The sequence below is a fragment of the Dermacentor variabilis genome, chromosome 11 (assembly GCF_050947875.1).
Source record: "Dermacentor variabilis isolate Ectoservices chromosome 11, ASM5094787v1, whole genome shotgun sequence".
Lineage (NCBI taxonomy): Eukaryota > Metazoa > Arthropoda > Arachnida > Ixodida > Ixodidae > Dermacentor > Dermacentor variabilis.
The window spans coordinates 52,258,046-52,330,134 of NC_134578.1; positions in this window are offsets into that span (position 1 = coordinate 52,258,046).

The following is a 72,089-nucleotide window of genomic DNA, read 5'->3' on the forward strand; positions in this document are numbered from 1 at the left end:
AGCCAACACAGACAAAGGAAACCGAATTCACACTACAGTGTCAAATGCACTTCTGAAAACACAGCCACCAGTTAGAATGCTTCCGAAAGGAAAGGTTATATGGAGTGCGATACTGCATGGAACTACCACTTATGACTGTATGTGTATGACCTGTTGATTGGAGATTCAGTCACATGCCATTTCTAGGGTCTTTTAGAAGCATTACAAAAGGATGAATTAAAATCCATTCATATGGCACAAATTTTTCACACATCCACAGTATGGTTATATAACTTGTGAGAAAAGGCATCTTTACCTGGAAGCGCAACATTTTTCCTGCTTTTTCCTTCAAAATAATGAAATACCTTTACAGCGTCACAATACATCGTGTTTCTCGCAATTACCTGTTGGCACTGGCAAATTGCAGTGTTGATATCCGACTCATTGGGCGACCATACTGCCTAATACAAATGCTTCACGGACACATGTCCTTCGCAGAGAAAAGCAACCATATATACCATAGATAGACATGATCGCGCCTTTTTGGTCAAAATGCCCGTTAGAACGACATCGCGACATCATTAAAAACAAAAACCTCAGTACAAGCCAGCCGCCGACTGCATAATGTGAAATTGCAAATGATATCCACTTACTGATGGCCCGTGTTTGAGTCACTTCTGCCAGTTGACTGGGTACTGAGAAGTACACATCCTTGGTTGTCCCTACAAAACATACAGGGTTATGTCAAATGTTGAAAATCTATACACGCCGGCATTTCATAAATAAGTCGCGAAACAAACGTGTAAACCAATAAACAAATGTGATGTAAGGAGAGTACACATCATAAGATAGGCTGTCAACTGGTAATGCATTCCGCAAAAAACCTAGTGCACGGGAGAGACTATATGTATACACAGGAAACTGACGCAATTTAATTCCCTGCAGGTTTTTCCGCGCGATATAATATAGTCAAATTATTATGTATCTCGTGGTTGGAGCGTAATTAGTGTAAATTACCTACTAAATTATGCACCCTGCATAACTTTTCTTCAAGACGCACCTGCGAGCGCTTCGAATGAGTAGCATTGTACGATTTACGTACATGTCATTTAATATAGCTGCTATAAACGGGTTTCCTTTGCCCTGTATGTTGTACAGTGAGCTACACATAGCTACCCCCCTTTTTTGTATTCGCCATACTGCGTGGCAATGCACCTAAAAAATTAAATTATTGAGTTTTACGTGTCAATACCACTTTCTGATTATGACGCACGCCGTAGTGGAGGACTACGGAAATTTCGACCACCTGGGGTTCCTTAACGTGCACCTAAATTAACGTACACGGGTGTTTTTGCATTTCGGCCCCACCGAAATGCGGCCGCCGTGGCCGGCATTCGATCCCGCGACCTCGTGCTCAGCAGCCCAACACCATAGCCACTGAGCGACCACGGCGGGTGCACTGCACCTATACGCGCGTCAGTAAACCTCACGACATAGACATAGAAAAAAAAACAGAAGTTCTACTCACTATTTCCTACACGTTGCACTGGGCTGTGCCCACAGATAAGCGCGAACCGGCCTGGAATGGTGCAGCATGCTCATTGTTCACGGAACGGCAAAATACGTCCCACTCACAGCGCGAGGCATTGCATTGGCCTCGCAACGCACCATTTCATGTTCACTAGTGAAAACGTACCGCCCTGCTGCGAGCGCGAAGGGCGCCGCCAACGCAGTTACTAAACTTTGCAACCGGTATGCACAAATAGTCCGCAGAATGGGAGCTTCGACAAGGGACGTCCTCACGGCTCCTTCGATGTCCATCCGAATCTTCTCCTGCGGCCATTGCATTGGCCTCGCAACACAGCTTTCATGTCCTCTGGTGAAAACGTACCGCCCTGCTGCGCACGCGAGGGCGCCGCCACGCAGTTACAAAACTTTGCAACCATTATGCACAAAGGGTCTGCAGAACGGCGGCTTCGACGGCAGAGTTCTGACTGGTGTGGTAGAAGCCTGTTGCCAGCTTTGCGGGACAATGTTTCCAGATTGCCTGCCAAAAACGCCGCCAAATATAGCGAATGCAACGAGGCCGTTTCCGTAGCGCACATAGTTACCAGATAAGTAGTATAACACGCGCACAAGCTCCCAGCTCTCGATAGTAGCGTAAAGTTGCTGCATAACACGCGTGCTTAAGAGGCCTGCTTGTTGTGGGCCCTGTTCTCCGATGGTACGATGCTGCGCGCGATCGCAGCAACGGTAGAAAACGGTTGCGTCACCTTGCTTTATATAGGCAGTCTCCTGGGGCTTACGCTGTTCGCATTGACGACTTTTCTAAATCTGAGACGCTTTATGTTGCTGCGTGCGATCACTGCAACGGTAGAAAACGATTGCATCACCTTGCTTTGCATAGGCACACTCCTGGGGGTTACGCTGCTCGCATTGAAGGCTTTTCTGAAACTCATACGCGTAGCATAACACACTGGCGCTTTATCTCGCTGGCTCGATCGCTGTAGAAAAAGCGCGCAGCGACATAAAGCGCCCCTAGCATTATGCAACTCGTCTCAGTTTCAGAAAAATATGTATTGCAAGCAGCGTAAGCCCCATGAGACTGCCTATGCAAAGCAAGGCGATGCAATAGCTTTCTACCATTGTTGCGATCGCGCGCAACGACATAAAGCGGCCCGAGTGTTATGCAACGCGTCTGAGCTTCAGATCCAGCGGAAGCCTCGTCCTGCGCGGAGCAGCCACAGCGTGCGCAGCGAAAGAAAGCGCTTCGTAGCGTCGGAGAACAGGGCCCGCAACAAGCAAGCGATTCGAAAGCACGCGGAACTTTACGGTACAATCGGGAGCTGGGTGCCTGCACACGTCTTATACTCCGGATCTAGTCACGGCCTCCTTGCATTCGCTATATTTGACGATGTTTTCCGCCGTCAAATTTCGCAGGCCGTTTGAGAATACATTGACCCGCGAAGCTGGGAACAGACTTCTACCACACCAGTCAGAACTCTGCCGCTTCGACAAGGCGCGTGCGCGCTGCTCCTCCGATGTCAATCCGAAACTTCTCTCTTGTATGTTTTTCTTTTCCTTCGCGCATGCGTGGGGAGTTTGTTTATATAGGGCGCTTCGGTAGTTTCGTTTTGCGCGCATTCGGTCGCGTATCACGCACGTACGTCGGTGTGCGGGGCCGTATACGCACATTGGCCGCGTAGCGGCGAGTGCATATAGGCACTACTAGTTGGTTTGGAGGCCGTTTCAAGGGTGTCATGTATATCTCCCTTTGTCGGGCTGCGCATAGCCGTTATATTAGACAGTAGATCGGAGGGTGCCATTTGTAGCCAGGCTATTATACAGGACCAGACTAAGAGTGTACGCTAATCGGAGGGCGGCTAAGAACACTGTATCGAGGAGAGTTTCTCTAGAAAGGAGCAGGTACGTTTACTTTAATTTTGCAATTTTCTAAAACTTCATGCAGCAAGTAGCGCTAGGGAAAACAAATGTACCCCAATTTAGCGTAGAACGTGTGCAGTTGGGGGAATTTAAAGTCGTAAGCAATAAATACGTGAGCCTTGCTTCAAAGTGTTTAATTTATTCAGCTTGTCATGCCTATGAACACCCGAGCCCTACGAGGAAGTGACGAAGCAGTAAGTGGTATTCAGAGTTATACCTGTATGTATAAACAGGTGAATGGAATGTGTTATTTACACACATTCCATTAAATAAAGAAATAAAGGAAGAAAAACAGTACGAGACAAAATAATGCAACGAAATATGGCTTTTTGTACGTTACTATATTGTTTTTAATGTGATAAAGCTGTAGCAGTACCTTGATAGGCTCCTAATACAGACATTGCTAGCAATTGGTAGCAAATATACCTAACATATCTTTGTCCGAACATTCTAGCTATTAGAGGGCTCATATGTAAGTTTTAGATCGATGTTTATCTGTGTGGCTGCGCAAGTGCCAGAGCAGCTGAAAAATTATTTGCAAACACAAATAAGCGTGTGAGCTCATTATTGTAAAAAAACTGAATGAAAGTAACACACTGCCTAAGCTAGTTTTTATGCGCCTTAGCATCGCTGTATTTTTATCACCAACCCCTTCGCTTATGCAGGAATCTGGATGCCAACATAAGCACGCAGGACAAATGCCATTCTAAGTGTGCTACGTGTGCTGCGCTTGCGTTGGGGTTCAAGTGGAGAAGAGCTCCAGTAAATATGTCCTGCTGCACTGCAGTAGTTCTAGCACTGTTCTGGCTAAAACTTGTATCTCCTTTCTGACATCCTACCTTCTCAAACATGAACACTTATAACAGTTTGACTGCACGGATTTGCCTTCACAGATGGCTCGTAGCTGAAGTCATTGTGTTAGTCATCCAGGTTTCTTGAGCGATATTTAATAAAACAGAATGTACTCTTACTAATTTGTGGTCAATTCAAGTGCGAATTTTCTTAAACAATAAATTAACATTATTCTCGTCTTGTGCTTTTACAGGATTGCTACAGCGTGAACTCTCATCCTATAAACAGAAGCAGTAGTACTGCTGACAAATATATTCTAGCATAAAACGCATCCGTGTTCTAGACAGTAGCCTGTCAGGAAGGCACTCGACGGCATGCAGTGGTAAATCCTTGTAGAATATATGCGGTTGCTGCTCCGGTGCTACCTTGTACTTAAGATGAATTATAAAGGCCGGAATAACGAATTTCTTCTATTGGATGCGGATGACAGTTGGCTTCCGCGGGACTTGCAGAACTTCAGCAATCGACCGAGGAACAACACCCAGGGTAGCAGCATGTCTTGTGGGATTCCAAAATAGGCCAAATGGTGATGAATACTGTCACAATGACGATGCTGAAAAACACAATAAAGGGTACACTACTACGGTTATTTCAGGAAGGCTGAGATCAGCCATCAAAACTATAGCATATTTCTTAATGTACACTTGCTCATTATAAAGTAGTTTCGTTATATTACTGAACACTAAAGTGCTGGCTACAAACGCTCTGAAATTGCCGCATCACAAACTCTGATGAGTAAAAAGCTCATGTCGCAACCGCAACACCCATGGGCAACTGATGACTTCGCACATCATGGGCCTTCTAACGTAAATCTATTCCAATGTTTTTATTCCAATCACCTGACAAAATTTACGTAACCACCGACGCAAGCATCGGGTGGTGACCCGCAGCGTTGCCTGAACAGCCCAATCAAACGATCTCCTCGCTTACAGGTTACTTTTGCTTGCCTTCAAAACAAATAACATTAGCTACATTAGGTGGTTTTTATTATCTGACTGGATGACAAGAGGCGAGGAGCACGATCAAGCGGAGAGGGTTTGGATGTGGTCAAGCTAGCGCGCTGAAAAAAGATAACCGGACGAAGATGGGGGAGCGGCATCTGAGATTGTCCGCTTTCCCTTGCTTAGCTTGCCGTGGCTTGTCTAAAATTGCAGTGGCGTGCAATGGAAAGTTAAAGATGCGGCTAAAACGAATCCTCAGCAAAGAAGCGTTCGCAGAGCGATGCCCTATGCGCGCCGAAAGGGCTCGATAACATACACGGCCGCGTAAAAAAATACGCAAAAAAACCCATGCTCTTCGGCAGGTGGGAGTAGCCAGAACCTGTGCGATTGGCGACAACCATCTTCTATTCCTTGCAGAATGGGACAGTCTCCGGCAATTCAGAAGAAAAATTGTTTTGTTCGGCATATTAATGCATCTTTAAGCCGTACATGTCAGTTTGATGCAATGAGTTTTCGCGGTTTTGTGACGTCGAGCACAGACATGCGAAGTTGGTGCAACCTGGAAGCTTTTGACCAGTAGCAGAGGGTTAATGACAACAAGGCGTCGAATCAGAAAAAATTTTTCTTAAGTTCGGTCAAAACGTGCAAATGGGTTGTAAACGTCATGTCAGTAAGGGAGCTATCTCGGTTTTTGTGTCGTCACATGACAAACAGGCGAAAAAAGGGTGGTCAAAAAACTTTTTACCAATCGTGGAGGGCTGATTGCTGAATTGGAATAGAAAAGTTTGGGATACTTTAAGTTATAGCACTCCACAAACATGAATACATGCTGTTCAAAACAAGATAATGTGAAAGTAGAAGAGGAATTATTTATGAATTTGATTTCCTTATGGCATAAATGTTTCAATGTGGCGAGATGTAACATCAATATTATTACACAGTTTATAAAAATAAGCACAGACTACTTATCGCGTAGGTTATCCAAGATGCTTCAGCACCTAGGTTCTGTCGGCGAAGCGAGCTGGGGCAATTCCAACAGACAGGCCCAGTATCTATCGATGCTGTCAAGTCTGCCACAAGTTTTACAGTGCAGCATCAACGTTGATTTTTTTCGTCAGCTCATCCTTCCAAGGACCACATCCTGCACCAGAATGCAGAAAGGTTTATGTAGAGAGGTCATTTGCGCGCTAAGTAAATTCAGTGCACCTATTCAACCGACATGTAAAGACAGCAAAACTAAAAAATATGTGGCCATTGCGTCAACTTGGAAGTACAGTTTATGGGATGTGCATGAGATGTTACCACATAGCGCACTGAAAAAGGTAACGCCTAAAAACACCAATGCTGGTGATTAACTACTGACAAGTGAATTTTCAGAAAATGAAAACAGTGCGTAGCGTATATGTGAAGTGAGGAAGCACTGGAAATGTAGGCACCAGTGCTGGTTTATTGACCATTTATGTTACAATGTGTACCAACTGACTAACCACCACGGCTTCTAAAATAAAGCACAGTCAGTAACTGGTTTAGTGGCGCAAAAGCGAGGCGTTTTAAAATTAAATTTAGAGGGGAAAAGGCTGTGTTAATCTATATTTTATGTAAAAACGCAGTGCGATCTATAAATTAACGCACATCAGGTAATGGGAATTTCGAAACATCTGAAATTTAAGCGGGGTGTAAAGGTATATGTAGTATATATAAACAATGCCAAAGTTTGTGCGCGTCCTCTTCCGATATTGCTTCTCTGCTTGTGCTGCTCGAGCGATGTGGAGAGATTGTGACATTAATGTCACCGATACTTCCGAGTTCAGCGACCTTTCCGACTTAATCTTTACGGTTGTGCTGCTTTAATTGTGAATGACATGGGACTTAAGGTGTCTTGGTTCGGTTTCAAAAGGAACTGGAATATTGAACTGAATGCTGCAAAAGGAACTGGAAAATGGTTTTTCATGTAAACCCTGGAAAATTCGGCGGCGATAGCCACCCGCCACCGAGCCCAAGAGGGTGACGCTACAGGCTGGGAATAAAACCTGCAGACAGCCATACATCGCGGCTTCGACCTAATATATATAAACCCAAGACTGGTCCTATTACCCACGGTTAACCCTTGCCGCTAGGAAATTCGGAAGTAATAAGTGAAAAGACAAGGAAGATGAAAAACCGGGAGAAGACGAAGATTGGAGAAGAGGACCGGAAACGGCTACTGCCATTTCCACCTGGTGAGTACGTCTGGAGGCGCAGTCTATGTGAAGCAGAGGTCAAAGAGCTGTGTTGCCTTTGTGGTGCCGAATTCCTAGCGTTAGCTAAATCCCCCGGATCCCTCTTTCCCCAGACATGGCTAAGCCGCGCAGGGCAACACAAGCGGGAGAGTCCAGCCCTTGTGTGCTCGGGTACGTGGTGTCATATGTCAGCATCGGTAAAATGCACCGATTGTGCACCTTTCTTTTGAATGATAATGGTAAGCTTCCAGCCAGGAGCTGACAATGTCTGCCGTACGCAATCCAACCCATTTTTTATTCTTCTATGAATTTCTTTGTCAAAATCAGCGTTCCCTGTGATTACGTGACCTAGGTAAACGTACTCCTTCACAGACTCTAAAGGCTCACTGGCTATTCTTAACTCTTGTTCGCTTGCCCGGTTATTCATCATTATCTTTGCGTTATGCATAATAATCTTCAACCCCACTCTTAGACTCTCTCTGTTAAGGTCCTGAATCATTACTTGCAACTCGTCCGCAGTGTTGCTGAGTAGAACAATGTCCTCGGCAAACCGAAGGTTGCCGAGGTATTCGCCGTCGATGCTTACCTTCCCGGTTGAATAGCTTGAAGACTTCTTCCAAGCACGCAGTGAATAGCGTTGGGTAGATTGTCACCTTGTCTGACCCCTTTCTTTATAGGCATCTTCCTACTTTTCTTGTGCAGAATTAGGGTGGCCGTGGAATGTCTAGAATTTTTTTCAGGGTATTTACGTAAGCCGTCTGAAAAAAAATAAAAGAAACAAAACTGAAATCATGCCTTCCGAGATTCGGCGGTGTGCGGCGACCATCTTGGATGCTGGTGTGTTTTGCCGATTCCGCTATGTGCGCTGAAAGTCAAAGTCGGCCGCAGGCGCCTGCGGCAGTGTCCACTTTTTACGTTTACTATATTACTCTATGGCCACGCGTCATGCTGAGCTGTTGGGGTGCGATTGTTGCCAGACGTCAAGCACAGCTCCCTCTAGATCAGCCGAATGTTCACAGTGGCACCGCTTCCGAGCTAAAATTGTGCATTGCCCCATGTAGTCGCTTGATTGGGAAGACAAAATAACGGAAATGCATATCTGTCTGAAATAACTGGGCTTTTGATAAGCCCATTTCAGAATACCCTGTATACCAGGTGCTTTTCTCGGTCGGTGCGCCTCACTCGAGTCGAGGACGCATTTTCGAGGCGTTCCTCGGCGAGGGAAACGTGGGGTAGCGTTCAGGAAACGCAACTGCACCTTCATTTAAGAAATACGCGTCGCTTCGACTTAGCCGAGTCGAGGAGAAACGGTGAGTGAAGACGCGTTTACTAATACCGTGCTATGTCTCACTGATTCGCCCATGAGCGTCGAAAACGCACTGCAAGACAGCCAACTTACACATAGAAAACGACACTTTACATTCATAGTCCCGCGCCAGCGCCGACTGGCCGGAGTGGTCAGTGGCTGATAACGGCGTGAAGCGCCGAGATCAGCAAGAGTAGCGCATGCGCACAAAGTTCACTAGAAGCGCAAGTTACGTCTGCTAAGCACGTCACCACCTCTGTCACGATTAACTGAGCTTCCTTGCTTATCGCAGACAGCTGGTGCGCATGAACACTGGCTCCCTCATAGGAACTGGAAAAAACCTTTCTTGAAGAAAGATAGTTGAACGCCACACGACCCAGACGAACTGCATATATCTGCATTGCATTTCGCGCGCCACCCAATGCATTCCCGGCCCTCACCATGGGTAGGCCGCGAATGCAGTGTACAGCTGAAAAGGCTGCCGTACGCGAGCGTAAGCGTGAGTTCGATCACGCCCGCAAGGCCGATCCCGTGTTTCGGCTACGGCGTGCAGAAGCAATGTGGGAGACGCTTGTGCAAGTGGGACAAGGTATACACAAGCGGGTAGCAAAGCTTACATAGAAGCCCACATGTCAAGAAAATGAGGCTCGTTATCGACTCCATCTACGCGTCGTGGGCACCACTAACAGCAAAGAAAACATTTAAGTAACGCCAAAACCGGATATAGTAGTGACGTCAAGATCATACGCTGCCTGGCGCGAATGTTTGAATTTGTTTAGCGTCCGGCATAAAAGCCACTGCGACAGTGGTTATTTTTCTTTTGAGGCTGAGGCGAGCGTGCGACTCGCCTCAGCTTCATGAAATGTCAGTGTGTCCATTAACTATGAGGAGTGTAGTATGTCTTGATGTGATAGTACTTAGGTTATTATTGACGGCAATTGCTCCAGTAGCATCCTTAGGAAGGTGACGGAACAGGATCGAAATAAATAACACTGCCAAAGAGCTTTCAAAATCAACTTCACTTTCATTCGTCGTGAATAATGCAACCAATATAACTGACCAAACAAAACATTTTCATTGATTAAAGGCACTATGGCCAGCAGAGTCGTAATGCATAGCAACCAACGCGGATCCTTTTCACAGAATCGTTTGAAATTTTGTGCCACACCATGTATTCAATGTATTGAAATACAACCGTTATCAGACAAGAGAACAGTGGCCACGTTATCATTTAGAAAACATCCCACTTAATTTTGCTGCCCCTCGGAGCCTTTGTTACGGAGAGTAAACAAACACAGCGCGATATTTCTTCGTGGGGTGTTCGGCATTTAGCGTCACTACGAGACAAGCGCGTCGGATGGCGCAGCGCGAACTTTCGCCAATGAATGCAGTGCGCTCGGTCACGAAAATTTTGAAGTGAAGCGCACGCCACAATTTGAAGAAACACGCAAGGAAAGACTATTATTAATAATAAAAAAAACCCAGACGAAAGCGCGGCGTTATAGTGAGCAACGCCATTACTCACGACGTAATAGCTGGCTTACACAGCCTCGCGCCAGAAACACTGGTTATTAGGGGTCGCCAAGAAAGAAGTAAGAAATCGTGAAACAGAAAGAAGTCAGTATTCTGATTAAACATTTTCGAACATTTTCTTTTTCGCGTAGGCTTTCCCGTATCAGTGTTTCTGCCCCCTCACCTAGTCGCGCTTAATCGCGCACCATTAACTGGTATTGCGGGCGAAAGGGTTTGACCCGCTTTTCGTTCCAAGCTTCGCGACCTATTAGATTGACCTCGGTCGAGATGCCTACTGGTCATGTGATCGTCAGCGTGTACAGCAGACCGAAGACGTCTGATTGGGAGACGGGAACGTTCCTTGCAGCTACGATGAAGAGCTTAAAGCCACATAGTAGGCCGATCCTAGTGTGCGGTGACTAACATCGACGTGGTGAAAGAGCACGGCAAATGGAGCAAGGGTTTCCTGCCAGATCGCTACTCGTTGAAACTGAAGACGCTACAGGGACCCACGTCGAAACACCGTTCCTGCATTGATCTCATGTTTGCAAGCAGGCTGCGTCACGTTACGATGACAGAGCCTCTGACCGTCTGCCGCAGCGATGGCAAGACAATACTGTGCAAGTGTAGAGTCGTCCGTCAAAGTGTAAGTGTGTGCGTGCAATGAACGGCTTCATGATCTAAAATGTATACCATGCAACTTAACAAAATGCGTTTTCACTCAACTTCAACCTACAAAAACTACAATCCTAAATAAGCAATCAAAGCACACATGCATAGCATCGGGTGGCTGAGCATTTCTTGGGTTCACTGCGTGGTCGTTGGCTTTGGACTTCGATTCAGTTTGCATTGGGGAAAGGCTCGCATTGAACAGTCTTTCTTAAGAAAGGGGTATTGATATTTTTTAAAAGGCAACGCTTCCCTGCCCCACACGTTCTGGACTGCTAATGTACTTCCCTGATAATTATACATGTTACAGATACTTCTTGTCCGATTGTCTTTAACGTGAATTTACAGCCCATTTCAAGCCAAGCTAAATAGAATTGCTCTAGTAGTTGGTTTCCGCTCATGCTGACACCCCTTTAAAGTATTAAGAGTTATCGGCATTTTCTATCCTAAGAGCGTGATCACAGAGCATTAGGCGACCCACTAAAGCACAAGTGTAAAAGAGCACTCCTGTAAACCATGATGCAATGATGGTCACTGTCGTTATGCCTTAAAAGCTGCACTGCTCTTCATGTTAACCTCATTTGCACAATAACAAGCATTGAAAAGAGCACGTATAGAAATGCAACCATACACAACCACCGAGAAATCACATTTCCTTGGGTAACGACGACACTGCCTGCCGAACTGATTGATATTTGTTGCCTCTGTGACGCCCTCGATTAAGAATGCTGAATGGGCGTAGCTTATAAATTATTGTAAGCTGTTGTAGTTATTATAAAATATATAGGGCGTTGTTTCAATGTGCGATTAATTTCTTGACCGTCGAAAGGTCGGCTAATCATTTACTGCCTGCAAAGTTCTGAGTACAACTGCAGCCACAGCAATACAAGTATTGTTGCGTTCATGAAAGAAACAATACTTGTTTAAAATAAACAAAAATAAGAACGAAACTTTGTGCGTTGCTCTTCAAGCATGGCATAAATAATAGCTATGGCACGTGCGTAAATCAACTCACGACTTGCTTCTGACAAAGAAAATAGCGATTATGGCTAAACAATTAGCTTTCGCGTGGTCGCGCGCGCACTACGGTTGACGCATTGGCAACTACCTTCAGTTAAGCATGCGCAGATTAGTTTTGGGCGTTTCTTGTTTTCCGTCGCGGTGCAAGTCTTTTATTGTGAGTCGGCGTTTGTGTTGGTCTTAACGTTCTTCTAGTACCCGTGTCTGCAGGCCTGCCGCTGGTTGAGTTGAATTATTGCAAATTTGCACGAGCTAAAGTCGTCCCAAACTGCACATTAGGTTATACATTCTCAAGACAACGCTTCATGATTGGCCTACGCATGGGGAATGCTTAACGCCTGCTTCACCTCCACCGCAAGTCGGCCTGTTATTTCACTGGTTTCGGGATTGGCCGACATATGGGACTGTTTAACGACTGCGCCACCTCCGCCATGGGTCGGCCCACTTTTGCAGTGCCTTGGGGATAGGCTCACGTGTAAAATATATTGAATCAACGCGCGGACGCGATACGCCATATCTTAGCCATATACAGCTCCGCGTTAAAATTTAACACGTTAATGTGTTAATGTTGAAGTAGGAATGGTATCGACTGGGGCAAATAACAATATTTTCCTTTCGATTCTGCCTTCGTTTCGAATAGTCGCTATTCCTGGATATGGATGTCTTCCGAATGGCTTTAAAACATTTCAGAACGCCAAATTTGTGCCCTTATCACAAAATTGGTTGAAGAGCGCGCTAAGTTTCATCCAGGCGGTCACATAAAATAATTATACACCAGAAGTTTTGTGGCTACAAACGCTATACATGACAAGGAGCCAGATTTTTCCGAAAACAACAACGATTCGCACTGACCAATTAGTCTTGAGTATGCAAATAGATTGCTTATTTGTACTCCCTTGAATACCCAAATAGCTACAGCATTGTGCTGTTAAGGTTTAGAGTTCGATTCGGGCGCGATTTTGCTGACGGAAGAATGCACGAACGCTCTTGGACTCCAACGAGGGTTCCTTCGTTGAACCCTGGGTGGTCCAGCTTAGCCCAGACTTCACACACTAGGGCCTGTGTGAAACAGTGCGGTTATGGCACGTATAAAGCTAATACGTTTTGCTACGAAGAATTCTTCACCTTCTTGGCTATTAGTGGTAGGTAGCTCGCTGCCTCACTCCGCTTAATAAACAAATTATTGCGCGATCGACGCAGGCATCAGACCTCTGACGTCGAGCACACCAATCATCCACTCTTGACATCAGGCCACCGTATTGTTTTCAAGGTATCTCTTAACCAGAGAACTATCGCACTAACTGTTTGAGCGTTCCAGAGCCAGCTATACCCCACGATAACTTTCTGTGATTGCACAGTCAAAGCAAATCGCACGCGCCCTCACGTGGGCAGCTTCTCTCTTTCTCTGTTAAAACGCCAAGTATTGCCGACGTTTTGTTGCCGTGTTACAACACCAGCTGAAGCCAGACAGACACCCGAAAGCCATAACTAGGAAAAGCAAATAGAATTTTCCTAAGCCACCTTCTTTATTTGTTGGGAAATCAATCGTGAGCAAAAAATTATAGTGATCATTGGTGCGGTTTGTTCTGTGCTGCGTAGCTTTCAGTTGCTTGCATTCGCCTACTTCTTGCGGATGCGCACTAAAAGAATGTGCTTCGGCTTCGTAGCTTTGTCTGCGCTGCCGCGGAAAGTGGTCACCGGGTATAGATCGCAGGCACAACACGTGCGTATGTCCGGGGGGCCACTTTCTCCTCTTTCCTGGTGACAGCTCGCGCTTTGAGGCACTGTGTTAGACTGCACGATCTACGGGACCAAGCAACCTTGCCTAGTACTGTCGTGACAGCAGTCAACGCTAGGTAGCAACTGTGCGACGCTGTGCCGACTTCATGAATGTAGGACCTAATTATATTTTAACGTTTCTTCGCTCGGAGTGCAGCTGTCGTCATTTTTTTCAGTATACGCTGCATGGCATTGCCACAGGCACGTAGACCTGTATAACACGCACTCGCTGATGATGACGCAGCCCGCATTTCTCTAGCTGACGCCCTATTACAGATGTATAGGAACCAGCAGCCGCTATCTGGGAAGCTCGCGTCGAACGGCGGGCATGGGCATTGTGCAGCAACCGCCATACAAGCGTCTTCAACGCGGTCGTCATCGTGTGGCTGTCGTCACACGCGCGTACGCTCCCGGCCCACGCAGTACTCATTGTATACAAACACGTTCATTCAGATGGTATTTCTTTGCCAAACTTCCAACCGAAGCGGCATAGCCAAGTTCCCGCGCAATACATCGCATAACATCGATTTCCACAGTTTGGAGATTCTGCACATTTTTTCTTCTAAGTTGTTCCTATTGCTCCATTCGTGCATCATTTCTTGATATAAAGAACGTTTCATGTTGTACAATATCAAAAAATAAACTTGCTAACGTTGCGCACGTACAAGGTTGTTAAAGCAGTTTAATTACAACCGTGGCAAATGCTTTTCATTAGTTATCAACGCGACGAGGACAACAATTTCTCCCGAATAAATGAAAGCTATTCGGAAAGCATTTCGTTCCCTTCTTTTGCTATCTGATTCTCTCAAAGGTTATTCTGTCCAGGCACTCCCTCTATTGGGGGAAGAAGTTCCTACAGGGCTCCTTTGGGGCACTCGAATGGAATCATGGTACGTTCGATGCCAAATACATGCGAAGAAACGTTCGCGGAAGTATGATTTTTCTTGGTTGGGGCTAAAGAGGAGCAACAGTAGAGCGGCGGCTAAATATTTTAGAGCGTCGCTGAAAGAAAATTTCTCGTATGCAACATCCGCGCGTTTTGACTGATCCCGAAACAGGTCGACTGGAGTAGAGTATAGTGTGCAACAAAGAATGTATTGTAGAATGCGTATGTTTTTCTCGCTATGATTCATACATTTGTTTTTCATAGATTGTCTTACTTTACCTACATTCTATTAGTAACTGCTGGGAGTCCGCTTATCCTATTTGAAACACGTGAACTGCCTCAATCCGTCTATATCATACACGCCACACCATTTATTGTTGTGCAAGAAGTCAAACTATTTTTTTACAGACGGTATTCAATTACTTCCTTCACACGCGCTCGTTTGGTTCGTGAATGGAACAAAAAGGCACTAGTCGACTGTTTTAAATCACACAAAGCTTTTTACACACATAAAGCTAGCCACACGTAAAGCTAGCCAAATGATATTTAGTTTTAATGCACAACAATGATTGACTAGAAGGCACTCACTAGTCGTCTACTTCGGGTAAATTTTCATCCCGGGGTCTTTCCATCCTCAAACATTTTAAGATGGCAGTTCAACACTCGTGTATACATTGCTTGCTGCCCTGGATATATACAGTATTATAAAAACTTAGCTTACCACTTCATGGCCAGCTTCAACGATTTCCTAGTCGTGCAGGTCAGCAGTCGTCGAAAGGAACTATTAGTAGCCTGGTGCTAGTAGCTGGAGTTAACCACGATCCCGGGAGAAGTGACGGCAGGCTGAAGAAAAGCATTCGTCGAGGTCTTCGTAAGCGCCAATCAGAAGGTCTGCGGGCTCGAGTCCCAGAACGTTCTGGATTACAGAAGTGAGTCGTTCCGCATTGGGGTCTCCAAGGGTGGCTAAGGCTAAATACGGCAGGTCACTCCACGCGTACAAACATAGAACAATGTGCTCTTGTTGATCAGATTCTGGCTCTGCGGTAATAACGCAGGCGTAGCGGTCGTCTAAGTCGGATATCGGCACGTACGTCAAGTCCATACCAGGAACAGCTATTGCGGTTGCTATCAGCATATGTATCGTGAAGTCGGCGACGGCCGGCGGGTCCTCACCGAGATAGAACAGCGCCCACGGACGCAGCTTGTCCTGTGGAATAAGCCAGCAGTACAGCGAGGCCAAATACCGGAGCCGGTCTTCCTGCGAGTCGACGGCTTCCAGTGCGCTGCGGATTTCACAGACAGCCTCTTCCGCTACCGTAGTGTCTCCCAGCCGAAGAGACGGAATCAAACTGGCGTCTTCGAGGCGTTGCAGATCGTTCAGTGACAGCTCGTAGAGGTGTAAGCACAGCGTGTCCAAGTCTTCCTCCGTCATAGCTGGGCGTTTAATAGCGGCCTCTTGGCCTTCGCGAATGATGGAAGGATGCCGGCGGCGGCTGCAGCGGTACCACGACTGTCAGCCACAGCTACGTACTGGCGATGGAAACCAGCGTGTCTTGCCCAGCGTCAGAAACTAAAACTTAGCGAGTACACAGCTGCACTTTTGTTTGAAGAAAAAGCGACACGTGGTCCCTGGCGACGCGAATAACCAATGACCAGTATTGCCGGAGAGACTATCATTCGCAGTGTCGTTTGGGAGGGTGAAATGCCCCCCACCCCAAACGACGCACGCATTCAATAATTATCTAGTATGGGTAAGTGATGCGGCGCTTGTTCAAGTACGCCTGATAACGAATATTTGAAAAAAAGTAGCAGCAGAATGAATACTGACACGTGTACTTGTTTGCCATTTTCCGCTGACTGCCTTTCGAAGGGCTAATAAATGTTACATTTTATTACTCCAACGCAAAACACTCCTCTCTCTATCTGAACTTCCTCGAATGTTATCGCTGGTTCTGTTCCTTGGCTGTTGTCACCAACATTTGTGCATTCCGAATTGATGCGTGGCACGAACTGTGTATTACTTTACGGAAGGCACGCGGGAACTAGTGATAACGTTGGAACCTTCAACTAGTCAAGCATAAGAGTCGACGTGCTTTACCCGGTGATCAGATATCAACGATCGCCACTTTTTCTCGCCGCTATCTTTGTGCCGGAGTGTTATTTTGTGTGCACTAGTTTGCCCAATAAAGGGCTCGACTCGTGACTCGCCTTTGTGCCGCAGACATTACGTATTCTTCAACTTTACTGCAGCGTCACATCTGGAGGGGGCGCTTCGTTGTGTGACGGACACCACCTGCAAACCCAAGCCGTGAAGACAACGTCCACGTCGCTACGGAACATCCAGCTAATGGTAGGCTCCAATGATTGCCACCAGACTACAAACTTCTACCTGAGAATACCAACAAAATTATGACTCCGACGGCAGCTACAAAGACAATCCCAATATACAATGCAGCAATCGTTGTGCAAAATCCCAGATAGCCCGCAATCTTCCGCGGATCATTGTTTGAATATCAGAATAGCTGCTGGAGGCTTTCGAAAGGACCGCAACGTTTGCCAAGTGGAACTGGAAAAAGAAGCTGCAGTATGTCGATCTTTTATCGGAAGACACCGCCAGGATACTATTCGAGAATCGACAGTCCGGCCTATTTCGGAACAGCTTCTACCAGACACTATCGAGCATCGTGCGCAAAGAATGAGAAGAAGCTGTGCTAGAAGCTTGCTTGCAGTTGCCGAATAAGAAAATTGCTAACTTCACGGAGAAGATGTCCCGCCCGTTCCGCCACGCTGACCCCAACATGCCAGAGGAAAACAAGGTTTGTTTTCTGATCGGGGTCGTAGAGCAACTCTTGTGTGGATTGATTCACGACCCATCCAAGAAGGTCACATAATTTTTGATGGAAGCAGCAGCCATCGAGAGGACATTGCATATAAGCACTAGGCAATGTAATCATCAAGTGCTGACGGCGAATCACAAGGTCCAAGCACTTGGCTCAGCCGAAAGCCGGGAAACCATCAAGGCCATTGTCCGCGAAGTGTTTCCTCGCATTGCAGCCTCAGGTCACCTGGATTTCTAACGTGGAAAAAAATCAGTGTCTTCCAATCAGTGAAGAAGGATGCCCAGCGAAGCTGTGTATGCGGGACCCTTAATGACGAACTGCTTATCGGCCGCGGGCCGGCCCGGCTTTGCACTATATTCGGGATCGGCCCACACACGCGGGGAGTGCTAAACACCTGCTTTACCTCGGCCGCGAATCGGGCCGGTATTGCACTATATGTGGGGTCGGCCCACGTATGGTAATTGTTTAACGCCTGCTTCACCTCCGTCGCGAGTCAGCCCGGCATTTCATTATGTTCGGGATCGGCCCACGTATGGGGAGTGCTTAACGCCTGGTTCACCTACGCTGCAGGTCGGCCCGGCATTGCAATATCTTCGGGATCGGCCCACGTATGGGGAGTGCTTAACGCCTGGTTTATCTACGCTGCAGGTCGGCCCGGCATTGCAATATCTTCGGGATCGGCCCACGTATGGGGAGTGCTCAACGCCTGCTTCACCTCTGCCGCGAGTCGGCCCGGCATTTCATTATCTTCGGTATCAGCCCACGTATGGGGAGTGCTTAACGCCTGCTTCGATTGCGCCGCTGGTCAGCCTGGCATTGGACTCTCTTCGGGATCGGCCCACGTATGGCGAGCGCTCAACGCTTGTTTCACTCCGCCGCGGGTCTTGCCGGTATTGCATTATCTTCCGGATGGGCCTACGTATGGCGAGGGTTTAACACCTGCTTCAATTCCGCCGCTGGTCGGCCTGGCATTGGACTATCTTCGGGATCGGCCAACGTATGGGGAGTGCTTAACGCCTGTTTCACTCCGCCGCGGGTCGGGCCGCTCTTGCACTATATTTGCGATCAGCCCACGTATGGGAAGTGCTTAACGCCTGCTTCACCTCCGCCGCGGGTCGGCCCGGCATTGGACTAACTTCAGGATCGGCCCACGTATGGGGAGTGCTTAACGCCTGCTTCACCTCCGCCGCCGGTCAGCCCGGCACTGCCGTATCTTCGGGATCGGCCCAGGTATGGGGTGTTTTTTTTTTCTGCTTAGAACAGGAAAAAAGTTCTTGGAGGGTAGAGGTGTGGAGCTTCGCTGTAGAAAGAGCTTCGACGGTCACCGGGCCTTCCCGGTGTAAAGCTCGAAGCACCCCAGCCGGATGCGACGGCTTACGCCGTCGACGTCCTCCATGAAATTCCACCATCGCACCCGCGACAGGGTCCTGTTATGCCATAGTATCGTCCCCAGCCACGGCCACCGCCAGCCCGCCCGTGAGTTGGCCCGCGCAAGGCAAGGAGGACGACGGAAGTTAGGCTAGCCCTGACCACCGCCCACTGTGATACCACCCCACACTGCGATACCACCGCCCGCTGTGCTACCACCGCCCGCTGTGCTACCACCACCCGGTGTGATACCACTGCGGAAAATCGGTCAACGTCTGCCGCCGGTGCCCATACCGTGATATGAGACTGCGAAGGTTCAACATCAATACGGCGCATCCCCACCAACGTGAACGGCCTCTGGAGATTGCGGACTACCAAGTTGAATTAAAGTGGACAGCCAAACGACCTTCCCGTTCACCACCACCGGTCGCTATATCGCACCGATACGTTCGTCCTACTCGAGCACTGATCATTGGCAGTTATCTGCAGAAAACTAAAAACAGCGAACGATGGAGATGCGGTTGCTGTTCATCAAAATGCCGAAGAACCTGAGCCGTCAACGCAGCAGCAACGACATGACGCAACCAGAACGACACCTCAAAGATAATGCCGCCTAAGGACGTGACAAGACCATGCGACATCAGTGTGACAACGCGTTGCTAATAAACGTCAGTTGGCTTCTGAAGCTTCTCTGTAATTGTTGCTCATTACCATACCGTTTCCTCGCGTTTTCTAGCAACGTACAGAAACAATTTCCATAACCCTTATGAAAATGGCTATGTCCTTTATGTTTCCTGTATGTTTCCAGCAGTTCACATGAGGAAATGTCCTTCGTTTCCCCCATGTTGAAATTTAGCCGCTGCTTTTATGTTTCCTTCATGTGTCCTCCCTTCATGCATCCCTTATGTTACCGTACTTTATGTTTCCTCCATGTTGAAATTTGGCCACTGCTTTTATGTTTCCTTCGTGTCCTACCTTTATGCATGCTTTATGTGGCCGCAGTGATTATATCCTGTATTTTACGTTGACATGCATAGATGAAGAGTTCCGTGTACACATTTTATATTTTATGAACTTTTCCTGAGTTGCTCAGTGGCTATGGTGTTAGGCTGCTGAGCACGAGATCGCGGGATCGAATCCCGGCCACGGCGGCCGCATTTCGATGGGGGCGAAATGCGAAAACACCCGTGTACTTAGATTTAGGTGCACGTTAAAGAACCCCAGGTGGTCGAAATTTACGGAGTCCCCCACTACGGCGTGCCTCATAATCAGAAAGTGGTTTTGGCACGTAAAACCCCATATAAAAAATAATTATTTGTGTGCTATCTTTCTGTGCCTGCTTGTACAGATGTCTCGTAGTTATATCTCAAGTGGTTACACAGTTATATGGCAAAATTCAGGCGGGAATAAAACCAGCAGCAAACATCAGACTACCTGGGAAATTATCACCAAACTTAAATATCTAGTTTCTCAAACGAACAATCGATTATGAACGGTCTAAAACCTAGGCCGCGATTTTGTAGCGATCCCCTTTCCCATGCAACTCCTTTTCCTCATTGATCTGACCGACATTCCGCTATCGTTATTAACTAGAACAGCCAGCCGTGGAAGGTGGGTCATAAGAGTGGCAGACATCGAGCGGAAAGCATCGCAAGAAAATTGCAGCCCTTAATTGATACCTCATTTCTGTTCCCCTGAGGCCCCAGGTCACTCTTATAGTTTCGCTCGCGCGTAAGTGGAGGGGAGTTACGAGCTCGGAACAGAAAAATTACTGCTGGCGCAGCAGTCGCAATTCGATAGCATTAAGAGGAAGCTCTAGCTCGCGCTCAACTCCGACAAGGCCTATTCGAATACATGTAAAACGTAAAACATTTTTCTGAGATAACCCCTGGACCAATTTTAATGACATTTGTTGCATTTGAGAAGGAAAGTTAAAAAAGAGTGACTGCTGGATGCCGAATTTCGATGTAAGGTGTGAAGAATTCTGTTAAAAGAATTTTCAAAAATTCCAAAGTTCTACAAGAAGTTATAAGGATGAAGTTTATAGATTAATAGCTCTACATCAAAACAGCTATTGCCGGTTTGTAAACGGCACCCATTAGATCACTGAAAGCATGCAAATTCGATATGTCATTTTATATCTTTTGTGAATTTATGACGTTGTACACAAAGGTTCTGCGAAAGCTGCGTTTTGATATCATGAAGTTTCTTGAAATTCATGTGTAGATAGAAAATTTATTGCAATGGAAAAGATTTGAAGGAGGGGCGGTCAGAGTCTCCCAGTCCAGGGCCCCACTGGCCTCTGCCGCTTGCCTGACCTAGCTAATTAAGGACTTTTTTCCTGCCAGGTCGGAGCGGGTGAGCTGTGCCTCCCACTGCTGAATTGTGTTAGTGCTACTTGGCCTATGAGGGTGCGTAGTGCACTCCCAGGTTATATGTATTAGGGTAGGTATGCCACAGCACCAAGGACAGTTGGCCCTATAACGAGTGGGATACATGGCGTTTAGCAATTTAAATGGGGAATACCCCGGTCTGTATTTTACGCCACTCGGAGGCCTCTTCCCCGTTAAGTTGTGGGTGAGGCGGCGTGTATTTTCTGCGGACTCCGCGCTGATGAGGAATGATGTCCTTGACATATAAATTGGTGGAATTTTGTGAAGGATATTACGGGTGGTTGGGGTTAGAAGAGGACACCGTCGCTCTGTTAGTGAACCCTCGAGCTAACTCGTTAGCCTTTTCGTTCCCCTGTACCCCCGCATGGTCCGGGCGCTAGAGTAGGTGATGATGGTGGTTGAAGGATTTGGGGATTATCGCGAGGCTAGCCGCAGTCATGCGCCCCTTGAGAAACATGCGACATGTCTCCTGGGAGTCCGTGACCACGACCGAGTCCCTTTGCGAACGCTCCGCGTGAGCGAGTGCGATCGCCACTGCTAATATTTCAGCCGAGGGGGGGGGATCCCGCCTTGGCCGACGCGGTAATTTGCTGTTGGCTGATCGCGTTCACGACTGCCACGGCGTACCTCCTTTGGTAGCGCAGCCCGGTTGCCTCTGCATACGCAGCTGCGTCCGTGTAGTACGTGTTGTACCTATGGTTATTAGAGTACGCTGATTGAATGTGGTGTGCACGTGCTTTGCGCCTTTCTTTGTTGTACTCGGGATGCATATACTTTGGAATCGGAGCTACTGTAACTTTGGATCTCATCGAAGGCGGGAGAGGTACGGCCTGCTCTGTGAGAGAAATAGGGTATGCTGGGATATTGAGTATAGCCAATATTGCCCTACCAGCTTTTGTGAAGCTGAGGCTCTCCCTCTGTCGCATCAGGGTGGCCTGCCTCAGTTAGTCGAAAGTATTGTGCACTCCGATAGCTAACATGCACTCCGTTGAAGTACATTCAGGCAGGGCAAGAGCAGCTTTGAAAGCGGTTCAGATTATTGTGTTAGCCTGTTTTCCTTCTCCCTGTTCAGGATGTGGTACGGTAAGCCATACGTGACTCGACTAACCACTGAGGCCTGTACGAGCCTTAGGGTATCGCCTTGTCGCATTCCCGATTTTCGATACGTCACGCGACGTATCATTTGGGCTATGTTGTGAGATGTGGATTTGAGGGTCTTGAGTGTCTGTACTGCTCTCTCGTCGTGGGTACCACTCGGACTGATTGGCCCTCAACCACGATGCTAATCGATCCTCTGGATCAGAGGATGTCAGAGTTAGAGGCGCGCTTGAATGGCGGCAGGAAATTCATGTGTAAGAAATCAATTTTGTCCGCTTTAGATGTACTATTAGAGGCCATTCACAGAATCGTGATATCTAAGATACAGAGTATTGAAATCGTTAGTATCATTCTCTGAAGATTTTCGAATTTTACAAATTTTTCATCAAGAATTAACGAGATAAATCAAAAGTTCGAAAACAACCCTCAGCAGATTTTCAGTTTTGCTTTGAAATGCAACAAATCTCGCCCAATTTGGTGCAGTGGTTGCTGAGAAAAAGGAATCTTACTTTTCTATTGAGCTAGGAGCACCCAAGATAAACCACATCAGCGCGATTTTGCGCACGACAGCGACGAGCCACGGCTTCGAGCGACGGATCGGGCCGTCGTTGGAACAGATCGCTCGGTCTTGTTGCGCGATCGCTCAGTTCTGCAAATCTAGAATTCGTCACTCGTCGACCGGAAGTATCATGAGCGACTAGCAAATAGCGCGAAGCCGGAAGTGGACTTACATCCCTCAAATACTACTGATTGTGGCACGGAACGAGCAAACGATTGAATTCTTATAGTGCAAGGATAAGAACCTACTGGAAGATATTCAGAAATATTTTATGCTGCTTTTTACAGTAAAAAAACATAAACTTAGTTTATTAAGCAGGCGTCCAGCTAGTTTCGGCGCCTATATTGGTGCCCTCATACTGGCAACACCGGGGAAGTGTCGCTCGAAGTCATCGCTCGCATGGGGTACGACTTGTAGGCGACGAGCGAACGCGACAGCCTTCTCCATCGCGTCGCTTGTCGCTGTCGCGCGCAAGATCGCTTGCATAGGGTTAGTACTTTGAAAAGACCTTGAAACGTTCCTGACGATATAGCACAAATGTACCGAGTCGCCATGGTAGGTCCTTCTCATTATTGACACATGTAAGCGCTCTGCGAGAAGCGTGCAATTTATCATTCGGTTTTAAGAATGTGCATGTCCAGATTGAAGCGGCTCCGCGCTCCTGAGTTTGCAGCCGCGCCGCCGCCACCTACGTAGCAACGTTCTTAGCTACGCAGCGTGCGTGCGTGAGGTCAGTCGGGCGAGCTATCCGCTTGGCTGGTCACGTTGCGTCGTCGCTAATTTTTCCAATTCTGAAGCGAAGAAATGCTGTTCGTAATCGTTGGAGTTAGTAATAATTGGTTCTATAATACAAAAGCTAGCAGAAAGAAAATACCCAGCGACAATCCAGTTATCACTGAACCCGAGTACTTCCGGCGCAAAGCAAGTGTCGTCTGCTTTCATTACAACGTGCTTCGCGTTGACGCGAGGTGCGCGGTTAGTCTTGGTCTTGAGGTTTGTCTTCGCACGGGACAGTGAATTGCCTTTGTTGCGTTGTGGGCGGCAAACCTATCGATCAGCAACAAGTCAAGCTCCGACATTGTGTCCCTCTACAAGGCAACATTCGAGGGGAGTTGGCCGCAGTGCATCGAGCTGTCGGTAGGGGGTCGGCGCCAGGATCTATACGTTAGAAACCATTACTTCATGCCGGAAGGTTATTAGCACAGTATAGTTATGCCGGATGGGCGAAGGCGCAAACGCTAGTGGACTGCGCAGGGCAGCCACCTTGTGCCATTTGACCCCCCAGAAATTTTGATAGCGTGGTGGCCTTGAACGTGCGCAGCTGCGATCGGTCTGCGGCAGCTGGCTAACTTTGGGGAAGTGACGGTCCAACTGTGCCCGGCCCGCTGCGATTACTCGCTTTGTGATAATAAGAATGCGCCTCGTAAACAACCCGCTGGCCCCGGCATGTCTGCTGCGGTGACTCGCTTTGTAGGGACAACAATACGCCGTCCCCAAACGAGTGGCGCCGGGATGTCTAAATGCAGTCGGCGGACCAAGAATTGTTAGTGGATTCGCCGTCACCGTCACGGTTTGTTTGGAGCGGGGGAATTCCTGGAAGGAGGTGTTCTGCGGCGCCGTCTCACGGGTCTTAGAAGTCGCCAGTCAATTGACAGACGCAGCGGCCACAGTCTGCTGGGTCAACTCTGGGACCAAGAGGGCAAGGCCCGTGCCTGCTAAAATCCTCTCACCTTGGTGTAGTCAGTAAAACCTGTGCGGAATTGAGTGTGTAAGCCCTCCCCCTCAAAGGGGGGTCGGCTAAGATGACTTTGGACGCTCCGCATTGGTCGAAGGTTGAACGGCCGTTTTCCCTCAGCTAGGGATCTAGAGAAGACAGAGTGTATTTAGGCAGACGTTGTCGGCTGTTCAGTGTGCATTCTCTTTCAGTCATGCGAGACTCATGAACTGTAACGTTCTCATGTAGATACTGTAAATAAATCCCATATTCCTCGTTCTCGATGACACAAATCTCTCCCTTCAACAACGTCCTAAGCGTGGATGATTTGGACGACGGCATGGGCAAGCTACTGTATAATTCATGCCCAGCCCCAACCAATACAACTGGCTGACAGCGGGGAGATGGACATTGCGACGTGGCACTGTGAGTGCGGTGAATGCTTGGTTCCTGCTTTGATTCTCTAGGCTTCATTTTGTCGTTCTTTTAGAACAGCAGGGAAGCTGGATTGTTGATTGTTAGCTAGCTTGTGTTTACTTAGGTATGTTTAGCGAGCAGGATCAAGGCAGTAAACAGCAATCATAAACTTAAGGCCACTGCTGAGACACGAATTGTTGATTGTTGGTAAGGAACTGGCCTTAGAGGTACACAAGGAAATCCTAGAATGGGAATTATTGAAGCTGACTTCCGAAAAGGCCATTGAGGAGGGCATTGAAATTGGACTAGAACGTCTTAGGAAAAGAGAGAAACGGGACATGGAAAGAGAAGAATGGGACAGAAAAAGAGAAGAACGAGGCAGAGAGGAACGCGAATTGAGAAAAATGCAACTTGAGCTTGAAAGAAAATGTTTGGAGTTTTCTCGAAGAAGTCAAGGGGCTCTAGGACGATCAAGTGAGGCAGAATCATACCGCATGGACTGGCTGTTAAAGCCATTTGATGTCGGGAACGACATAGGCTTGTTCCTTGGAAATTCTGAAAGGACTTGTGAAAAGATGAACTTCGGTCCGAGTACATGGCCGCAGCGGTTGTTGTCTATGTTGCAATGTTAGGCCAACGAAGTAATTCTCAGATTCAGTGCACAATATGCATATAATTATTGCAAATGTTAAGGCTAGTCTTTTGAAGAAGTACCACTTTTCAGCCGAAGCTTTTCGGCAGAGGTTTAGAAGCACAGGCAAGAAGGATAGCGAGGGATATCCGGAGTTTACATATAGCTTAAAGGCCAAATTAGTCGAGCCGTTGAAAAGCGCGGAAGCGTATGATAGCAGAGACATGAGTATTGAATGAATGTGTGTAGTGCAGTTTTACAGAAGCATCCCACAATCTGTGAAGCTGTGGGTTCAAGACAAAGGAAATGTAGACACTGTGGAAAGGGCGGCTGAATTAGCCGAAGAATACGCAACCCGTAGAAAGCTGAACGCTGAGGATGAAAATTGGGACGCTGGAAATGCACCTCGGAAACCATTTCCGCTCAAAAAGGGTTCGCAGACTAGACGACCGGAGCCTGTAGACGTGGAGGAAAAGACCTCAGTAAAGAGAGAGGTGAAATCAAATGGCAAAAACCGTACAAAAAAGCAGAAAAGAAAATTTGAATCTTTTAGACTGATCCACTGTTATAAGTGCCACAAACTCGGACATATCGCTGTAAACTGCGGGAAGCCTAGAGTAGTTTTCTCCTACGTGGAAGAAAAATGCAGGAATATGGAACTTTTAAGTCCATATCTTCACGACCTGCAAGTTAATGGGAAACCATGCCGAGTGCTGCGAGATAGTGCCGCCACTATGGACACGGTCCATCCGTCTTACGTGACGGTAGATGACTTCACGGGAGAAGTAGCATGGCTCAAACAGGTTGTAAAGGAACATAGCATGTGCCTGCGCATGGAGAAAGTCAAAATCAGTGGAGCATTCGAGGAGCTCGGGACCGAGGCTGCAGTTTCCAAATTCTTGTCGCTGCAGTGCACTTACATTTTTTCGAATCGGTTGGATCAGTTACTGCGGGACAAGGGGCTTAAACTGGGAGAGGACTTAGTACAAGCGTTGATGCGAGCCCAAGCTCGTCAAATCGCGTCGCTTTCGGCTGAAAATCCAAAAGATGTTCCAGTGGAAGTAGCAAAAGAGGTAACTTCAGTCCCCGAATGCGAGCTAGGCTCGAGGGGCAAAAAAAAAACGGTTGAGGAAAGTCTGCCAGCTAACCAGCTCAATTAGAGCGAATCACTAGGTTGTCAAAGTTCACGCCTGAAGGAAGAGCCCGCTGACGCACTCGCGAGCTAGACAGCATCGTTACTATTACCGGCCTCAAAGAACTTTGATCAGCTCTTACGTGTGGATAGAGAGTCACTGGCAGCCTAGGAGAATATGACATCTTAGCTAAATGGGCTCACACAGCTAAGGAAGGCATTACTAGGCGCAATGTGACGATACAAGAGAGGACGATTGTTGTACCGGCACTGCAGAGAACGAAAGGACAGGATTCTAGATCAGTTATTGGTACCTACTAAGTACAGGGAGGACCTTTTGAGTCTCTGTCATGGAAAGCGGGGGTCTGGCCACCTATATATAAACAAATCAAATGAAAGATTGCTTATGGAATACTACTGGCCTGGCTGTTTCAAAGACGTAGAAAACTTTGTAAGATCATGCGACGCCTGCCAGCGCTCGGGTAAATCTGGAAGAACATGGAAAGCTCCCCTAAAAGTAGTGCCCTTAATATCAGAACCTTTCAAAATATAGTGATAGGCCTCTGCCAAAAACAAATTCTGGTTACAGGTACGTGTTTACCATGCTGTGTCCGGCTACAAAGTTTCAAGAAGCAATCCCTCTGAAAGAGCTGTCAGCTCGACCGAAGTAGTAGACGCGCTTTTGGCAGTATTCGCACGAGTTGCGTTTCCAGCCGAAATTCAGGTGGATCAAGGGTCAGTATTCACCAGCGCACTGACTTCCAAATTCTTACAAGAGTCCGGGGTAAAGTTGACACACAGTTATATCTGTTACCCTCAGTCAAATAGTGTAGAGAGATACCATTCAGTGCTTAAGCGAGTTTTGCGGGCGCTCTGTTACGAGCACAGGGAGGACAGGGAGAATTGTCTTCCGGCCGCTTTGTTTGCTTTGCGAACGGTTCCTCATGAGGCTACAGGGTCCTCGCCAGCAGAACTAGTGTATGGGAGGACGCTCCTTTCTCCACTGAGTATGTTAGACAGATGTAGGAGGAAAGAGGAGATAGTCCAACAGTGGTAGAATACGTGCTAAATCTGATGGAACGGCTAAGTGCAACCCAAGAACTAATCCAAAAGATCATGGGAGTAGCTCAAAAGAACGCCAAGTTCTATTACGACAAGAATGGGAGGCTTCGTAGGTTTAACGCCGGAGACCACGTAATGGTCCTCAAACCTTCAAGAAAGAACAAGCTTGAAGTTCACTGGGACGGAGCCGTTAAAGTGTTGCACAAGCTTTCAGATACTAATTATCCTCTGAAATTGCCCGGTCGCAGCAAAGTAGGTGAGGGTATATCTCTGCAATTTGATGAAGCCGTACGTAGAGCGGAGTGGAATCGTTAACTTTAACATCAAGGAGCAGGATGACAATAGTAACGAGTTTAATGAGTTTAAGGTCACCTTAAACTCATTAATCAGCCTAGAAAAAGTAATAAAACATCCGATAAACTTGCACACTCTCAGACTTGAGCAACTAGATGAGCTAAGAGGTCTGTTAGGGGAATCTCTCGATAGATTCAGCGATCGGCGAGGTAGAACTGAACTAATAACGCATGAAATAGAGCTGACATCAACCGAACCCGTAAGATGAAAGCCTCACAGGGTGTCCCCACGACAGAGAGTAATTATGAAGGCAGAGACACAGCGCATAGTAGAGCTGGGAGTTATTGAGCCTGCTGAGAGTGACTACACGTCACCGCTAATTCTTGTAGAAACACCTAATAAGGACCCTCGCCCGTGTGTTGATTACAGAAAGTTAAATGCCATCACTAGGGATCAGCTGCACCCGATACCGAACATTGAGGAATTAATTGAAAGAGTTAGCGCTAATAAATAAATTTCAACTTTAACTCGTGCGGGGATAATGGCAAGCTCCCCTTTCAGTAAGTGCCAGCCGCTATGCCGCATTTCTCTCACCTGTAGGCACTTTTCGCCCTCTCGCCCTCAGCATCGGGCTGAAGAACGCGTAGTTTAGCTTCTCTAAGTTAATGGATATTGTCCTGAGACTTGCAGGAGTTCGCCTTGCCATATCTTGATGATTAAGCAATTTTTCCGACAGCTGGGAACAGCACGTATCGCACCTCAAACAGGTGTTCTTACGGTTGCGGGAAGCCGGCTTAACGATGAAGGCGGAGAAGTGTAGATTTGGCTGTTCACAGGTAACTTATCTGGACCATGTTGTCGGTCAGGGAACGCGATGGCCGGCCTAGATGAAGATAGCTAAGATTGAAGATTTATCTCAGCCGCGCACGAAAACAGACATTCGTTTATTTTTGGGACTTGTGGGTTACTGTCAACGGTACATCCCGAATTACTCGCAAATAGCAAGCCCTTTAACGGACGCCCTCCGAAAGGGACCACCGAATTGCGTGCACTGGGATAAGGACAAAGAGAACGCTTTCCAAGGTTTGAAAACCCTATTGGTTTCTCGTCCTTGGCTTTTTGCGCCAGGCTACCCAAAGGAATTCATAGTTCAATGCGACGCAAGCTACAGGGGTATGGGCGGGGCACTTAGTCAGGTCGGCGACGATAATGAGCAAAATTCTATCCTCTATGCCAGTCTAAACTAAATGTAAGAGAGGAAGCCTACAGCGCTTCAGGGACGGAATGTGCTTGTTTGGTTTGGGCAGCCCAGAAGTTGTCGTGTTACTTGTTGGAAGCGAGGTTCATTATCGAGATCGACCACGGTCCTCTGACGTGGCTCAATCAAATGTCACACAAAAATGCCTGCTTGTTCCGATAGAGCGTCACTCTCCAAGAGTACAACTTCTCCATTACATACAAGAAGGGAAAGTTGCATAGCAATGCGGCTGCTTTGATCAGGCTAACTTGAATTCTGCTTTTAGGGATCCGGCCTAAATTTTGGGGTAGTTACTGTTAATTTTTTTAAGCCAAGAAGATCCCGCTCTCATTTAGCAGGACTCCCTCCATGAATGCTCAATTTGACAGCGCGAAATTCATTCAAAAATTGGTGTAGTGAAATGCAGCATTCGTTGTTTCTGCACTTATTTTTGAAGCCTAACGGGTCTAAAGTGAGATCCAAGATACGACATCTCGGCCCAGAGCCGTGTGGTGGGGCTCGTTTTGCAGTTGCCTCTCCTCATTGGATGTTTTGGGACGGTGTCATCATTTCACAGCTGGTCGCTGCAAGGCAGGCTGGCTCCATGACCAGCTTCCCTTGCTACTTTAACATTCATTGCTGGCGTAAGCGAACATGATACAATCAACGTGTCATTAGCAGGATCAGTGGGACGTAAAGAAGGCATCATTTTAAAATGATGAGAGACTACAAAAAAAAGGAATTTATTTGTGATGAACAAGAATCTGCGTTCACTTTTAGACGATTTATTCCGTTATACCTTAACTGCACACTTAGACAAAACTGGTTAGTATTCACGACCTAGGTGATGGAAGTTGCCAACAGGTTCATTCCGCTGAAGAAGGTTCAACAGGGTTGCCTATCGCGAAAAAGAAAGATACAGAAAAAAATGTTTGTAGTCGCTCGGACATCATAGCGCGCATTTTGCGGCAAAAGATTTCTGAAATAGTCAATTTTATCTTCAAATGCATTTATCGACTTTGATAAAAAGTGGTTCGGGGCCTTTTAAGGATTTTGCATTTATTAATTTAGATTGCCTTCATCGAGAAGGTGCCCAATGCTTATTGCTCTCAGGTATGTTCTGTCACAAAGCGAAAATATATGTGCACGTAGCGTCCACGAATTGTGAACATCTGGCATTTAATCTCAGCATTCAAGGTGGCCAGTCATATTGACCAAACACAGCATGTGTGGGGGACCTATTTTAACAGGTGAAACTTACGAGCCCGCCTTTTGGCACACTTCAAGAGCTGTACAGCATTGAAAGTAGTAGCGGTGTTCTCTTGTGGTGGGGGGAGAGGGGGGGCGGGGAAGAAATGTATTTATTGAGAATGATAAAGTAAAATGAAGTTGTCCTTTCTTTTCTCGACACGCCCAAGTAAAATCGATTATGCATATTATTTTCATTGAATGAGTGAAACTGTGTCTCATTTTTCATTAAATACATACGTGTTTTTGTGTCACTGCGCTTGTTCCTTCCTCAGTAGAAGCGTTTCAGCCGCTGCTACAATTGCCACCCTTGCTAATGTCGCGAACAATTTGTTCTGAACTGCTTTTCGCCCGAACCCTATCTGCATCGACCTTGAATGGGACGCGAATGTGGGAAATGCTACGTTGGACAAACGGGGAGATGTGGCAATGACCGGGCCCGGGAGCATGAATTGTTTGTAATCAACAAAGGTAATGCGCATTTACCTGTACATTGCATGGTTTCCCTGGAAGGTAGATGCCAGTCACTACTGCGTGAAATAAAGATACTTGGCAGGAGTGGTGATACGTTAGCAAGAGGACTTTTGCAGGCATATCATATAAAAGAGAGAGGTAGGAGTTGTATTAGTGATACATCTGTTTTTTCTGCTTGCAAACGAGTTGCAACTGTTAAAAACGTCTCTGTAATCGCCCTAGGCAACACTGATGTACGCACGCGCATTTCTTCATTCTCCCTGCCCTGCTGTAAGAATAAAATCAGTTGAATTCAGCGCTCAATCTGTCGTTTCGTACTCTCCCTCCGAAGTCTTTATTTTCCTTTTTTTGGCGCGACAATGCATTCATTTGAAATGGTTGGTGTCGGGCATAATATAGATGGTAGTTGGCCCATGCCGTCGTCCAACTCATCGACGCTCAGGACGTTGTTGAAGGGAGAGACTTGTTCTCATCGAGAACGAGGAATATACGATTTATATACAGTATCTACATGAGAACGTTACATTTCGTGAGTTCAGCATGACTTAAAGAGAATGCACACTGAACAGCCGACAACGACTGCTTAAAAAATACACTCTGTCTTCCCTAGATCCCTAGCTGAGGGAAAACGGCCGTTTAACCTTCGATATATGCGGAGCGTCCAAAGTCATCATAGCCGACCTGGTTTTGAGGGGGAGGGTTTACACAGTCACTTTCTCACAGGTTTTACTGAACACAACAAGGTGAGAGGGTTTTCGCATAGACGGGTCTTGCCCTGAGCAGGCGCCTCTTGGTGCCAGAGCTGACCCCACAGACAGTGGCCGCAGTGTCTGTCCATTGACGACTTCTAAGACCCGTGAGACCGCGCCGCAAAATACCTCCTTCCAGGAGTTCCCACGCTCCAAACAAACAGTGACGGCGATGGCAAATCCACGAGCAATACTTGGTCCGCCGACTACGTCTCGACATCCCGGCGCCGCTCGCTTGGGCACGCGGCGTATTGTTGTCCTTACAAAGCGAGTCGCTGCAGCATACATTCCGACGCCAACGGGATGTTGACGAGGCGCATTCTAGTTTTCGCAAAGCGAGTAATCGCCGCGGGCTGGGCATAGTGCGACCGACGCTTCCCCGAGGTGTGCCAGCCCCCCAAGGTCGATCGTAACAGCTACTTCATGGCCCGGAATATCTCGACTGGCCAGTGCTAATAACCGCTGGGCAGGAAGAGAATGGCTGGTGGCAAGGGCCACACCAGCCTTGCCACCAGGCTGGAATGGCCTGGTGGCAATTCGTCCCCCGCACATGCTGTGTTTTGTCAATATGACTGGCCACCTTGAATGCTGAGATTCAATGCCAGATGTTCACAATTCGTGCACGTTACGTGCACATATATTTTCGCTTTGTGACAGAGCATTGCTGAGAGCAATAAGCATTGGGCGCCTTCTCGATGAAGGCGATCTAAATTAATAAATGCAAAATCCTTAAAAGGCCCCGAACCACTTTTTATCAAAGTCGATAAATGCATCTGAAGATAACATTGACTATTTCACAAATCTTTTGCCGCAAAATGTGCGCTATGATGTCCGAGCGATTACAAATATTTTTTTCTGTATCTTTCTTTTTCGCGATAGGCAACCCTGTTGAATCTTTTTCAGCGGAATGAACCTGTTGGTAAGTTCCATCACCTAGATTGTGAATACTAACCAGTTTTGTCTAAGTGTGCAGTTAAGGTATAACGGGAGAAATCGTCTTAATGTGAACGCAGATTCTTGTTCATCACAAATAAATTCCTTTTTTTGTAGTCTCTTCTTTACGTCCCGCTGATCCTGATGACACGTTGATTGTATCATGTTCGCTTACGCCAGCAATGAATGTTAGAGAAAGTAGCAAGGGAAGCTGGTCATGGGGGGGGCATACATGACCATGAAGGTAGCCGTTGTGGAAGTGATTCGTGTTCGAAAATATACAAGCTTTCGTAGTCCAATGCCTTATGGTTGCCAATGCCGTACGGTTGCCGGTACGGAACAAAAACAAGAACTTGACCTAGTAATAATAAGGAAATTGAAATCAATCAATAGAGCGATCGGTGCCCTTGGAAATGTTTCAGTGATTTCGCTCAAGTTATCGGGCCATATCACGTCGTTCGTTGGCCACTGCCTGGTACCTTCGACATGGCTGCTTTGCTAGCTGTCGCTTCCATTTCTTTATTAGAACTCTACCACGGCACATAATGTGGCACTGGACTATTGTAGGGGAAGAGGTAAAGACGTGCTGCAGCGCGCGCTTACTGCGTCAAGTCCGGCCGAAATTAAAAGATAGATTCAGGAATCTTAGCTCACAGCATCTTTTTATCCCAGTGCACCTGCATGGTGTGAGTCGACTTTCAATACGTTACACGTACACCAACCACCCCGAAATAGATGAAAGCACCCGACGATGTCTTATTAATAGCATCCAGAGCAAGGACAAAGAAACGCGCGGACAAAGAGAAAATTGGGCATAACCTTAAGATTTCTGATGTGTGGGAATGCGAAAGCATTACACCGCTTGTAGACCTCGGAACCTCATTGACGAGCCCATTTTGCATGCGCTTGACGTGGCGCCACCTCCTTCACAACGTCACGTGGGCCTCCCAAGGAAGCGCACACATGTCAGCGAAATGGCTGCAACGTGACGTGTGCAATAAGGCACGCACTAGGCACACTTTAATGTAAGGCAGCACCGTGGAACATTCGTGGATTCAGGGAAGCGTGCTCGTCCCTCACCGCGAAGGCCCGAGTTCCATTCCTTCCAAGGTTGAAATCTTCTAAATCTTCTTTTTTAAAGTCACTAATCTACTTTGTTTTCAGGAACCGCCTTCATAAATTTGACATCAATCTAAGCATTTTTTGACGTCTTCCTATTATTCTTTGCAGCGTTGGCTATGTTTCGTGACGGCCCACTTTCACCAAGGTCAAGTGCCAACATAGAGACCTAAGACTTTTGCCTTAAGAACATACGCTCGCTAAAACAGAAAGAACATTTAAAAAGCTATAAGAGAACTTGCTGTTTCGGAATTCGTACAGTTCTCGCGTTCACAATGGAGCGAAAGTACAGATTGCCGCCTGCGAAGCAGTAACAAGGTTTCGCATGCTTCTTGCATAAGCTTTTGGCATATTGCCATGTGTGCGGCTTTCTGTGAATAAGTACATTGTATTAGAGAGATTTTAGTAAGAGGCGAGAAGACAGTGACTTTTCGTGGGCGATGACTTGCGGTGATTTTTAGTCTATGGTGTGTCCCGTGTGAGCAACGTGCTCGCCCAATGAGTTAGAACCTATATGCACAGGAGAACTTCGGCTAACCGGGCGTGTTGGTACTAGCACATACTTTAGCAAACAGCACAAAAAAAAACCGCACACAGATAAGAGGAACACTAAACAGGCGCTGACTTCCAACAAGTATGTTTATTGCGAGAACGCTGAATATAAAGGCAGAGAAGAGGAAGCAAGAAGATAACCTACGCAACTGGTTACTACCTTCAGGAAGGCACAGCTGATGCTCCTTGTTTCCGACAAGGAAAGTGGCTTCGCCGTCGTGCCTTATGGCGTTCACAAGGCCACGGTTAGAGCCTATTTCCATGAAGTTGAAGGGAAGCTTCCAAGTAGGGTGAAGAAAGAAGCAATGACAATGTGCGAAAGAGCTTGTCTGGAAAAGCTTGTTGCAGCTGTCATAAACAAAGGCGGACAGAACCTTGAAGCTTTTGCTCGGCAAAAACGCCGAAGCCAGACTGCCCGTTCGCAGTGATTGTGTCAGAATGAGGTGCTTGACAGAAGGCGCTTGCTAGCTACCTGCAGAAATGCATTGGTCTACTCGAGGTGACCGACCCTTTGTTAGTTCGTAGCTCAGCAGCTGTATATCAGTAGTGGATCTCCCTCAGCACCACCGGGATGTTAGTCTTCTCCGTCGATGTGAAGAGTATCTTGGTCACTCGTTGCCCCACTCACTTCTTCTTGAAGTCGTCAACGAAGGCACTGAGCCATATGGGGACATTCGTCTCCAAAATGAGTGCTGAACAAGTGTACACAGGTTTCTCGACTTGCTAGTGCTATACCTGCACTCCACGGTGGTGCAGTTCGCACGGAAGACGTTCCTCCGAAACGAAGGACTGGTCATTGGCTCATATCTTGTACCCGTAGTGAGTGACCTGTTCCTAGCCCGCTACAACCGTGGCATCGAAAGGAACCTCCCATCGATCCATGCCAAGAAGGCGTTCAGGTACGACCAGGACCAGCTGGTCTTCATTGAGGCAAGCGAAGACGATCTTGCTTCAGTGTCACAGATCGCGTACAAAAGCTTTGTAGATAATATAAATGATATCGCGCTACCGGAGGACAACACTTTGCGATTTCTGGACTTTCTCCTATTGTTCAAGAAAGAAAATGTATGCTGGAGGTATGCACCTCGCTCAGCAGAGAGCTTCCTGCCTTTTTCGTCGGGTCAATCAATGTTAGTGAAGAGGGGAATCGCAAAGCCGCCTTCCGTAACGCACTGAAATGATCGTGTATACACGAGATTAAAATGGCTTCTGAAGTCCAGGCACAGCAGCTTTTGCGGGCTGGTTTTCCGAGCGTTCTCTTACAACTAGCGGAAGACATATTAGCGGAAGTAAACAAATGGAAGAAGCCACGCAAAAGCGATATCAATACTGCGAAAATGCTGTCATTCCCTGTGTCCACGAGGTGTCCCATCGATTGAAGCAGGCAGCGGGAAGGGCGGGTGTTTTGGTTGTTTTTTCGTACCTAGGCAACCTAAGGCCAGTATGTCGAAGGGTCTGAGACGACGACCCCCCCTTCCCCCTCCCGAAAGCTGAGACGGGTCCCGAAAATATGTTGCGACAAGAAGCATCAGGAGCTCCTCACCAGGTGCATCGCTGGAGCAGTTTATAAAGTACCTTTGAAGTGCGGGCGCTCCTAAGTAGGTGAAACGGTACGCTGCATCAGCGATCACCTCCGGTAACAACCCAACAACATAAACTAAAAATACAGCAGCAGCCTTGCTCTGCATTGCAGGTCGTGTAAATGCATTCCCTACTTTAGAAAAGTCACTCTCATCCAAAAGCGCACGCGTGAAATTTTCGACACATTTGCCAGCATCCGACGTGGTCCTTCATCCATCAGTCCACCATCCATCCAGTTATCAGAAAACGGAATCGATTATCTGCAAATTTCACGCATCTCCGCCCACCTGCAATCTGAAGTCATTCTTTTATTGTTCTTTATGTTTCCAGACTTGCTTCTCGGCCTGTATATTTCGCGCTAGCACAATAAACATTGTTGTTGGAAGTCAACGCCTGTATCATGTACCTCTTTCCTCTGTCCCGTTTTTTTGCGCCCTTTGCTAAAGTAAGCTATGAGTGTTTTCCCTACGTCATCCTCGTTTTGCCTGAGACGCTCTTTGAAAGTTTCGGATTCACCGATGTATCACGCCTGACAGTATCTGTGCGCTATGTTTTAGGGAACTTCCTGGAATGGTCTCCGTTCTAAATAATGTTTTGCGTGAACAACACCGTCCTTCAATTTGTTTGGAGCCTTATGCGCAATTTGAGCGTTATGCTTGCAGATAGATCCTTCTCAGCGTTTCGCTTGTTCGAGGCACCTAAGGAATGGACACACGATTTACTTTTTCCTAGGCATCGTCTTTTCACGCTACGGCTGATTGGACTACATGTTTTCTCAAGAGTTGACTTGGATAAGTATTGACTGCGCGATCCTTCTTAATTCTACGCATTTTTACTTGCAGAGAATCTCCCCGTCATGAGAGTCGAAACGGTTGATTGAATAAGTGAACCGGGACCGAGCGCTTGTGGCCACCTACAATGCTACGGGTCGAAGTCGTTCTTTTTTCTTTTTTCGAGCCTTTCTCTTTAGGCGTTAGTACCTTATAGGTGTACTTATTTCCGAAAATGCTGAATGGAGTAAGCGTTGCTTGCAAGATAATATATAGGGCTACGTTTCTGGCGTGCCAGGCAGTGGCTGGTAAAGTCACACACATCAGGTCGGCGATGGCCAAACTGCGTAAATCTTTTACCCGGTATTGTTCTCCGCGCCGAGAGAGATTTACCGCACTGTCACGATCGCCTGTTACCATGGCAAATGCGCAATAATTGTGCTGTGTACGAGGTGTTCTTTCGCATTCTGTAAGGGGGATTTGCAATGCTTCATGCTGCTGCAGCAGCCGATGGGGTCAATAATCTTGCACGTGGTACATTCTGTTCCGCAGCGCCTACGTGAGATGCGAAGTGCTTCTGCTACGACCAAGCTGGTCGGGCATGCTGGCTGCGACGTGACGGTAAACGGAAGGGGGCACTTATCGTTGGCGTACCGTAGCAGCATGACGCGTCGGGGCGCGTGCCGGTTTGCGTTGCTCTAAACAGAGGCCTTTATGGGAAGCAAATGGCACATATCGACAGTCACGTGCTACGCACTCGTTTATTCTCGCGTCGCAGCTTGGCACCTCCTTATCAGTTGTGACATGACTTTTCACTAGAGCCACAGTGAGATGCGATTGGAAGCAGGTTTTTTTTTGCGCAGCTGTTCCCACTCGCGCTACTTGAAGATGCTGAATTGCGTTTTCACGCAATCTTCAGATTCATTCGGCGAACCATTTCTACCGGCCAGGCTTGGTGTGAATACCAGCACACTGTAGATTTAACCGCTTCTTTAACGTGCCTTTCACGAGGTTTCAAAGGCCTAGATCCGAGACATGTAAAAGCGACCGCTAGCAAGACCCTGTGCCATCGACTTGAGGCGCTATCCTGGGACAGCATTCCGGTAAGACCCAATTTCACTTCTCAACATCCAGCAGGTATTCATGGGCCGCAAAAACGGTTTCCTCTGCTTTTTTCACGCAGGGCAAAAATGGAGTCTACCCTATAAGTACCGCAAGGAAGAAACCGGTCAGGTTTCAACTACTCGCACCGCGGCAGCCACTGACGGACGCTCACATCCAAGACAAGTAGTGTTTCGGAGCTTCTGCCATGACAGATAAAGATGTAGAAACGCTATGCTGCCTCTTGCACCAACTACGAAAGGAGCATCTAGTTCTTCTGGACGATGTGGAGCAGGCCTGGTTTCCGCGAGTAAAAGCGTTTCATGAGGCCAGAACGATCAGCGCCATCCAAACCAGCCTGCAATCCGTCGCCCGCCCATTGGAGCGTCTGCATCGCGTGGCCGTGATTTACTCTTGGCTCGTGCCTTCGGGAATATTGCGTGAGTGGACGCTGTATAGCGTTAATGACCGCGTAGAACGTATGAACCCCGTCGCTGTTTTTGCTCAGCTAACGAGACAATTGGAGATTGAGGGTAAGATGACAACGCGTGGATATCTTGAGAACGGTAGCTCTGTGTGTCTCAGCATTCCGACGACAGAAGATGGGCTCATGAAAATCGAGCACAGAATGGTGTGCTTTTGCATGTGGCATGGGCTGCCCGTTCTGGCCGTTCACGCACCGGGAGCACTAGCCCATACAGAATTCGTTAGGGCCGCCCTCAGTGCGGTTCTCGTCGATCCCGAGAAGGATGTGCTCGGCTTCTACGACGACTTGGACTCAGCGCGTTCAAATGCCATGTTTTTCTTTGGTAGCTCAACAACAAGTCAGGCGTTCAATGTGTGAGGTATACGAGAGGTATAAGGCATACTGCAGTGCAAAGGCCAAGCATAGTTTCATTTGCCCCTGAGCCACTTCCGTATGCGAGGCGGGCATAGAAGGCATGCGGTAAATGGCTGTGCACTATCATGGTTTGCTAGTCGCCAGATCAACTTTAACAAATACGGGGACTGGCCTAAAGGTACATTTATCGTCTGCGTGCAAGACTTTCATTATCTGCGACACTTCTATCAGTGGTGGAAAGATCGCACTTCGTTTGAGGTGATTCGGCAGATGTGGTTGTACGACTGGATATCTCATACGACTGGTTTTATATTGCATGAAGAAATCGTTTGTTCGCAATCACAAGGCATGTTCTTACGTAAATAAATTTTTCGTCTGTAAAACTTTTTTTATTGTGCAGCGCTTGCAGAATCGCTCCCACAAGAATTAAAATAGCATACCTACAAATGTTTAAAATATTCATTTTTAATGTCTTTTTTTCCAAGAACGCTTTTATCTGAATTGCATTTCCAGTAGGACGCCTTATCGGGCTGATACTCACGCTGGAAATGCTCCTGAGAAGCCCCTGGAAAGATTGTTTCTGTAGCAAGCGAGTTACTTCATTCATAAGGGCAGGCATATAGTCATGAATTTCCATCAAGGTAAGTAGACTTCGTAGAGGAGCTTCCATAGAAGCCCATATGTTCAAGACATTGACGGCTCGTCGCCATCTGCTCGATGAGGGAACACATCCGGCGAAATAAAGAAAATGACTTGATTACAAATAGAAGTGACGTCATTAGTGTTTTCGAATGCGCGAAATTTGTCTGGATAGCCTGTCACCAAAGCCACGTTTCCAAACTACCCGGGAAACAATTTGATGGACGTTTCGAGATCTGAATGTGGAAAGCCATACAAAACAGAAACGTCAGCCGTCAAAATCACGCCCATTCACAGAACATTTATTTGCAGGCCGAAGAAAGCCTCAGTTGTTGAGTACTGGTCGCATCGTCAGAGGATACAGGCCCGTGGGCCAGCACAGCCACACGAAGGCCGTTAAACTAAAGAATCGCATGACGGTCGTAAGCCCGTATAATGGACTTAATACGATTAAAAGACGAAACACACCTAGCAAACACCGAGCCACCAGAATTCAAGCAAATGTGAACAAGCAATATAACACAGCCACTGTCAAGGTATCGTGGCTGTGTCGTTGCGCTTCTAAGCCCAAGGGAGCGGGTTCGAATCCCGACCGCGGCAGCCGGATTTCGCTGAAGGTGAAATACAGAAGTTTCCGTGTACCGTATATCAGGAGCAAGTTAACGAACATCGGGTGATCAAAATTTTTCAGGAGTCTCTGACTACGACGTGCCTCATAACGAAATCGTCGCTTTGGAACATAAAGCCCCAGAATTTCACGTAAGGCAACGCAACGTGTGAGGGGGCCGTGTAGTTGCAGGTGAACTTTAGGTGATCGCGGGCTCGTCCCAATCGCTGCATGTCATTGCGTTCGGTATCGACGTGAAGGCCCCTTCAGTAGCGGGTGCTCAAATGAAGGTATTTGTTGTTAATGATAAAGTAAAAGAGAGTTCTCTTTTCAATCCTCACCGCACGTATATAACTGATTCGGATTTTTATCTCTCTTGAATAAAGTGAAAATGCGGCTGTTTTTAGCTAACACCATTTCTCTTCCTTATTGTTGTTCCCTCCTCACGTAGTCGCGCTTCAATCACTGCTCCCATAACCACCCTTGCTTATGTTGGTTACAATTGCTTCCTGACCGCTTTTCGCCCGAAGTTTCGCATCCCATTCAAGGTCGACGCAAAGAGATTTCGATCAAAAAGCGGCTCAGAACAAAGTGTCCGCGACATCAGCAAGGGTGACAATGGGAGTAGCGGTTGACAGGCGACTATGTGAGGAGGGAATATGCACAGGGAAAAAAGACATGTTTATAAATAAAACGAGACCACAGTTTGATTCATTCAACGAAAATAACTGCCTAATAAATTTTGTTTTCGCGTGTTGAAAAAAGAAAGGACAAATCTATTTCACTTTATCAATAAGTACCCTTTTTTGGCTGCCCACCGTCCGATGGGGCGATGACAAAATGTCCCTGTTTTTGTTTTTATTCAGGTGGCTTAGTGGCAGTAGTATCAGCTTGGGTAGCGGAGTTCAGCCAAACATTATTGTGCCATGTGTACTTGTTTATCTTTCATCTGGTGACCGCGTATGGCCGTCTAACAAATGTTATCGCTCAGCATATTGTGCGCCCGCATATATCCGACGTTTCCCGAATGTTATCGATGCTTATATCTGCTGTCTGTTGTCACGGAACTTTGCGTAATTTGACTGCATGTATGCGCCACGCCAAATCTGTAGTACTTTCTGGAAGACACGCGGGCACCAGCGATTTTTCTGGAACCTTCTATGACTCATGGATGAAAGCCGACGCGCTTGATCCGCAAATCAGATTTCTGCGATCGCCGAACGTGTTCGCCGTTATTGCTGTGCTTTGAGTGCAACGTGCTTTTGGGGGCACAAGTTTGCGCAATAAATACTTAGTTTCGTCATTCACAGTTTTACCGGTGTATTATTCACCGTCACTCACTAGTAATTGGCAACAGTTTAGCATGATGTAGCAGTGTCTTGTATATTGAGATACACGATACATTCTTACACGTATCGAAAATACAGAGAAACATACACGGCATGCCTGGCGCGTCATGATACAGATACAAGATACCCAAATATTTAATATAGTATCTAAGATATGAAGTGGTATGAGCCTTCGAATAGAAGATGAAGAAGCGCAGGAACCGGGGTTGAGGAGTAGAGAAGAAGGAAGTTAGAATAAAAAGGTAGACAAGATGGACGCCAGTTCCACAACAATACTTTCCGTCTATTGTGTCCTTTAACCGGGAACGCTACAAGATACATGTATATTCGATACTGCCCAGCCCTGGGATTGAGCAAGAAATTGTCCGTCAATCGCGAAATAACAATTGATTCAATTATTTATTCGCTTATTGTTACATGCAGTTACGCCCAGACAACACATTGCCATATTTATAAAGAGTAGTCACTAAAATGTTAATCAAACCGAACACACAAGGACTCGTCACTTTCCCGCGTGTTTTTTGCACCATGCCTATTTTATTTATTTACAGCGTGAGGGGTGCAAAACGGTAACATCAACTTGAAACAAGTTTGGTTTGACAATTCCTCCTCCCCACAAAAAAAAAATAAAAGACAGCAACGTAACAAAAACATTATTTACCAATGTAAAAGCAAGGAACATCACTACAATTAGTAACATGTGTACATGTATAACAATAAAAAGAAAGGTAAAAGCTGCGGGCGAAGAGAAAATAATAAATATCACTCACAGATCATTCGACTATGGAGGAAGCGTGAAAACGCGGTGATAGCCTTATAGCTGAATCACTGCGGCGCAATATACAAGCAAAAGCAACAAAAACGGAAGTTAAGTACAACGTAAGTATGAATTAAACCCTGGGCACTACGAAGGGCTACACGTTCACAGAGAAGGGTTTGTACCAAAATATGATTTAATATGGGCACAGCCCAATACTAAGAAAAATAAATTAACGTTGTATAAGTACGGACATAAGTGCTACAAAATCAGTAGATAAGCATATAGGAAAGCATACAAAGGACAAACGCACTAGAAGACTAGATGGTTGAAACGCCAAAATCCTTCAACCGGTCGACCGCTAAAGGTTTCATGGTTGAATTGGAAAGCGATCTTATCCTGGAAAGTGTTCTAAAGATGGACAGCGCGAGGCAGAGCGAAAAAAAACTGCCTGGGTATTTCCTCTCAAAATTTTCTGCAAGTCGTAAGAAGAGACACAATGTTCACGTTGATATCTCGCCCGGTCGGCCTTCTTGCCCTTCTACAAAGGCGCCAGAGCCCACGGCTAACAGCGCCATCCCGGGGAATCGAAACGCTCGTATCGAAGTACATTATATTGTTTTTATTGTTTTGGCTGTAGAGCGAGCCGTTTGAGACGGCCGGAGCCAAACCTGCCAGTGCGGGCATTCTCAGCGGCCATGTATCTACACGTTTCTTGCTCGACTTAAGTACCGCAAGAGGGGCGTGTAGGCACAATGGAGGAAAAAGTCAAGAAAGTTGGCAGCGAAGTCTCGGGTTATAGGAAGTGTAGAAGACAAACAAGAGTCATCAGAAGTAGAGCGATGAAAGACAGGAACTCGATGGTTTTTTTCTTCTTTCATTTCGCCTTGAAACTGGCATACCGCATCGAGGGAAGAGAAATTACGCAAATACGATCGGCATGTTCGAATTGAAGAAGTGATAGTCCCGTATAGCTTTGAAACAACTGACTCGTGAAACAACAAAACATATTGTGACAGCATTGCACTGCCTCAGGGATTGGCCCTCTTTCCTAAGGCCAAACATGGCTGGCTTCAAGAGCTCGAGATCTCACGAAGTTGTCCTCACCCTCATTGGCGCACAGCCTAACTCGGTGAGGTAAGGGCACGGACCACGATAACTAATGATGGGAATTTCCCTTTCGCCCGCGGTCGGACAATGTCGCGATTAGACCACGCCAAGCGATCTGCGAACTTGCATGCTCGACGTATCATCTGTTGCAGGCAGTTAAAAACTTATTCCAAACTTCGATGAAAACTCCTCAGGCGAGTGTGATACATTGTCAAATAAACTGGAACACGTCTAAGGTTCTAAAAGAAATAAAACATAAAATGGCGCTTCGAGGCCACTACGGGTCCCTGTTCACAATGACGATGAGCGCAAGATAGGGCGATTACTTATGTGTTAGATGGCGCAGAGTGCGCGTGTACATCTGCGGGAGATTACCCCGTGTCGGTTTGTTCGCGTTTCTAGTCGTTTGCATATGTAAACATTGTAAGAGTAGTGTCCAAGATAGGCGCTTCTCTGTCGGGATATGCTTGTAGCATCCCAATCGATGACGTGGTAAGTAGTCGTGTGATGATCTGCCAAGGCGTTTGAACTTGCATTGCCCTTCCTGACATCGTTGTGGTGCTGCTGAATCCTTCTTTGAAAATTTCCAGTTTCACCTATGTAGGGTGCGTCACAACTCTTGCTCTGAATCCTGTAGATTACCCCTGGAAACCTTGCCCATTCTAAAGGGTCTTTCACGCGGTGCATTTGCTTCTTCGCATATGTCTGATTTTTACACCGTTGCCAAAAACTGTTGCCAGTGCCTCTCTTGTGCCTTGCGCGTAGGGCACAGCCACCCATTTCTGCTTCTTTTTCTTGTACCCTAGCGTGACTAGCAAATGAAGACCGCAATTCTTGAGCCCTCAGAAGCTGTGCTGGGTAGCCGGCGTTGGAGAAGTCCCTCCTTACCACGGCTAGCTCTAGCTTGCGCAGTCCAAGCTCGGAGCAGATGCGCAATGCGCGAGAGAAGAGGGATGCAACGGAGCGGGCTAAGAAGAGGGCAACGGAGCGTTTCTGTCCTATATTACCTGCAGGGTGGAACCTGAGGCATCTGAGGCATGTGGGTCGGCTTCCCATACCCACTGGATTTAATACCGTTGGTACTCATATTCATTATGAACAAGGGACTCGTAATGGTCTCGATACGTCATTTTATGTTTTATCCCCTTTTTGCCTTAGGCGAGTGCCAGTTTATTTAACAATTAAAGCATTGTCGCCCCCAGTAGGGTCCCCGAGTTTACAAGGTGGGCCTGCACAATCTCTGAGGCCGGGCCTTCATGCTTGTGCGTCATTTTCGCCAGCCGCGTGCAGAAGTCGGTTCGAAAGCACTGTGGTCACGCAGATGGCATGAAAAGAATGACAGTCACTTAACTATTGTTACGTGATTTGAATGCGAAAGCAATATAACTACTCTAAGTTCCAATCATCACGTGACCATGATACGGGACCCCACATTTTCACGTGTACTTCACAATTCTACTTAAATCCACCTTAATCCACCTGCATGTAATTTGCACCAATCTTAGTCCACCTTGCTCCGGTTTCTAACAAACTAAATCTGCGTTATTCTAACTTGCGTTAATGTGTTCCAACCTTAATGCACCTTATTTGCCTTAAAACACCTTGTTATAACTTGTACCAATCATATTGTACCATAATCCACCTTAATCCACTTTATGAGATCTTGCACTCACAGGAACTTTAATGCATGTTAATCCACCTTGCTCTAACTTGTACAAAGCTTAATCCGTTTTAATCTATCATTATCAATTTTAGTCCATCTTAATTCACTTTATTCCACCTTGACCTTCTTTACTTCACCTCCATTCACTTTCATCATCATCATCTTCAGCCTATTTTATGTCCACTGCAGGACGAAGGCCTCTCCCTGCGATCTCCAATTACCCTTGTCCTGAGCCAACAGATTCCAACTAGCACCCGCAAATTTCCTAATTTTGTCGCACCACCTAGTCTTCTGCCGTCCTATAATGCATTTCCCTTCTCTTCGTACCCATTCTGTCACCCTAATGGTCCAACGGTCATCTAACCTGCGCATTATATGACCTGCCCAGCGCCATTTCTTTCTCTTAATGTCTATTAGAATGTCGCCTATACCCGTTTTCTCTCTGATCCAAACAGCTTTCTTTCTGTCTCTTAAAGTTGTGCCTAGCATTCTTCATTCAATCGCTCTTTGAGAGGTCCGTAACTTGTTCTCAAGCATAACTGCGCTCGTCCGTCCTTGTGCTCGTCCTTGTGTTGCCCCTATTCTTCGTCCCTGTGTGTTTGCGCACAAAAAGTTTTAAGATGAATTGTTGTCAAGCTTTCTAGTCAGTCTCCAAATTTGTGTTCGATATGTCAGCACAGGTAAAATGCAATGATTGTATACCTGCCTTTTCAAGAATAACGGTAAGCTTCCAGTCAGGAGTTCAAGATGTCTGCTGTATGTCGATCCAACACATTTTTATTCTTCTGTAAATTTCCTTGTCGTGGTCAGGGTTCCCTGTGATTAGTTGACCTAGGTAAACGTTGGTTGGCTAAAGTCCAATGTTGCCCTTATTCTTTTAGATAATAATTTGTTAAATATTTTAGATAATACTGCGGGCAAGCTTCACTTCACCTCAATTCACTTTATTCCACCTTTAGTCACCTTAGTCTAACCTACCGCTTATTACTACTGACGTCATAAAAATCGCTCCTGACGTTTTTAAGCACCACTCATTGCATCTGGTGGTGCTGCCGAGAAGTCGGAGCGGGGCCGCCGAAACGAGGATCGTATCGCGCCGGGGCCTGCGAAGGCTTAGAATTACTCGCTCGCTTCCTGTACATTCATTCGCAGATACTCAGTGTCCCGAGTTAGCGACAGGTTCATTTAAGAGAGGCACATTCCAACTGTACTGATGACGCAGCCCATTAAAGCGCTGACGTGAAAGGCGTTGAATGAAAGCGCCAGCTGGTCAGTGCGTTTGCGTCGCAGCCTGCTAACGCTTCGTGTTGCAGCCCTCGAGCAGCCCTTGTAACGTTGGCTCTAATGCGCTCAGCATTGGAGAAGTTTAAGAGGTCTGGCTTTCGTCAATTAGAATGGTCCATTTCCAGTGGCACATGCCTTCATACCCACGTTCGCACCACAGACGTTCATTGAAGAGCAGCACACACCTACTGGGACAATGCCAGTGATTCAAGTTGGCATCAAAAAGGTTCATTTCAGCCCAGCGAAAACCGAGTAACACGTACCCATTACTCCAAGTGGGTGACAAAGTTTAAAGAAACAGTGGTACCTACCCAATCTCGCATCTGCAGTGACCCATGTGGGCCTTAAAGATGTTCGTTGAAGAGCGGCACGTATTTGCACATTGCCGCATATTCAGTGACCGAAGTTGGTCGGATGGTTGCTTTGCTAGCGAAGCTGTGGTGGCTAGGATCGCAGGATTTCTTTGTGGCGTAACGCCGACAGAAAACTGTCATGGTCAATGGATCACACCCCCTAATGCAAGGGCTCGTGTCCTCATAAGGCAGAGACCACAAGCAATCGGCAAAATCAAGCAAAGAATGCATTAATTCCTTGGAACCACGCATACAACATACAGAACAGCATACGTATCAATCAAAAACAAGCTCAACACAGCAACCCGAGCCACAAAATTGATGAAAACGCGCTTCTGTGCCTACAAGCAATGCAAAGCACGTAGAGCTCCGCACAAACGCTTACCAGTAAAGATTACTGTCGCGCAAACTGTCGCGATGACGACAGCTTGGTTGTGGCATACGAGGCAGGGAATGATGCAACTACACATTCGTAGGTAAAAGAACTGAACCGCCTAGCAAGCTGTTTGTGTTATGACTGTTCTATCGGAAGGCAACGTATAATGAGGACTCCTGTGGAGCAACGCGCATAAAAGGGTCCGGTAAATTTCTCTTCTCGCTGGTCCACTCTTTGTAGGTACACGAAGTGGCGGGGCAGCAAGCCAACTCGCAGGCCTATGAATCGTCATAGGCTAATAAGGAATGTGCCTGTGAATGTCACCACGGAAGTAATTTCAACCTACTTCGCGAAGTGTAATGGCTGTGGTTGTCGTTCACAGCTTCGATGTGCTCCCAGCTGCTCAGCGTGGAATTAGACCATTTCTGAACCCTTGTCCTTCAGCAAGGCCACCCGATGCGCAGCCCATTCCACGACGGACTACCCAGTTTCCAGGTCAGCGAGAAACCCTTTAGATACAGACATTACACGTATAGATAGATAGATAGATAGATAGATAGATAGATAGCCCTCGGAAAGTACAAGTACCCTTAGAATGTTAACGTGTTGCTCTGTATATATATATATATATATATATATATATATATATATATATATATATATATATATATATATATATATATATATATATATATATATATATATATATATATATATATATATATATAAACTTAGCACGCGACCTCGCGTCTTCCATGAGGTAGTAAAAGAAATACCCGATTGTTCGGTAGGTGAAATCACGCGAATCTCTCAGCTGAATATTACGTACTCAACAGATTTTGATTCATGAGCACGAAAGTATAGAACAAGTAAGCAAAAACTGTGAGTTTTGCACTCACTATTTTGCCTGCAAGTCCTTCATTTACCTGTGTTTTAGTCGTATCACACTGAGTTTTGGAGTTCTAGATATATCAGAACTGAAAGAAGAAAATGAACGCTGTCACTATGCCACGCACAACCATGGTGCGTCACACAGACAAGGGGCATAATTAGTAGTTCTGAACAAGAAGAACGGCCTACGCGCAGATATCTTTCCTGTGTCCGGATCGATGTTACTTTCCAGTCTTCATTTTGAATTTTCTGTGTCATTTACAAGTTTGTTTGGTGACGTAGACATGCTATCAAAGACGTGACCGCCCTGTTTCTTTACTCGGCAAAGCTTCCTTGGCTTGAAAACATTCATCAACAATTACAATACGCCCTAAAGAAAATTTGACCGCAGCTCGATATATAATTTAATTTCGTGTGTCAATATCTTTTATTATGACGACATAAGCACACGGCTTAGATTCAGAGGAAAACGATGCACGTATACCATGCTTTGTTGCCATACAGACAGTGCGCGCTACTCTTGTGCCGCATCGCAGCCATCGTCGCCGCACAGCCCTTCTTGCGCAGCACTACGCTTTTCCACGAACGACGAGAACGACCCCGCGTCGCGGGGAAATCCTGCCACCAGTGTCAGGGGTGACAACACCCAAGCGAGCGTCACCTCAAGCGTCACTAGTAGCCGCCCGCCAACGCCCCTTGCAGGAGCAGCGGTCTCCGTTACACACGCTAGTACCGCGGACTGACTTCATCAGCTGACACCTCGAACGAACGTAGCCCTCTCCAACTCATGCCACCCTGCGCCCCTCCCCCTCGGAAGCGCAAATAAGATCAGCCACGCGGCTGCGGATGCCTTGGCCGCCGGCCACTCAGCGTATCTGCAGGCCATTGCCCCTCCCCTCGGCGTCCACTCTCCTCCTCGCTCGCTCTTCTTTCATCTACAGCTGCGCTCCTCATTCGCTTTCACCTCTTCCTGTGCTCATTGACTTGGTTACGCGGAGGTACGATGCTGCGGCACGCGGAACGCTCAACGCACCAACGGGCACTTGAGAGCTACGCTCTAAAAAAGAAGCCTCCCGTGGCGCTTCTTCGTGCACGACGACCTCTTGGATGTGTGTGCGGTACATTATCAACAGCTTGTGACACTGCCGTAGAGTTTCTTTAACCCGTAATTCCATTGAATGCTGTCCTGTGTTGCTTCCTAAAAGAAGAACAGTCAATTTTAGCATACGCCAAAGAGGATGAAGGCGAAAGCCTGCGTGCTGATCAGACTTTCAATAAATTGTTTGACATTCTCATTCAGATCCATTTTTACCACCTGTTATTTGTGTCCTCTTTACCTGTTCTCTTTCTTGGTCACCTAGACATTCCCACTAGTTATGCGTAGTTAATGGCACGTTAGAACAGTCGCGGCAAGTTCGTGAAGAATATAAAGAGACATACGCAGGTTGACTGAATGAATTTTTTTACCACTTTATTTGGGGCGATTAGCTATGTGGGCATGTGTATATGGTGCTGTCGACTTCCTTATTGCGCAGGCAGAATGTTAGGGACAGGAAAGGGAAATTAGACAAACACATGGTACCCCCTTTTCCAGAACAGGTCTACTTCCAGTTCTCGCCGGCGCACTTATAATATTCAAAGTATAATAAGGCACGTGTACATTGCTATGCAAATATGAACGAAACCGAAAAAACCATGCCCGGACACCTTTGTGGCTACACAGATTATTCAGAATGCCGTCCGTTCAACGATAACAGAGATAATCGGCCTCTTTTACTGATAGAGAAATTGTTGGCTTAGTGGCGCATGCGCTTGAATTTCGGTGCGATAACACCGGACCTTCGTCGGATGGTCGTCGGCCTAATAAAGGCGGCTTCCATTTCCGCAACTTCAACAAAACTTTGACGGGCGCGGAAGGGACAAGTACACGCCACCGAAGTGCCAGCAAGTGACAGTGAGGGACGGTAGCAGAACCGGGTGATATCGGACAAGTTACCGGCTGATGCAGTGTTAAGAAATCCTCACCCCAAGTTGCTTTCATCTTGCGCGATGAGTGACAGAGACGTGGCCGTGCTGACCCATTTGCTCCTCGGCATGTCTGACGAAGACTTGCGCTCACTGCATGGAAGCAGTATGTGGTGGCTACCGGATCTTGCCACTGCTTCGCAGTTGGATGTTATCAACGCCATCCGCGGTTCACTGCGAATGTTTTGCCCCCTGGACAGGCGTGTCTTCTGCGTCGCCTGGCTTTATTGCTGCTTAGCAGAGCGGGAACTTATCCGCTGCTGGCATTGGTATTCCCTGCGCCCCTGTGACGCGCTGTTGACCGCTGATTTCAAACTGCATGAGCGCCTGGCGTCCGCCTTGGATTATCCCGGAGGCCACACTATGCACGCGATGACTGAGCGCGACGAAGCCACTTACGCTTGTATTATGACCACGAATCCTACACGCGCAACACTGGAGCACGTGGTCATCTGCTTGTGCATGCCGCGTTCGCTGCCGTATCTCTTCGCCAGTGTTCCGCCGTTCAACGAGAGACGCTTCAATGCCGCCCTCGAGTCTGTATTGCAAATCAGTGTCGACAGCATCTATGCCGGTTATAGCATCCAGCTGCGTGATGTATTTGCCAACGCCCGCGCGGCCGGCACGGCGCCGGCACCGGGGCCAACCGCCGCCGAAAAGCGCCCGGAAAGTAATGTCCGACCGCCAACTCCTCCGACAGACGTGAGCTGACACTTGCGAACGAGCCCGGTGAGTGCTTTCGTAAGAAACATCTTTCTGCTACATTTCAGAAGCTTGCAAGCGTTATAGCAGTAAGAGTGGCGAAATGGCTCAGCTCAGTGGCCTGCTAAGACTAAGATTCTCTGGAGCAGTGCAAGTGCGGCTCCACATGCGTAATCTTGAGCCAACGTACAGCGACGGGAGGATACCAGCGCCAAGCTAGGGGCGCTTCGAAGATGGACGGATATTTCTGTAATGGGCTGTTGGCGCGTTTTGCCAACAGCGGACTTTGTGAACCGCGTTAAGGGATGAGCGGAGCTAGGCTTAACACGCGAGCGCATGCCTCCGCTTCATGAAGCGTTAGGGAAGACAGAGGGGCTCTGCCTAAATCTATGCCTGCACAGGCTTGGCGATGCCTGGATTCGGGGCCTCATTTCTTTTGCTACAGTATTCGTGAGAACGAAGTCGGTGTCAGAGTTAGGAAAAGGAGCTTCCCGGCGTCGTAAGAAAGCCAGAAAACCTCCATATTTAATACCCGCATTATTTGTTTTTCGCAACAAGCGAATGGTCTACCGCTGAACATAGACTGAATGCATGAATATGCCTTTGTAATCGATGCATCGCCGGAGACCGTGATGCCGTCATCTTTTTCGGACTTCATTAACCGGCGAAAAAAAGGCTGGAGCAGCTTCGAAAATACCCCATGACGGCTACATTTGCTTCACTGTTTCAACAAATATTTCGCCAAGATCTTTTTACTCAATGTGGCTACGTTCGTGGAGGTCTTTTCGTGCATTCGGTCTGCCTGCAGAATTAATACTTTCTTTGTAGCACTCTTGAGAACAGCAGTGCCAGTGCGCGCAAGATCCTAGCTACGAGGTGCTTCTTAAAATCTGGTTCGCTTTCGCTGTTGCGCAGCAAAACAAATACCTTAGCAGCTGCATTAACGCGAAGAATTTATTTGGGTAGGTCTGAATAGCGTGCTACGACTTCGTGAAATATTGTTCGATGTAATACCCAAACATATATAAATAAGTATCAAAGGTCACTAAAGATTCCTTCAGGCGCAAAAACGCGTATTTTGAAAAGTTTTTTTGAGACTTGGCTCAAATTACCCTGACGCAACCTGCGTTTGTGTGTTGTATAGACGTCTGGTGTGTCGGCTAACATGCAAGAAGCCTAAAGGAATAGAAGAATGCAAGCATGATCCGCGCTCTTGCTCTAAGAAAAGGTTGTGCCGCAAGCGACGACATTGGCTATACACACACACGTGTATATATTTATATAACTTCAATTTGTGCGTCATATTTCTTGACGCAGCCTGCCTGCGAATTTCCAAATTTGTTTTTGGTAGTATAATTGGAGAATATTTCTTTCTATGCAATCGACTATACAATGCTCAACTATTTTTTATTGCAGCGTCAACGTTCTTTCTTACAGCAGGATGGCTCGTGCAGCACATGACGATGAACGAAATGAAATTTCTTGTGCACAGACTGCAACGAGGTCCTGGACAAAAACTGGACATGTGCAATCCTATGGGACAATTGCACCAACTAGATCTGCTTGGAATTTTCTATATGCTGAAGGCGACGTTGCTAAAGGCCTCTGTAGGGTAGGTCGGGGAAGTGTTATTACAGAGAGGAAATGGGGCTCCAGTGTGTTTTTAGAACTTGTGTTTTTAGAACTCTAGCCCATTACTTGCTGCTCAAGTCGACGATCACAACTGTGTGAACCTTAGTGAGCCTAGAACAAATGTCAAGTATTTTATTTACATTAGCCTTCATAGTTCAACTGAATATGGGATCGGGGTGAGTTGAAAACAATTTTTTGTGACTGCAACATAGGTGGGCGGGCTTAACATGGCAACATTTCCGACAGCGTATTAGCTAAAGTGCTCATGGAAAGATTGATGTAGGCCATTGCGAGCCGCTGTGAAGCATATTTTCCTTTTGAAACCGCTGAGCTAAATTATCGATGCCGAATTCATTTGCACGCGTCTGTTGCAGGACTCACCTAGGCAGAGGCCCAGCTCTACTCTTCGAGAATTCAATAAAGCATTTGTAGTCTCCGCTGCTATGTATACAACCCGTATTGAGCTTTTATTACTTCGGACGCCTTTTATTACAAGTAAGCTGCTGTGTGATGCTTCTTTGTACAACTTGCTTGTGTAATAAATTTTAGACGTTTCGTTTTTCATTTGTGAGCGCTCTTAATAGATTAATAGCCCAGTCGCTTACGAAGACAAGAAAGGTAACAGGGTGGCGGCTGACATGTAATTACTTAAATTTTATTCCAGAATAGGTGATCTACGTTGCGAACAACCTGGAAAACTGATATTCAGTGGCATAAGATCACCTATCATCTAAGTAAGCTAAAAAACGGCAGAAGGCCAAGACATGAAATATCTGCGTAATCCGCATAGCCTGCACGCGTCACTTTCAAGAGTTGTAGATCTTGCTCGAAAAATAATGCACGGGAGCCCATACACTTGTATTGCAGCGCGCTGTTTCGGTCGCTTTTATTTTCGCTGCGAGGTTGTTTCCACGCTTGCCAGAGATAGAGCAGCACTCGAACTTTATTTCGCCACCACACATTTAGCAATATCGTGGCCAAGTGCGCCTTTCAACCCCGCCTGGCACTAGTATCATTTTTCTTACAGCTACTCCGTCCTTCAGCGACTCCTTCGATAAACGAAGTATTTTCTGCGCGTCAATACAGCAAACTTATACACCGCACATAAGGCCGGCAATATTTTATACAGCAGCCGCCCAGCTTTCCTTGATTATGCTGATATTTGCGCAGTTTGGTCAATTTCTCCGGAGCGTAGAACTGCGCGAACAGGTTAGTTCGATGTCCTATCCTGTTTAGGTGATGATATATGTCATGGATCTAGGGCATGACAGCTAGCTTTAGCATTTCTTCGACCTGCTCCTAGTTCCTGGTGGAAGCTTCAACCCAGTTGCTTTAGCTTCATGAAAATGCATTCGGAGACTGCGGTTAGCACATGCTGCAGATCCACGCAACGAACGAAGCATCCTATGTGTTTTAGCTACGATGGTATACGGGCGAGACTTCTTGAGAGTATCTTCTGTGAAATATTTGGTCTGTGCTCGCTTTGCCACATTTGATTTTGCCTAACCGCGTGGCAGGTTAGCTTTCGTCATTAGGGGCTCCTATTGCCAAAAGAATATATGTGATGCTTTTGTAGGCCCAGCTTTATATCCAAGAACCTAATTGTGTTGTCACATGCCACTTCATGCGCTACAGTAAGTGGAGCGAAGCGGGTCTTGAACTCATCTAAGACTATACACATGCTTTGTTGGCCGAAGTGGTCGCTGAGTGAATGACCGGTTTTGAGAACACGATAATCACGTAAGACGAGATCTACACAGATATTTGCCCGCGCATTGCTGGAGTTGCGGTGGCGAATCCAAGTATGAGCGCTGCTGTATCGCTGGCTAGGATGGAAACAGTGAAGAGGGAAGTAAGAGCAGCCGCTGAATTGGCGCGCTGTGACACGTCACGTGTAAGTGTGCTCGTTCACCTTTTTATGTAGGGAAGAGCTACAATTCTTGAAAGTCTCAAGTGGAGGCGCTATAGGTTAGGCAGATATTTCAGCCTTCTTGTCTTGTGCCGTTCGTTTTGTCCCGTTCCTTGGTTAATCAGATGTCATTTGTTATGGGTGTAATATGTTGCTATATACATATACATATACATACATATATATATATATATATATATATATATATATATATATATATATATATTGTCTGCATAAAATTAAACAGCGCTGATAATCTAATAATGTCCAACCGACTTGCCCAAACCAGCACGCTCCAGTATAGTTGTGTCTTCATATTGAGGAAATTTGTATGCGACCGTTCTAGATTGGGTCGTGTCTTGCCATACAACAATAATCACCATCTTTCTTGTCCGCAATTCATCTGTTTAACGATGCGAGCCCGGCACTTCAAAGTCACGAACGGCATGCGCGTTATCAACATTACAGCATGCTCTGGACAGGAAAGTAGCGAGCGCTACTCTCCTTTCAACAAAGGAAACGCAAGCAAGACAGATGATAATTAGTGTTGTGTGGCAAGGCATGGCCCAAAGGGTGGACATTCGCTTAAGAGTGTAGGGTGGCTACGGTGCTGTGCCACATTTTTTTTATTCAAGTTTCACCGCGGCCCACTTGACAGGATGCAGGAAGAAAATGACTTGTACCAGTTCCTAGAAAACCTAGATAATTTTCCAGCGCTTTAAATGCTAAATAATGGTCAGTCAGCATAAACAATTCTGGGGAAACATTTTAGATTGTTTTCAATTTTTTTCCAGAATCTCAATATCACCTACGAACTTTTTGAAGATGGTGGTATTTCTGAGCCTGCTTTTATTCTTTTAATATAATAGACAAGCAAGCAAACGTTGAAGAATGATGTCCATAAAGCCGTGTTTCTTTCCGAGTTACACATATCAAGGATTTTTGAGTGGAAGCATTGTTTCTTGATGCAACGCAATATAAATGAAAAAAAAATCCGTCCACCAATGTTGTGCTCACTTGATTGCATGATTAACACGACAAGTTCATTTACCATTGACAGCCGTTTCCAAACGTTGCTTAGGAAAATGAGGAAAAATGAAACATTAGACGTAAGAAAAAATTGCCAGAAACTAAAATCAAAGAAGCTAAAGGTGACTCCCATAGTGGCTATGACGTCGCACTGCTAAGTACGAAGTCGCGGAATGAAATCCCTTTGATGTGGAAGAAACTCATAACGGACTCTGTACCGTACACACACACACACGCGCGCACACGCGCACACGCGCACACGCGCACACACACGCACTTCCATTCTTATCATTTCCGTTCATTTATCGTTCCTTTATTTCATTCATTAAACAAATGATTTTCCCTATGTTGCACATCATGTGGGTGTTTGTTAGCTTAGGCTATATATATATATATATATATATATATATATATATATATATATATTATATATATATATATATATATATATATATATATATATATATATATATATATATATATTATATATATGAGGGCTTTGGTTCGCCCTACCACCGCATAACCTTTAAAGCAGGTGTTCGTCAGTGAAGAGCGGCATATACACAATGGCACAGGCCCAATAACCAAAATTGATGGGGCACAGGTTAATTGAAGAGGTGCCTATACTCCCATGCACAAAAGGAGAAGCCTAAGTTTGTCCAGCGGTTGGTTTCGAATTCGAATCGCAGAGAACAGCAACGGGATGCTCTACCCAGTACAGCATGGGCTACAAAGTGATACACGTTTGTGGAAAAAGATTAGGGAGACAAATAAATAGTCAGACACCAGGAAGTGCATGATGTATTCTAAGGCTGCTAATCGCTTTGATAAATAATCTGTACGGATCCTGTGTCAACCGAGTGTACCAGGTGCCGAAGCGAAAAAAATTATGCAGATGACACGCACTGTCGGAATCGATATAAGAGAAGCTTTCCATGCAGGATGATTTGATCGACAACAATTAACGGTGATATTTACGGCTAAAGCTCAATTTCTTCAATGTATAGGCTAATACGAGAGTGGTGAGTTGACGCTAAACATTACCTTGCGTGCACCACTACTGTTTGTCTACGTAGTACACAGAACCCACGGGGAGAGGCGTTTGTTTGAGGCGGTATTGTGCGCCATATTTTATAACCTTTGAAAGGATTGAGCATTGTCATTACCTCACATGACACATCACATTCTGGCAGATGTATTACATTTGAATTTGATTATGGCCCTGTACGTGCCAAACCCACACTGGGATTATGAGGCACGCCGTAGTGGTGGACTGCGGATAAATTTTTACACTGTGGTGTTCCTAAAAGCGTCCAAATCTAAGTGCACGTGCATTTTCTATTTCTCACCCATCGAAATGCGGCTGCCGCGATTGGAATCAGATCCATGACCTTGATTTGATGGTCGAGTGCTTTCGTAGTGTCTCCTGGACCCTGCGGTTCGCTTTAACTCACGTGGTTCTGCTTCTGCACGCCCTGTGAAACTCGCCCGCTTGACAAGTTTGCATGCCATTTTTTTTTCAGAAATAGCAGCAACGTATTGTACTGTACATTGAACTTAAGCTTATCCTGTTTCCTCGCAAACGCTCTCGTATGGTAGTGGGGTTTCCGTGCCTTCTCACATTACCTCCCCCCCTTTATTGTACGGGAACTGTCTCTCATTCTCCCTCTCCTTGTCCTCTGTGCAGTTCTACCTGCGTCCCCTCTGGCCTCGCACCTTAGTAGAAAGGGAAGCGCTGCAGTTTCTGCAATGCTGCTGAGGGGAGTCACAGATAAACATATGTGTCAGACGGCTAACGTGGGGACGGCCAGGGAGCTCCAGAGGGCATTGTGTACATTCGGCGCGGTTTGGTGAGCGAGTTTCTCGCGTCGCCTTCCCTCTCTTACTCGCATCTGTCACACACACAGACACAGACACACACACACACATCTATATATATATATATATATATATATATATATATATATATATATATATATATATATATATATATGCGGGTGTGTGTGTGTGTGCACGCTTTGAATTACCCCCCGACACGGTGTGCGCGACAGCAGCAGCCTACAACTCTAGCAGCACCAGCAGAAGTCGTCAAGTCAAAGGAAGAGGTACAGAAAGCGTCGCTTTAAAAAAACCTGCTTCTTCTTGCATGAGAGACCGTTCCCCGACCGACCATCATCTCTCAGTCTATCTATAGTATCCCCAGAGTAACTCCTTTCTTCCGAAAAAGCGTTCTCTGCGGTCACTTGTCTTACTACCTATTTCGATCACCCCGCCACTAAACAAACACACAAATTTATCTGGACTGAAAGAGATAAGCCCGTTAAATGTTTCGTATCCTAATGACACGCATAATCGTCAACAAGGCACAATGGACATAGCAACATGTTATCTCGCTTCACCAAGCCCGCATGCAGCTTTTTCACGGTGTGACAAGATATTCTCGTCCCTGCATGCACTGCGGCAATAACCCGAACACCTACCATATCTTGCCTATGGACCAGCCTCCAGCTCCTCCACCACATTTTTTTTCACATTAGTGCACGTGGAAAGAAAAATAGGCACGTTACTCACAGGCTAAGGAGCGTAATAATGCCCTTTTCGGCAGTGTGGTCTAGAAATTCCAAGAAAATTTCGCCGCTGTTCATTAGGCTGCAGACATTTGCCGCCTCAATTTTCGCTTGTATGGAACCGGTTAGGAAATTTCTGGGCTGTGGTCTCCAAGGGTAATGTTCTCACGATATTTTTTTTACCTTAAGGTTATTCCAAGTATCATTCGTCAGAGCAACATTCATTTGGGCTAGATGGTGGATACTTTAACTAGGAAGGAACAGCGCCAACTAAACCGATCACGAGAGGAAGAACGACACAGGACAAGCGCCAATTTCGTCTATCTCTATTCACCGAAGAATCTGCAAACACGAGGAAAATCACATACATGCGCTCAAGGACCATAATGCACCATCTGCCAAACCATTTGAGATATGATATTTTGCTTTTAAAGAGGGTCACAGAAGTATTACCAATAGTTTTTTCCTCTCTTCTGTACATGGAATGGCACCAAAACGTCCCGCTTCTTTGTATCTCTGCTTCTGCCAAGAATGTTTACCTCTCGGAACCATGGTTCACACTTCTTGCAGTAGAGGCGTTGTTTCCGTGGCGAATGTTCTGCTGCCCGGTCACACGCCGTGCAAGTTGCTCAATGTTTCTAAAGAAGCGCACCACCTTCTTTCAGCGACCGCGCATGTTCACTTGCATGGCCCTTGAAGCATCTACCCGTTTGGCTCACATAGGCTTTTTCGCAGATTGAAGGTATTTCATATACCACACAACTGCAGCACTTTACAAACTGCTTGTCATACTTTTTTGGTGCAGCTGCTCCTCGAACCCTCGCTCGCGACGCGGGCGCAGAGCTGTGCTTCTTTCCGAGGGCTCGTAAACACGACTGGGACGCCATGTGTCTATTCGCCACCTTTTTCCCGTTGTGGGCGATCCTACGTATATACGGAACGACTTCCGACTTCGCAGCTTGTTTTTGTTGTGCGCACGGTTTCTTGATCATGGCACCTTTGATTTTCTGCAAGATCGCTTCAGCCACTGCTGTGATGACCGTGCATGGGAACCCCGCCGAAACCAACCTATCAACTTGCTTATCAAATCTCACACGCATAGCATGGTGACACGATTTCACGAGAGCAGAGTAGAAAAAGTTTAGGAATTGAGCGTTTTACACTTTTTGATTGCGCCGACGCATAAGGAAGAAGCTCCTTCTGTGCTCAGGGCGCGTACGGTCAACATACATGCCCTTCACCCAAGATAATATTATTGTACAAAAACTGCAAGTGCCCCTGCAAGCGTGGTTCATGCGTGAATACCAAGCCCCGCCCTTCTCTAAAACTTTCTAGGACAGTGCTTACACTATCTGTGTAAGTCAAATCACTCAGTTTGTTAAAAACTATAAAAAAATCGTCAACATACCTGAACACTTTGAGTACACCCTTCGCTGTCGAAATTCGCTCGAAGGCGCTGTCAATATAGGTTAAAAAAATGTTGGTAAGCACTGGGGCTACGCAGGATCCAATACAAATCTGTTGTGTTTGTTGATAAAACTTGCTCTGGAACAGAGAAACGTCCCACCAAGGTAAAATTCTAGCATTCTCATATGATTGTTCATTTGCACGTCAGAGGACTTTAGAACTCTACAGCACCGCTACATTCTATAGCATCTCTGAAAGAAGTAGATAAGGCATCGTAGGGCACAGAGCGAAAAAAAGTTTTCAACATCTACTGAAAACACATAACCAATGGAAGCACTTTTCTCAAGAAACCTAACAAGATCTTTTTAACTCCATATGGCGTATGGATATTGAACTTTAGTTGATGTAAGGCGCTTTCGGAGATACCTGCTTCAAACTATCTGCCACGTTTCAGTTTCGCTGACCACTGTTCTGAATGGCATGGACAGTTTGTGCGTTTTGGCCGTAAAAAACACAGAAACGGCATTCCTCTTGATATTACCAAAGTCATTCGCCAGCCTGCTCAGGTCTAATTGTTTGCACATCGCGGCCGCCTCGCCTTTCACTCGCGTCGCCTGGCTTTAAGAGAAATGAAGTTCTTCGCAATTGCTCCACCTGCACCTTTGTCAAACTCCTCCCTCAGTGAGCACCAAAAACCCGCCATCCTTGCAGGCTTGAAGAATCCGGAGTCTGTTTTTCCTGAAACACGATGCGACACGTCCCATATAATCTTTGCTAGGCAACGCGGCCGTGCTGCTCGTCGATCTCATCAGCGCATCCACATCATCCAGTAGGCATCTTTCAGGCTTTTCTTCAGACGCCTTTCCTGCAATGCGCCAATTCTGCGCCAGGAACTCATGTGCTTCTATCCATGGCTCATGGCTGAACGGGTGGCGCATGGCTGACGCTCCGGATGCCTTGGCCGACGGCAACTGATCGCATGTGCAGGCCGTTTCCTATGCGCTCCTCCTCCATTTTCCATCTCATACTTTCACATTAGCTTCCTCCTCCACTTTCCTCCTCGCGCGCTCTTTTTCCCTCTCCGGCTGCGCTCCGCGTTCGCTTTCATCTTTCGCTGCAAACGTTGGCTCGGTTACGCCGAGTTGCGACGCTGCGGCGCGCCCAACGCTCGACGTAGGCCTAAGAACTGTGCTCTAAAAAAACGCCTCGCGGGGCGCTGCTTCGTGCACGAGGCCGTCTGAGACGCGAGTGCTGGAAATTATCAACACCCTGTGACGCTGCCATTGGGACTCTTGAACAGGTAATTCCATTCGCTGCTGTGCTGTGTCGCTTGCTCAAAAAGGTTGACAGTCACTTTCGCATACGTTAAAGCGACTGTCAACCTCTTCAATTCAGCATTGGCTAAAGTGGACGAAGGCGAAAGCTTGCTGGCTAACGAGACCTTCATTAAATTACATGGGAATTCTCATGCAAATGTGTTTTTACTACCTATTACTCGTTCTCTCTTCACTTATCCTCTTTTTCAGTCAAGTAGACATGACCGCTTGTTCTGTGTAGTTATTGGCACGTTAAAACGGCCGTGGCAAGTCTGAAGAAAATCAAGACACGCATGTTCACTGATATTTTTTTTTCACCACTTTAATATGGTAGAGTAGTTACATGAGCTTGTGTATATGGTGCTGTTAACCTTCTTGTAGCTTAGGCAGAATGTTAGGGACACAGTTTCCACAACACATTTAATTCCAGTTCTCGTAAAGGTAAGTCTACTCCTCAAGGAAGGAAGAAAAGAGAAAAGCAGAAGGCAGGGAGGTTAAGCAGACTAACTTCCTGTTGGCTACCCTACACCGGCGGAAAGGGAAAGGGGAAAACAAAGATGACAGGGAGAAAGAGGAGGGCATGAAAGAAGCAAATTATTGGTAAGTTCACTGACCCGTGTGGTGCTGTTCAAAGAATATTAGGACACGTGTACATTGCCCGGCAAATATGAACACAACCGCGAAAACTATGCCCAGGCAATTTTGTGGCCACGCTTATTGCCGTCCGTTCTACGCGAACAGAGATAATCCAAATTATTTATTGATAGAGAAATTGGGCGCTTACTGGCGTATGCGCTTGGATTTCGGTGCGATAACGCCGGACGGTCATTGGATGGTCGTCGCTCTAATAAATGCGGCTTGGGTTTCGGTAAGTTCGAGAAAGGTTTACCGTGCGCGGATGGGACAAGTACACGCCACCGAAGCCCCAGCTAAGAAATAGCAAGGAACGGTGGCAGCACCTGGTGATATTGCACGAGTTACCGGCCGAGGCGTTGTTCAGAAAACCTTACCCCGAGTCCCTTTGATCTTCCGCGATGAGTAAAACAGACGTCACCGTGCTGACTCACTTGCTCCTCAGCATGTCTGACAAAGACGTGCGCTCCCTGCATGGAAGCAGTATGTGGTGGCTACCGGATCTTGCCACTGCTTCGAAGACAGAGGTGATCACCGCCATCCGTGGTTCACTGCGAACTTTTCGCTCCCTGGACAAGCATGTTTACTGCGTCGCCTGGGTTTAATGCTGCCTCGCAGAGCGCCAACTTATCCGCTGCAGGCATTGGCATTCCCTGCGCCCTTGTGAAGCGCAGCTGAACGATGACATCAAACTGGAGGAGTGCCTGATGTCCGCCCTGCAATCTGCCGAAGGCCACACATTGTACGCGAACACTGAGCGCGACGAAGCCACCTACGCTTGCATTATGACCACGAATCCGAGACGCGCTACAAGGGAGCACGAGATCATCTGCTTGTGCAAGCCGCGTTCGCTGCCATACCTTTTCGCCAGTGTGCCGCCGTACGACGAGAGGCGCTTCCATGCCACTCTCGAGTTTGTATTGCAAATCAGTGTCGACAGCATCTATGCCGGTTATAGCATCCAGCTGCGCGATGTATTTGCCAGCGCCCGCGCTTCTTCTAAGGCGCCGGCACCGGCACCAACCGACGCCGAAAAGCACCCGGAAAGTGTTGTCTGAGCTCCAAGTGCCCCGATAGATGTGAGCTGACAGTTGCGAACGAATCCGGTGAGTGCTCTCGTAACAAATGTCTTTCTGCTACATTTCAGAAGCTTCCAAGTGTTAAAGCAGTAAGAGTGGCTTAATGGCTCAGCTCAGTGACCTACTTAGATACCACGGAGCAGTGTAAGTGGGGCACCACCGATGTAATGTTGAGGAACCGTAGTGCGTTGTGAGGCAACCAGCGCAGCTAGGGGTGCTTGGAAGACGGACAGATATTTCTGTAGTAGTAGGCACGTCATACCAGCAGCGGTCTTTGTGAACCATGTTGAGGTGATGCGCGTAGTTAGGGATAACACGCGATCGCATGGCCCCGCTTCGTGAAGCGTTACGGAAGACAGCGTAGCGGCGCATATTGTCACGTGGTAGTGACGGTGAAGAAAAAAGCAATACGGTCAAACACAAAACTAGCTTTTATTGGGCGAACCTGTGCCCACAAAAACAGGCCACACTTATAGCACAACGATAGCGGCGAACACGGTCGGCGATCGTCGGAAATCTGATCAGTGGGTCAAGCGCGTCGGCTTTTATAGAGCAGTCGTCGAATGTTCCAGACTAATCGTTCGGACCCGCGTGCCTTCCACAATGTTCTACACCATTCGCGTTACGCGATGGAATCAGATAACAAAGGTTCGGCGACAACAGACAGCCGGGTAGAAGCATCGATAACTTTCCAGAAACGTCGGATACATGCAGGCGCGTCCCTCGCTGTGCGATTACATTTGTTAAGCGGCGAAACGTGGTCGCCCGATAAAGATAAGTACACGTGTCAATACCCCCTCTTGAAAAGCATCGTCCCGATGCTACAAATATAAGAGAGCGAAACACAGAAAGACACTTCTTAAACATAAGTAACAACAAAAAGAAATAAAGTCCAAAGGTCAGTTACGCGAAGCCATAAAGTTCATTAACGCTGGTAGTAGGGCTTGACTCGCACAACGTGGACTATTTCAGGTCGTGAGCGGCGCCGCTGTGACAGCGAAATACCGTCTGGCACGACCTCATAGTCCAGTGCGCCAATACGTCGGATGATCTTGTACGGTCCGAAATAGCGACGCAAAAGCTTCTCGCTCAGTCCTCGCCGGCGTATAGGGGTCCAAAGCCAAACACGGTCACCGGGCTGGTACTCCACGAAGCGTCGTCGGAGGTTGTAGTGTCGGCTGTCGGTCCTCTGCTGGTTCTTAATTGGCAGACGGGCGAGCTGTCGGGCTTCTTCGGCGCACTGGAGGTAGGTACGGACGTCAAGGTTCTCCTCGTCAGTGACGTGAGGCAGCATGGCGTCGAGCGTCGTCGTCGGGTTCCTGCCATAGACCAGCTTGAACGGCGTGATCTGTGTTGTTTCTTGCACCGCCGTGTTGTAAGCGAATGTTACGTACGGCAGGACGGCATCCCAGGTCTTGTGTTCGACGTCGACGTACATCGCTAGCATGTCGGCGAGGGTCTTATTCAGCCGCTCCGTAAGACCATTCGTCTGCGGGTGATAAGCCGTTGTCCTCCTGTGCCTTGTCTGACTGTATTTCAGAATGGCTTGGGTGAGCTCCGCTGTAAAGGCCGTTCCTCGGTCGGTGATGAGGACTTCTGGGGCGCCATGTCGCAACAGGATGTTTTCGACAAAGAATTTCGCCACTTCGGCTGCGCTACCTTTCGGCAGTGCTTTTGTTTCAGCGAAGCGGGTGAGATAGTCCGTCGCCACGACGATCCACTTATTTCCGGTTATTGACGTCGGAAAGGGTCCCAGCAAGTCCATCCCGATCTGCTGGAATGGTCGGCAAGGAGGCTCGATTGGCTGTAGTAATCCGGCTGGCCTTGTCGGCGGTGTCTTGCGTCGCTGACAGTCTCGGCATGTTCTGACATAACGGGTGACGTCGGCGGTCAGGCGCGGCCAATAATACTTTTCTTGTATCCTCGATAGTGTCCGGGAAAATCCGAGGTGTCCAGCGGTCGGATCGTCATGTAGGGCGTGCAATACTTCTGGACGAAGTCCTGACGGGACAACAAGAAGGTAATTGGCGCGGACTGGTGAGAAGGTCTTCTTCACGAGTAGACTGTCTTGAAGCGTGAAGGAAGATAATCCGCGCTTAAATGCCCTGGGGACAACGTCGGTGTGCCCTTCCAAATAATCGACGATGCCTTTAAGTTCCGGGTCCGCTCGTTGTTGTTCGGCGAAGTCTTCCGCGCTTATTATTCCAAGGAAGGCGTCGTCATCCTCGTCATCTTGCGGCGGTGGGTCAATGGGGGCGCGTGATAGGCAATCGGCGTCTGAGTGTTTTCGTCCGGACTTGTATGTTACAGTGATGTCGTATTCTTGTAGTCTGAGGCTCCACCGTGCCAGCCGTCCTGAGGGATCCTTTAAATTCGCTAGCCAACACAAGGCGTGATGGTCGCTGACGACTTTGAATGGCCTGCCATATAGGTAAGGGCGAAATTTCGCTGTAGCCCAAACGATGGCGAGGCATTTCTTTTCGGTTGTAGAATAATTGCCTTCCGCTTTTGACAGCGACCGGCTAGCGTAAGCTATCACGTGTTCATGTCCATCTTTTCTCTGGACCAGGACGGCGCCGAGGCCTAGGCTACTGGCGTCAGTGTGGATTTCGGTATCGGCGTGCTCGTCGAAGTGCGCAAGTACGGGCGGCGACTGCATGCGTCGTTTGAGTTCTTGAAATGCGTCGGCCTGCGGCGTTTCCCACTTGAACTCGACGTCACATTTAGTTAGCTGCGTCAGCGGCTCAGCGATGCGTGAAAAGTTGACAAATCGCCTGTAGTAGGCACACATGCCAAGAAATCTACGCACTGCCTTCTTGTCGATGGGCTGTGGGAACTTTGCTATGGCAGCTGTCTTCTGCGGGTCGGGGCGGACTCCAGATTTGCTGATGACGTGGCCTAAAAATAGAAGCTCCTCGTAAGCGAAGCGGCACTTTTCCGGCTTCAGAGTAAGTCCTGATGACCTGATGGCCTCTAGTACTGTTGCCAGCCGCCTAAGGTGAACGTCGAAATTTCCGGCGAAGACGACGACGTCATCCAAGTATACGAGACAGGTCTGCCACTTCAATCCTGCTAAAACCGTGTCCATCACGCGCTGGAACGTTGCAGGCGCCGAGCACAGTCCGAATGGCATAACCTTGAACTCGTAGAGGCCGTCTGGGGTGATGAAGGCGGTCTTTTCGCGATCTCTTTCGTGGACTTCTATTTGCCAATAGCCAGACTTGTGGTCCATGGACGAGAAGTATTTAGCGTTGCAGAGCTGATCCAATGCGTCGTCTATCCGTGGGAGGGGGTATACGTCCTTCTTCGTGATCTTGTTCAGACGACGATAATCGACGCAGAAACGTAGGATTCCGTCCTTTTTCTTTACCAGAACAACAGGGGATGCCCACGGGCTTTTCGACGGCTGGATGATGTCGTCGCGCAGCATTTCGTCGACTTGTTCTCTTATAGCTTCCCGTTCTCGCGCCGAAACTCGGTAAGGGCTCTGACGGAGTGGTCGAGCGCATTCCTCGGTGATTATGCGATGCTTGGCGACTGGTGTTTGTCGAATCCTCGATGACGTCGAAAAGCAGCCTTTGTATCGTCGGAGCAGACTTCTGAGCTGCTGTTGCTTAATCATAGGGAGATTTGGATTAATGTCGTAGTCTGGTTCGGAAACCATGGTCGTCGGGGTAGATGCGGCGGAATCCGAGAGGACAAACGCATTACTTGTTTCCAGAATTTCCTCGATGTACGCGATCGTCGTGCCCTTGTTGATGTGCTTGAACTCCTGGCTGAAGTTTGTCAGCAACACTTCAGTTTTTTCTCCATGCAGTCGAGCGATCCCTCTTGCGACGCAAATTTCACGGTCTAGCAGTAGACGTTGGTCGCCTTCGATGACGCCTTCTACGTCAGCGGGTGTTTCGGTGCTGACCGAAATAACAATGCTGCAGCGAGGCGGGATGCTCACTTGATCTTCGAGCACACTCAAGGCGTGGTGACTACGAGGGCTCTCCGGCGGCATTGCTTTATCTTCCGACAGCGTTACTGACTTCGACTTCAGGTTGATGATTGCGCCGTGTTGGTCCAGAAAGTCCATACCGAGAATGACGTCTCGTGAACACTGTTGGAGGATAACGAAGGTGGCAGGGTAAGTCCGGTCATGAAGGGTTAATCTTGCCGTGCAGATCCCAGTCGGCGTGATGAGGTGTCCTCCAGCGGTGCGAATCTGAGGGCCTTCCCATGCGGTCTTAACTTTCTTCAACTGGGCGGCGATGTGTCCACTCATTACGGAGTAATCGGCCCCTGTGTCGACTAAGGCAGTGACTGCGTGGCCGTCGAGAAGCACGTCGAGGTCGGTTGTTCTTTGTCTGGCATTGCAGTTAGGTCTTGGCGTTGGATCACGGCTGCGTCGTGTTGAACTGAAGTTGGAACGTCGCGTCGTCAAGTCGTCTTTCGTCGGTGTAGTTTTGGCTTCCAGACTTCGTCGGGACGGCGGCGTGTCGTTATGTCGTCGAGATGGTCTCTTCGTCGTCTTCGTCGGCGGCGGAGGATCTTCGTCAGTTCGACGAACAGCAACCGCACCTCCATCGGTTGCTGCTTTTAGTTTTCCGGGTATGGGCTCGCAGAGCGTCCCCGGGCTGGGCCAGTGTATGGACGGCGCTGCGGCGACAGGTAGCGGCCTGGTGACGGCGAACGGGACGGTCGTCGAGAGTTCCACTGAGTGGCGGCTAGGTAATCGGCAATGTCACGTGGGTGCTCCCCAAGCTGTGGACGCGGCGCGTTGACGGCGAACCCTCTCAGTCCCATGTCACGGTATGGGCATCGGCGGTACACATGGCCGGCTTCTCCGCAGTGATAGCAGAGCGGGCGGTGGTCGGGGGCTCGCCAAATGTCCGTCTTCCTCGCATAGGTGCGCTGGGCGACGGGTGGGCGCGCTGGCGGCGGCGGCGGCGGACGACGGAATTGCGGTGTTGCAGGACCTTGGCGCGGTCGCGCAGGGGGGCCTTGACGGCGGGCGACGGCGGCGGCGTAGGTCATTGCTTCCGGCTGCGGTGGTTCTGGTTGCACCTCAGGAACTCCAAGAGATCGGTGCACCTCTTCTTTCACGATGTCGGCGATAGAGGCCACTTGAGGCTGCGACGAAGGCAAGACCTTGCGCAGTTCTTCGCGCACAATGGCCCTGATGGTCTCGCGCAGATCGTCCGTGGCCAGTGATTGAATTCCTGCGCAGTGGGTAGAGCTTGTGCGGCGCTTAATTGCCGGTTGCGCATTTCGAGTGTCTTCTCAATGCCGGTGGCCTCGCGAAGCAACTCTACTACGGTCGTCGGTGGGCTTCGTACCATTGCGCCGAAAAGTTCTTCCTTCACACCACGCATGAGTAGGCGTACTTTCTTTTCCTCGGCCATATCCGGGTCGGCGTGGCGGAACAGACGGCTCATTTCTTCCGTAAAGATGGCAACGTTCTCATAAGGTAGCTGCACTCGGGCGTCCAGCATAGCTTCGGCCTTTTCCTTGCGCACGACACTTGTAAAGGTGCGCAGGAAGGCGCTACGGAACAGGTCCCACGTTGTCAAGGTCGACTCCCTGTTCTCAAACCAAGTTCTGGCGGCGTCTTCTAAGGCGAAGTAGACATGCCGCAGCTTGTCGTCGGGGTCCCAGTTGTTGAATGTCGCGATCCGTTCGTAGGTTTCCAGCCATGATTCCGGGTCTTCGAATGTTGAACCGCGGAACGTTGGAGGCTCCCTGGGCTGCTGCAGCATGATGGGGGACGCTGGGGCTGCCATTGGGGTTTCTTTGGCCACAATCTTCTTGGTCTTCTCAGGTAGAAGTCCGTGCTCCGAGGGCAGCTGTTGAAGACGGCGGCTTGCTCGATGTTCCGGGACGGCGCTGGTGTTGTCTTTGCGGTCTGGGCTTGGATTACGGCTTGTCGGGGGCGTCCGGTACATGGACGTAAAGCACCTCCACCAGATGTCACGTGGTAGTGACAGTGAAGAAAGAAGCAATACGGTCAAACACAAAACTAGCTTTTATTGGGCGAACCTGTGCCCACAAAAACAGGCCACACTTATAGCACAACGATAGCGGCGAACACGGTCGGCGATCGTCGGAAATCTGATCAGCGGGTCAAGCGCGTCGGCTTTTATAGAGCAGTCGTCGAATGTTCCAGACTAATCGTTCGGACCCGCGTGCCTTCCACAATGTTCTACACCATTCGCGTTACGCGATGGAATCAGATAACACAAGGTTCGGCGACAACAGACAGCCGGGTAGAAGCATCGATAACTTTCCAGAAACGTCGGATACATGCAGGCGCGTCCCTCGCTGTGCGATTACATTTGTTAAGCGGCGAAACGTGGTCGCCCGATAAAGATAAGTACACGTGTCAATATATACGTGCCTGCACAGACTCGGTCAAAACGAGGCGTGGCCTCGTTTTGTCCGCTACAGACTTCGGGCACACCAAATCTGTGTCACAGTTATGAAAAGAAGCTTTGGGTCGTCGTAAGAAAGCAAGAAACGCTCCATATTTATTGTCCAGATAATTTTTTTTTCGCAACCGACGAATGGCCGATGCTGAACATTGACTGAATGCATGAATATGTTTTCAGAATCGATGCATGGCCAAAGGCCGTGAAAACTTCAACGTTTTTGTAATTTTTTAACCGGCGAAAAACGATGGCCAACCTTCGCAAGTACCATGTGGGGGCGACACTTGCCTCTGTGTTGCAACGAATATTTCGCCAACATTATTGTATTCATTCTGGCTCAGCTTATGCAGCTCCTTTCGTGCGTTTGGCCTGCCTGCAGAATTGATACTTTCTTTGTAGCATTCTTGAGAACAGTAATGCCACTGAGCGCAAGATCCTAGCGACGAGATATTTTATGGAATATGGTTCGCTTTCCTTATTGCGCAGAAAAACCACGTCGATAGCAGCGGCATTAACGGAAAGAATTTACTTGGGGCGGTCTGAATAGGGCGCTACGACTTCATGAAACATTCTTTGACATAATACTCAACGATAAATAACTATTGATCGAAGGTCAGCAATATACCTCGAGCAGCGAAAACGTGTATTCTATAATTTTTTTGTAAGACTATGTTCAAAGTTAGCTGACGCAACCTGCGTTATTGTGTTCTAAGTACGTACGTCTGGTGTGTGAGCAAACTTGTAAGAAGCATTGAGGAATACAAAAATTTAAATAATATTCACACTCCCTTTCTCTAAGAAAATTATATATATATATATATATATATATATATATATATATATATATATATATATATATATATATATATATATATATATATATATATATATATATATATATATATATTCTTTTGTTCTGCCATATTTCTTTACGCAGCCTGTCTGGAAATTTCGAAGTTTGTTTCTGGTGCGGTTGGACAACTGGGCGTGGTAAAGTAAAAAGGACTATTATTTCTTTGTTTCCTGGTACTGAACTTTTTATTTATTCGAGTTTTAACGTTCTTTCTTACAGCAGGATGGCTCGTGCAGCACATGGCGATGAAGGAAATGAAATTTCTTGTGCACAGATTGCGACGAGGTCTTCGACCAGAACTGGACATGTGTAATCCTATACGACAATTTTGCCAACAAGATCTGCTTGGTATGTCCTATATACTGAAGGCGGCATCCGGAAAGTCCTGTGTAGGGCACGTCGGGAAGGCGTTATTACATAGAGAAATCGACGCTCAAGTATAAATGAATGTCCCATTCTGAACTTTTGGGCGGAAAAAGGACCTTCAGGAACATGCTGTCCTACCAGTCAACACGAAGGCTACAATGTTTGTCATGACTCCTCAGTTATGTGTGTTGTATCCATGACGTGGTTGTATTATTTAACAGCCAAGAACCTTTTAATTTGTTTATTTTTTGGAACTGTAGCGCTTTACTTGCTGCTCACGTGGACGATCACAAGCGTGTTGGCGCTAGTTATCCTGGAACAAACGTCCGGCCTCTGTTTACATTAGCCTTCATGCTTTTACTCAATATGGAGTCGTGGCGAGTTGCGAACAATTTCTTGCGACTTCCATATAGGTGGGCGGGCTCACCATAGCAACATTTCTGACAAAGTGTTAGCTAAAGAGTTCATAGAATGATTGATGTAGGCGGTCACGAGCCGCTGCGCAGCATATTTCCCTTTGGCAACCGCTGAGCTAAAAGATCAATGCGTTAATTCATTTCGACGTGGCCATTGCTGAACTCACCTTTGCAGGGCCCGCCTCTTCTTTGCGAGAATGCAATAAAGCATTTGTAATCTCCGCTGCTATGTATAGCACCCGTACTGTGCTTTTATTATTTCGGACACCTTTTATCACGTGTAAGCTGCTATGTTACGGTTTTGTGTAAAACTTGCTTGTATAATAAATTTCAAGTCTTTTGACTTTGATTTTTGAGAGCTTTGCAGTTTTGTTAATAGGTCAACAGCGAAATCGGTTACAAAGACAAGAAAGGTGGCAGAGTGGCTGCTGACTACGAACTACTTAATTTTTCTTCCAGGAAAAGCTATCTATGTTGGGGACAACCTGAAACTGATAAGATCACATAAGCAAGGTAAAAAAAATGGCAGAAGGCCAAGACACGTGCAACGTCTGCCTAATCCGCACAGCCCGCTCGTGTCACTTTCGGGGACCGTAGATCTTGCTAGATAAGTAATGTGAGGGAGCACAAACGCATAATGCATAACCACGTGCTATTTCGGTGGCCTTTCTTATTTTCCTTGTGAGAGTGTTTCCACGCTTACCAGAAATAGAACGGATCTGTAAATAGATTTCGCCGCCACACATCTAGCAATTGCGCAGCCAGATGTTCCTTTCAACCCCGCCTTACGCTATTACCATTTTCTTAGAGCTAGGCGTTCACCCCGCGACCCCTTCGACCAGAAGTATTTTCTGCATGTCATTAAAGAAATTGTATGCTGCACACATAAGGCCGGCAATATTCCGCATAGCAGCAGCCCAGTTCGCCATGAACATGCTGATATTTGCACAGTTTGGTCAATATCTCAGGAGGGCAAAACTGCGCGAACAGGTTAGTGCGATGACCTATAATATTTAGGTCATGCTACAGGCCATGAATATACGCCATGAGGGCTAGCTTTATCACTTCTTCGGTCTGTTGCTATTTCGTAGTGGAAGCTTAAACACCGTTGCTATTGCTTCATGAAAATTCATTTAAGGACTGCGGTTAGCACATGCTACAGATACCCGCAATAAACGAAGCATCCTATGTGTTCTAGCTACGACGGTATGCGGGCGAGACTTCTTGGGGGTATCTTCTGTGAAATATTTGCTCTGTGCTCGTTTTGCCACATTTGAATTCACCTGACCATATGGCAGGATTGCTTTCGCCGCTAGGGGCTCCTATTGCCAAAAAATATGTGGTGCTTTTGTAGACACAGCTTAAAATCCAAGAACCTAGTTGTGTTATGACATGCCACTTAATGCGCTAGATTAAGCGGAGCGAGGCAGGTCTTCGACTCATGTAAGTCCATTCATATGCGCGCTGGCAATGTGTGCTAATCGCGCTCTCTGAGGTCATTCTTGGGAAGCTGGTGCAGCTGTGCGTTGGAAGCTTCGAGAACGAACACGGAAACCGGCTGTCGAAAAAAAAACCTAGCCATCGTGTCGTGTACTAAAGGTATGTCACGTGGTCGTAAAGAAAGAAGAGAGGTACATGCGCTAACGTCCTCATGGTGCTCGTCCCTATGGAGAATTTGATAAAACCATGCAACGATCAGGAGCATGCAGGTGTGGGCAAGTAGGTCAGCTAGGACGTTAACAGATTATAAGCGCTGCTTATGTTTTTGCTGACAAAAGTATATGTATATATGTGTGTGTGTTGTTACGGAAGGATTAAAGAAGAGAAAGGAAGAAAATATCACGAGACGCTGGCTGCTGCGTGTTGTTGCTGGTCAGCCATTTTAGGCACATTGAGTCGGCTTCTACACATATATTGTAAGTACAGTCTCTCCAAAATCCCAACATCCTCGTAACGTATTGGTGGGAAGTGCTGGGTACGACGGCTGGATACG